Genomic DNA, 72,089 nt, shown 5'->3' with positions numbered 1-72,089 from the left:
CATTGCTGGGACTGGTGAGACGTGCTGGGGGGCTAAAAGAGCATGATTATGTGGGCGTGGAGCACCACAGGCTAAGCACGTATCACGGGGGGCAGAGTTCTGCTGACCACAATGTGTACAAGTCCAACTTCCCCTTTTTCTTTCAGCTGCGCCATTATAGGGCGGTGGCTGTTCCTGTACTAAGACTGGGCCAGGCCGATAGTAATGGAGTCCTGATTTTTCATCAAACATTGCTTCTCCTTTTGTCTGTTCAAATTCTTTGCTACAGTCCAGCCATACCCTAACGGTATCTATCAACTTATCATCATTCAATTTGCCTCTCTTCTCAGTCAACAATGTCTGCCATATAGCAGAACACAATACACCTCCTTTTGCAATACCATAACTCTTTTCTAACTTGCTTAATCCTTTAACATAACCTTTTCCTCTCCGGTCCGCCACGTACTGTTCAGGTGAACAATAGCCCTTCGGGACACTATTTCGGTTACCCATTTTTTTCAAAACACCACGTTCTGGAGCCTTCAACACGTTCTGGAGCCTTCACTTACTGTCTCTGATAGTTGGATTAGCACAGACACTGACAAACAAACACCTTGAGCTTGAGATTAACACACCACTGGGTTATCAGCAAGCTGTCTCCTTCCCTTCTACTATTTCTTGGGGTCACACACCAGGGTTACCCCTCAATGTAGGCACTTTAGGAGACTTCTATTGTTCTGTCAGTCTATGCCTCTCCTTTCTCCCAGAGAAACCAACCATACACAAAAAAATAATAAAACACAATACATCAAGCTTATCAATACAATGGGGTTCTTACTTTCATGCCCCTGAGGATGCCTCACTGTCGGTGCACCCCTCCCTAGAACAAATATGGATAGACTAAGCCAAGGGACACAGAATAGGTAAGATGAATATATTTTCTCACCTCTTATTACGGGCTGCGCGGTCCCGGTGTCCGTTGGCTTGTCTCTCTGGGTCCAGTCTCTGGGGGTACGCCAGCAGGAGGTCCAATCCTCAGGCCCCACGTTGGGCGCCAACTGATATGGCTCTGATTCTGGATCTGACCCAATTAGTCAGGGAAGATTGATGTACTGCTCCGAATGGTATGAAATGATGGGCATACGTACGCCTTGAGAGATCACACACAGACTGTCACAGAGAAGTCAATGCTATGATGTTCCGTTTATTATTTAGATTACATGATTTTTTATAGCAGAAAAAGGGGAACTTTATGACTCGGCTAATTTGATGATCTAATTGTCACATTACTAAGTCCCATGATAACGTATCACATTATCACTCCATACTTTAGCAAAAGTCAGCATTATGTCAGCAATATGTCAGCAATTTCAATATCATAAAGTGATTAGTAAGGGATTATTAAGGGAGCTGGCTGCTACTTCAGGGGCCATTTTGTTAAGCAAACTGTTAGATATAATACAAGCAAGTATACATTTGATACTAGATATATGATTCCACAACAACGGGACCTCTCTCCTCTGCCTGGGTGCTGGGCCTAAATTTATGAAAGTGGACTGTTGCAGTGGTGGGTGACGTGAAGCCTGATTCTCTGCTATGATATGAAGACTGATTCTCTGCTGACATGAAGCCAGATCCTCTGTTACGGGACCTCTCTCCTCTGCCTGGGTGCTGGGCCTAAATATCTGACAATGGACTGTTGCATTGGTGGCTGACGTGAAGCCTGATTCTCTGCTATGACATGCAGACTAATTCTCTGCTGACATGAAGCCAGATTGTCTGTTACGGGACCTCTCTCCTCTGCCTGGGTGCTGGGCCTAAATTTATGAAAATGGACTGTTGCAGTGGTGGGTGACGTGAAGCCTGATTCTCTGCTATGACATAAAGACTGATTCTCTGCTGACATGAAGCCAGATTGTCTGTTACGGGACCTCTCTCCTCTGCCTGGGTGCTGGGCCTAAATTTATGAAAATGGACTCTTACAGTGGTGGGTGACGTGAAGCCTGATTCTCTGCTATGACATGAAGACTGATTCTCTGCTGACATGAAGCCAGATTGTCTGTTACGGGACCTCTCTCCTCTGCCTGGGTGCTGGGCCTAAATTTATGAAAATGGACTGTTGCAGTGGTGGGTGACGTGAAGCCTGATTCTCTGCTATGATATGAAGACTGATTCTCTGCTGACATGAAGCCAGATCCTCTGTTACGGGACCTCTCTCCTCTGCCTGGGTGCTGGGCCTAAATATCTGACAATGGACTGTTGCATTGGTGGCTGACGTGAAGCCTGATTCTCTGCTATGACATGCAGACTAATTCTCTGCTGACATGAAGCCAGATTGTCTGTTACGGGACCTCTCTCCTCTGCCTGGGTGCTGGGCCTAAATTTATGAAAATGGACTGTTGCAGTGGTGGGTGACGTGAAGCCTGATTCTCTGCTATGACATGAAGACTGATTCTCTGCTGACATGAAGCCAGATTGTCTGTTACGGGACCTCTCTCCTCTGCCTGGGTGCTGGGCCTAAATTTATGAAAATGGACTCTTACAGTGGTGGGTGACGTGAAGCCTGATTCTCTGCTATGACATGAAGACTGATTCTCTGCTGACATGAAGCCAGATTGTCTGTTACGGGACCTCTCTCCTCTGCCTGGGTGCTGGGCCTAAATTTATGAAAATGGACTGTTGCAGTGGTGGGTGACGTGAAGCCTGATTCTCTGCTATGACATAAAGACTGATTCTCTGCTGACATGAAGCCAGATTGTCTGTTACGGGACCTCTCTCCTCTGCCTGGGTGCTGGGCCTAAATTTATGAAAATGGACTGTTGCAGTGGTGGGTGACGTGAAGCCTGATTCTCTGCTATGATATGAAGACTGATTCTCTGCTGACATGAAGCCAGATCCTCTGTTACGGGACCTCTCTCCTCTGCCTGGGTGCTGGGCCTAAATATCTGACAATGGACTGTTGCATTGGTGGCTGACGTGAAGCCTGATTCTCTGCTATGACATGCAGACTAATTCTCTGCTGACATGAAGCCAGATTGTCTGTTACGGGACCTCTCTCCTCTGCCTGGGTGCTGGGCCTAAATTTATGAAAATGGACTGTTGCAGTGGTGGGTGACGTGAAGCCTGATTCTCTGCTATGACATGAAGACTGATTCTCTGCTGACATGAAGCCAGATTGTCTGTTACGGGACCTCTCTCCTCTGCCTGGGTGCTGGGCCTAAATTTATGAAAATGGACTCTTACAATAGTGGGTGACGTGAAGCCTGATTCTCTGCTATGACATGAAGACTGATTCTCTGCTGACATGAAGCCAGATTGTCTGTTACGGGACCTCTCTCCTCTGCCTGGGTGCTGGGCCTAAATTTATGAAAATGGACTGTTGCAGTGGTGGGTGACGTGAAGCCTGATTCTCTGCTATGATATGAAGACTGATTCTCTGCTGACATGAAGCCAGATCCTCTGTTATGGGACCTCTCTCCTCTGCCTGGGTGCTGGGCCTAAATATCTGACAATGGACTGTTGCATTGGTGGCTGACGTGAAGCCTGATTCTCTGCTATGACATGAAGACTGATTCTCTGCTGACATGAAGCCAGATTGTCTGTTACGGGACCTCTCTCCTCTGCCTGGGTGCTGGACCTAAATTTATGAAAATGGACTCTTACAGTGGTGGGTGACGTGAAGCCTGATTCTCTGCTATGACATGAAGACTGATTCTCTGCTGACATGAAGCCAGATTGTCTGTTACGGGACCTCTCTCCTCTGCCTGGGTGCTGGGCCTAAATTTATGAAAATGGACTGTTGCAGTGGTGGGTGACGTGAAGCCTGATTCTCTGCTATGATATGAAGACTGATTCTCTGCTGACATGAAGCCAGATTCTCTGTTACGGGACCTCTCTTCTCTGCCTGGGTGCCGGGGCCTAAATATCTGAGAATGGACTGTTCCAGTGGTGGGTGACGGGAAGCCAGATTCTCTGCTATGGGACCTCTCTCCAATTGATTTTGGTTAATTTTTATTTATTTAATTTTTATTTTAATTCATTTCCCTATCCACATTTGTTTGCAGGGGATTTACCTACATGTTGCTGCCTTTTGCAGCCCTCTAGCCCTTTCCTGGGCTGTTTTACAGCCGTTTTAGTGCCGAAAAGTTCGGGTCCCCATTGACTTCAATGGGGTTCGGGTCCGGGACGAAGTTCGGATCGGGTTCGGATTCCGAACCCGAACATTTTCGGGAAGTTCGGCCGAACTTCTCGAACCCGAACATCCACGTGTTCGCTCAACTCTAGTCATCAGTATCAGATTGGCAGGCGTCTGACAACACCTTCATCCCCCCCCCCCCCCCCCCGGCGATCAGTTGTTTGAAGAGGAAATGGCACTCCATGCGAGAGCTCCTTCCTCTTCATTACACTATGCATTGTCTTCCCTGTACTGGAGGCATAGTGTAATTACAAGTATTTGCTCCATTCCATTAAATGGAGAGAGTACTTATCATTACCCTGCACCACCGAGATGGGTTGTGTAATGAACAGGAATCAGGGGGGGGGGGGGTGCCGGGTGTCGGACCCCCGCCGATCAGATATTGATGACCTATCCTGAGGATATGTCATCAATATATATTGCTGCACAACCCCTTTAATGTATCTCCATCATTGTAAGCCTGGTAAAGCAAACTTTTAGAATGATGTCATATCATTAACCTAAACTGTCTTTCTCAATTTCTTTGCTGATTGTAATTATGATCATTTAAATAAATTGTCTTGATCGTCCCACATTAAGTCAATAGGAGAGGTGTGATTAAAGAAGTTGGAGATGCAGTAGTCATTCGCTGACAACTGTAGTTTACAGTAAGGAAGATGTCACCCGTCACTCCTGACCAAATCCAGTGCCTTCTGGAGGACTTGTTACAGACAAAGTAAATTGTGAAAAATTCCATGGCACCCAATGTACGTCAATAAAGTCAATATTTTATGTATCCAAACATTTCGTTACAATCCACACAATTGAATCTCTAAAGACCATTGAAGAGATGCTCCTATATGAATCGGACAGTTCGGTCCTAATATACCTCCTTTGGCGATAGGAGTCTATGCCGAAGAGGGGATCGCTGCAGTGATCTGGACTTTACACATCATAGACTCATATTGCCTAAGAATGTGTATTAGGACCGAAACATCCAATTCATTTATGAGTGTCTCGACAGATGGAATAAATTGTCTGGATCAATATGAAATATTTGGATCAATAAAGTATTAAGATTATCAAAGTACACTGAGTGCTGTGGAATTAGCAGGGGCGTAGCTATAGGGGGTTCAGAGGTCGCTACCGGGCCAAGGAGCCTGAAGGGGCTCAAAGACCCTTGTCCCATATAAGAAGATACTGGTATTATAGAAAGTGCATGCTGGTCAAGTTACACCTCTGGCTGAGGGGAAGGGGTTAGGTCAAGAATTTGGCATGGGGGGGGGGGGGGTCGTTTCAATTTTTGCCTCAGGCAGCACTAAGTATGTGCTTCCCTGCCTCTGGCCACAAAGCCCAAGCTGAACTCTTGCAGCAGGGCCCATGAGCCTTTAGCTACACTATTGTGTTTTACATTTAGTGATTACACTACTGGTTGCCTGCTCTTGACGTGCGCTTGTTTTTATTTTTATTGTTATGTGACGATTTTTATATAGTAAAAATTAACTTTTAATTGATCACATTTAATAGATAGTGAAACTTATAACTAACCTACTTAAATCATAAATTTAAAACTTTCATCAGTGGGCCTTTTCAGGTGCTATACTGAATGTATTAGTTCACTGGCAGCCGTTTGACAATGGCAGCTATAGCTTAATTCAGCTAGCTATTAGCCTCTCTGTGTACTGAGATGGATATTATATCCTTTATAGTGTAGCAGTTATTTGCAACATTGTTAACGGGCTGCTCAGTACTGGTGCCTAATTGGCACTGTGTCGTAACTTTTTAGTGATTATGCGGATGCTGGGGTGGCTGCCTGCTGCCTATCTTCTTCTCTCTATTCGGTCTGTGGTTATGATTGCAGCATTATCTTTAACTATGCTGCCTTCTCATGACGGCGCAGTCACTTGCTTCTGCCAGCTTCCTGCTCACTAGCCAGCGCACCCTAGATTGGTCCACTGTGCTCTAAAATGTTAAACGCTGCCCCCCGACATGTTTCGCCATAGATATGGCGTCCTCAGGGGATCGGGCAGTCTTGGAGAGAGTGGCGTGACCGGATATATTTATTACCTCCTACTAGCGTGACGCAATACTTTCTAGCCAATAGCCGTGCTCCTGTTTGAGCTCGTTCATATCATTTCTGTTGTAATGTTTGATTGGCTGTTGATGTCACCTAGCTCCAGAGTCTGTGCTCGCGCGATCTTACTCAGATCTCGCGCATGTCTCCGTCCTTAGAGATACGGCTGACTCCGCTCTATAAGCTTTTCTGCAGGTTCTGAGAAGTCACCGGTTTTATTCCTTTATTAGTTGGGTTATTGACATCATATTATTATTACTTATATTAACTGATTGTGCTTGGCTTACTTGCCGATCTATTTGATGTTTCTTTTTTGGCAGGGGGGGAGGGGTATATATAATCAGCTGGGCAGAGCACTGCGCATGTCTTTGGACTTAGAGATTTTAATGGGTTTTTACTTTCTCTGCGCATATCTCTGTACTTAGATGTTTTTTGCCTGTTCCTTTTTCCTGTTTTTTTCTTTCTTTTGATGTACTTCTCAGTACTTGAGCCATTTTTTGCTTACTTTTTAATCTATTAACGAAAAATATTATGTATTAATATTTATTTGGCACTTTTTCTGTGCTGGGATCATTTTTCCAGATTTTTTTTATTTAGATTTTTTAGCAGATTTAGATGTTCTGAACTCTATAATTATTTGATATGTGATTATTTTTACGGTTGTTTATATCCATATTTTTTGTTTAGATTATTCTTTCTTTTGTTTTTTCTACAGATACAGTCGGTTTAATCTGGATCCTTTAACCACTTACCGCTACTCTAACGCCGAAAGGCGTCATCTCTGCGGCGCTCCCAGGCTACGCTAACGCCGATTGGCGTCATCTCGCGTGAGCCGAGATTTCCTGTGAACGCGCGCACACAGGAGCGCGCGTTCACAGGAACGCATAGTGCACAAGTTCATCTGCAGCCTGCCGGCCGCGATCATTGGCTGGCAGGCTGTAGATTTTTGAATCGTCCAATGAAATGGTTATGTCAGACGCTATTTTGAAAATAGCGTCTGATATAACTGCTGCCTGGTCCTCTGGTGGTCCCTTTCGCTTGGATCGACCACCAGAGGACACAGGCAGCTCAGTAAGTAGCACCAAACACCACACTACACATTAGATATTACCCTGTCATTTATTAACCCCTTATTTAGCACCTGATCACCCATATTAGACTCCCTGATCACCCTGATCACCCCCTTGTCCACCCCCCTGTCATTGATCACCCCCCCCTGTAAGGGTCCCTCACCCCTGCCAGGTAGTTAGCTACTTGCTAGGTAGTTTAGCGCCCACCGCACCGCACCGCAGTCACCGATTAGTCGCTGATTAGCGTCATCGCTGTCGCTAATCAGCACTAGTACTATATAGTATCTGTAAGTGATCAATACTGATCGCAATCAGATCTATATAAGTACATTAGGGTCACCTTAGGTTCTACAAAAAACGCAGTGTTCGCCCAATCAGGCCTGATCTTGTGCGCACACTTGCGTTCAGTCCGCCCCACCGCAGTGACAGAATTTTTTTTTTCTGATCACTGCAAAAACACCGTAAAATCGCTGCGGCGCTATAAAAGATCACTTTTGAGCTTTTTGGATCTTTATTAGCGATCGCAGCTTTACTTCGCAAGCACTCCCTTTTACTAGGCAGGTTTGCTCTTTTTCCTGGGTAGTCTCAGAGGAATACCCCCTAAATTTAGTGAACCCAAAATGTCAAACAAGGGGTATTCCGCTGAAGAGGCCTACAGGATTCTGGCCGTGATGGATGAAAGCGATGGGGACGCCTCATCCGCTGAATCCAGTGGTTCAGAATATGAACCTGTAGACAGCAGTGGCACTCTAACGGCTAGTGAGGATGACGAGGTAGAGGTCCCTGCTACGGCCAGATGTACCCGATCCCATGTAAGAGTTCTGCCTACCCTGCATGATGATCCTCATTTGCAGCAGAGTGGTGCTAGCGCTGATCTTGTTTATGGTGCGGCATACACCAGCAGCGCAGCACAGCCTGGACCTTCTACCAGCACTGCCGTATTCCCTGGTGAAGTGGCGAGCACCAGAAGGGCAGTTCCAGCTGGTACGGTGGCACGTGCAATAACTCCCCCGTCGCAGCCACCGCGTTCACAGGCCCGTAGAACCCTTAGTCTCCCAGAGGTGCTGGCAAATCCTAATTGGCAATCCCCTGATTCCGCCGCACCCGTATTGCCCCCTTTCACCGCCCAGTCTGGAGTTCGCGTAGAGACGGCTCATTTAGGATCGGCCCTTCAGTTTTTTGAGCTGTTCTTCACCGCGGATCTCTATGACCTAGTTGTGGCAGAAACCAACCGCTACGCCACACAGTTTATTACCGCCAATCCGGAAAGCTTCTATGCCCAGCCTTTCCGGTGGAAACCAGTCACTGTTTCCGAGTTTAAATTTTTTTTGGGCCTTCTCCTCAGCATGGGTCTAACTAAAAAAAATGTATTGCGGTCATATTGGTCTAAAGACCCAATACATTTCATGCCCATGTTCTCTGCTGCAATGTCTAGGGCACGTTTTGAGGCCATCATGTGCTTTATGCATTTTACGGACAATAGCACCTGTCATCCAAGAGGCCACCCTGCTTATGACCGGCTCCATAAAATTCGGCCCCTCATAGACCATTTGTCATCCAGATTTGCAGATGCGTATACCCCTAATCAAAACATCTGCATAGACGAGTCCCTAGTACATTTTACCGGGCGCCTTGGCATAAAACAGTACATCCCCAGCAAGCGCGCCCGGTATGGGGTCAAACTGTATAAGCTCTGTGAAAGGGCCACAGGCTATACATATCGTTTTAGGGTCTATGAGGGAAAAGACTCAAAACTGGAGCCGGTCGGATGTCCTGACTACCTGGGGAGCAGTGGCAAGATTGTCTGGGACTTGGTGTCACCCTTACTCCACAAGGGGTACCACTTATACGTGGACAATTTTTACTCAAGCGTGGCCCTCTTTCGGCACTTACATCTAGTCGGAATTCAATGCTGTGGCACCGCGCGACCTAGTCGCCGGGGCTTCCCCCAACGGCTCGTTAGTACCCGACTTGCACGGGGGGAGAGGGCTGCCTTGTGTGACCAAGAACTGCTTGCGGTGAAGTGGAGGGACAAGAGGGACGTTTACCTTCTGTCCACCATTCACGCAGACACGACTGTCCAAATTGAACGGGCAACTGGAGTCATTGTGAAACCCCTCTCTGTCCACGACTATAACCTTCACATGGGAGGGGTGGACTTCAATGACCAGATGTTGGCTCCCTATTTAGTTTCCCGCAGAACCAGACGCTGGTATAAGAAGGTGTCTGTTTATTTGATCCAATTGGCGATGTACAATAGTTTTGTTCTCTACAGTAAGGCTGGGAGAACAGGATCCTTCCTAAAATTCCAGGAAGAGATCATTTCGGAAATCCTGTATCCAGGAGGGTCCGTGCCCCAAGGCCCTGATGTAGTGAGCCGGCTACATGGCAGACATTTCCCGTCTGTCTATCCTGGTACCCCAACTCAACGTTCCACAAGAAAAAGATGTCGTGTCTGTAGCAGGGGTGGAATAAGGCGTGACACCACCTTTTTTTGTCCTGACTGTCCTGACCAGCCTGCCCTATGCATAGGGGAGTGTTTCCGCAAGTTCCACACTCAGGTACACTATTAGCATAGGGATTGCGTACACAGGACAGGCACACAGGGGTCTTAGGGCCCTTTCACACAGAGCTGCCACAAACCTCTCCTTTCACCTGGGACAAAGTGCATAATGTACTTCGCCGCATCTCTGGGCGATTTGCGCTTTGCACATTGTCCCATGGGGAAGGAGAGGTTTGTTCAATAAAGGTAAAAAAAAACAAAACAAAAAAAAAAATCACCGGTAAGCAAAAAAGTTATTGTTCTGTTTCAAAAGTTTATAAAAGTTAATGTTAATAAATTTATTGCGTTGCGGCTAGGGATGAGCGAACTCGAACTGTATAGTTCGGGTTCGTACCGAATTTTGGGGTGTCCGTGACACGGACCCGAACCCGGACATTTTCGTAAAAGTCCGGGTTCGGTGTTCGTCGCTTTCTTCGCGCTTTTGTGACGCTTTCTTGGCGCTTTTTGAAAGGCTGCAAAGCAGCCAATCAACAAGCGTCATACTACTTGCCCCAAGAGGCCATCACAGCCATGCCTACTATTGGCATGGCTGTGATTGGCCAGAGCACCATGTGACCCAGCCTCTATTTAAGCTGGAGTCACATAGCGCCGCCCGTCACTCTGCTCTGATTAGCGTAGGGAGAGGTTGCGGCTGCGACAGTAGGGCGAGATTAGGCAGATTAACTCCTCCAAAGGACTTGATTAACTGATCGATCTGCAGCTGTGGATCATTGAGCTGCTGATCCTCAATTGCTCACTGTTTTTAGGCTGCACAGACCGTTTGTCAGTCTCATTTTTCTGGGGTGATCGGCGGCCATTTTGTGTCTTGTGGTGCGCCAGCACAAGCTGCGACCAAGTGCATTTAACCCTCAATGGTGTGGTTGTTTTTTGGCTAAAGCCTACATCAGGGTGAAGCTGTCACACCAAGTGCATTTAACCAGCAATAGTCTGTTCATTTTTTGGCCATATACAAAATCAGGGGCAAGCTGCGCCTGTCACCAAGTGCATTTAACCCTCAATGGTGTGGTTGTTTTTTGGCTAAAGCCTACATCAGGGTGAAGCTGTCACACCAAGTGCATTTAACCAGCAATAGTCTGTTCATTTTTTGGCCATATACAAAATCAGGGGCAAGCTGCGCCTGTCACCAAGTGCATTTAACCCTCAATGGTGTGGTTGTTTTTTGGCTAAAGCCTACATCAGGGTGAAGCTGTCACACCAAGTGCATTTAACCAGCAATAGTCTGTTCATTTTTTGGCCATATACAAAATCAGGGGCAAGCTGCGCCTGTCACCAAGTGCATTTAACCCTCAATGGTGTGGTTGTTTTTTGGCTAAAGCCTACATCAGGGTGAAGCTGTCACACCAAGTGCATTTAACCAGCAATAGTCTGTTCATTTTTTGGCCATATCCCAGTCTAATTCTGTCACTAAATCCATACCGGTCACCCAGCGCCTAAATACTAGGCCTCAAATTTATATCCAGCTAAATCTGTCCCTAGTGCTGTAGCTGGGCGAGTTATTTAGTGTCCGTTCAAGCACATTTCTTGTTCTGGGTTGAAATACAATTCCCAATTTAGCAATTTCATAATTTAGTGGTTCCTGCTATATCAGAGCTATTTGAAATCTATCCCAAAAAGGGTATATAATATTGAAGGTGCACATTGGGTCATTCAGAATAACTTCACACACACCCGCTACTGTGTATTTCCAAGTCTAATTCTGTCACTAAACCCATACCTGTCACCCAGCGCCTAAATACTAGGCCTCAAATTTAAATCCCTCTAAATCTCTCGTTACCCACCGCTGTACTGTTGTTGCTGGGCAAGATATTTAGTGTCCGTCAAAGCACATTTTTTGTTCTGGGTTGAAGTACAATTCCCAATTTAGCAATTTCATAATTTAGTGGTTTCTGCTATATCAGAGCTATTTGAAATCTATCCCTAAAAGGGTATATAATATTGAAGGTGCACATAGGGTCATTCAGAATAACTTCACACACACGCTTCTGTGCATTTCCAAGTCTAATTCTGTCACTAAATCCATACCGGTGACCCAGCGCCTAAATACTAGGCCTCAAATTTAAATCCCTCTAAATCTCTCGTTACCCACCACTGTACTGTTGTTGCTGGGCAAGATATTTAGTGTCCGTCAAAGCACATTTTTTGTTCTGGGTTGAAGTACAATTCCCAATTTAGCAATTTCATAATTTAGTGGTTTCTGCTATATCAGAGCTATTTGAAATCTATCCCTAAAAGGGTATATAATATTGAAGGTGCACATAGGGTCATTCAGAATAACTTCACACACACGCTTCTGTGCATTTCCAAGTCTAATTCTGTCACTAAATCCATACCGGTGACCCAGCGCCTAAATACTAGGCCTCAAATTTAAATCCCTCTAAATCTCTCGTTACCCACCGCTGTACTGTTGTTGCTGGGCAAGATATTTAGTGTCCGTCAAAGCACATTTTTTGTTCTGGGTTGAAGTACAATTCCCAATTTAGCAATTTCATAATTTAGTGGTTTCTGCTATATCAGAGCTATTTGAAATCTATCCCTAAAAGGGTATATAATATTGAAGGTGCACATAGGGTCATTCAGAATAACTTCACACACACGCTTCTGTGCATTTCCAAGTCTAATTCTGTCACTAAATCCATACCGGTGACCCAGCGCCTAAATACTAGGCCTCAAATTTAAATCCCTCTAAATCTCTCGTTACCCACCGCTGTACTGTTGTTGCTGGGCAAGATATTTAGTGTCCGTCAAAGCACATTTTTTGTTCTGGGTTGAAGTACAATTCCCAATTTAGCAATTTCATAATTTAGTGGTTTCTGCTATATCAGAGCTATTTGAAATCTATCCCTAAAAGGGTATATAATATTGAAGGTGCACATAGGGTCATTCAGAATAACTTCACACACACGCTTCTGTGCATTTCCAAGTCTAATTCTGTCACTAAATCCATACCGGTGACCCAGCGCCTAAATACTAGGCCTCAAATTTAAATCCCTCTAAATCTCTCGTTACCCACCGCTGTACTGTTGTTGCTGGGCAAGATATTTAGTGTCCGTCAAAGCACATTTTTTGTTCTGGGTTGAAGTACAATTCCCAATTTAGCAATTTCATAATTTAGTGGTTCCTGCTATATCAGAGCTATTTGAAATCTATCCCAAAAAGGGTATATAATATTGAAGGTGCACATTGGGTCATTCAGAATAACTTCACACACACCCGCTACTGTGTATTTCCAAGTCTAATTCTGTCACTAAACCCATACCTGTCACCCAGCGCCTAAATACTAGGCCTCAAATTTAAATCCCTCTAAATCTCTCGTTACCGCTGTACTGTTGTAGCTGGGAAAGTTATTTAGTGCCCGTCAAAGCACATTTTTTGTTCTGGGTTGAAGTACAATTCCCAATTTAGCAATTTCATAATTTAGTGGTTCCTGCTATATCAGAGCTATTTGAAATCTATCCCAAAAAGGGTATATAATATTCAAGGTGCACATTGGGTCATTCAGAATAACTTCACACACACGCTTCTGTGCATTTCCAAGTCTAATTCTGTCACTAAATCCATACCGGTCACCCAGCGCCTAAATACTAGGCCTCAAATTTATATCCCGCTGAATTTGAATACAATACATTGGGCCAAATAATATATTTGTTGTTGTGGTGAACCATAACAATGAGAAAAACATCTAGTAAGGGACGCGGACGTGGACATGGTCGTGGTGGTGTTAGTGGACCCTCTGGTGCTGGGAGAGGACGTGGCCGTTCTGCCACATCCACACGTCCTAGTGTACCAACTACCTCAGGTCCCAGTAGCCGCCAGAATTTACAGCGATATATGGTGGGGCCCAATGCCGTTCTAAGGATGGTAAGGCCTGAGCAGGTACAGGCATTAGTCAATTGGGTGGCCGACAGTGGATCCAGCACGTTCACATTATCTCCCACCCAGTCTTCTGCAGAAAGCGCACAGATGGCGCCTGAAAACCAACCCCATCAGTCTGTCACATCACCCCCATGCATACCAGGGAAACTGTCTCAGCCTCAAGTTATGCAGCAGTCTCTTATGCTGTTTGAAGACTCCGCTGGCAGGGTTTCCCAAGGGCATCCACCTAGCCCTTCCCCAGCGGTGAAAGACATAGAATGCACTGACGCACAACCACTTATGTTTCCTGATGATGAGGACATGGGAATACCACCTCAGCATGTCTCTGATGATGACGAAACACAGGTGCCAACTGCTGCGTCTTTCTGCAGTGTGCAGACTGAACAGGAGGTCAGGGATCAAGACTGGGTGGAAGACGATGCAGGGGACGATGAGGTCCTAGACCCCACATGGAATGAAGGTCGTGCCACTGACTTTCACAGTTCGGAGGAAGAGGCAGTGGTGAGACCGAGCCAACAGCGTAGCAAAAGAGGGAGCAGTGGGCAAAAGCAGAACACCCGCCGCCAAGAGACTCCGCCTGCTACTGACCGCCGCCATCTGGGACCGAGCACCCCAAAGGCAGCTTCAAGGAGTTCCCTGGCATGGCACTTCTTCAAACAATGTGCTGACGACAAGACCCGAGTGGTTTGCACGCTGTGCCATCAGAGCCTGAAGCGAGGCATTAACGTTCTGAACCTGAGCACAACCTGCATGACCAGGCACCTGCATGCAAAGCATGAACTGCAGTGGAGTAAACACCTTAAAACCAAGGAAGTCACTCAGGCTCCCCCTGCTACCTCTTCTGCTGCTGCCGCCTCGGCCTATTCTGCTGCTGCCGCCTCGGCCTCTTCCTCCGCCTCTGGAGGAACGTTGGCACCTGCCGCCCAGCAAACAGGGGATGTACCACCAACACCACCACCACCACCTCCGTCACCAAGCGTCTCAACCATGTCACACGCCAGCGTTCAGCTCTCCATCTCACAAACATTTGATAGAAAGCGTAAATTCCCACCTAGCCACCCTCGATCCCTGGCCCTGAATGCCAGCATTTCTAAACTACTGGCCTATGAAATGCTGTCATTTAGGCTGGTGGACACAGACAGCTTCAAACAGCTCATGTCGCTTGCTGTCCCACAGTATGTTGTTCCCAGCCGGCACTACTTCTCCAAGAGAGCCGTGCCTTCCCTGCACAACCAAGTATCCGATAAAATCAAGTGTGCACTGCGCAACGCCATCTGTAGCAAGGTCCACCTAACCACAGATACGTGGACCAGTAAGCACGGCCAGGGACGCTATATCTCCCTAACTGCACACTGGGTAAATGTAGTGGCAGCTGGGCCCCAGGCGGAGAGCTGTTTGGCGCACGTCCTGCCGCCGCCAAGGATCGCAGGGCAACATTCTTTGCCTCCTGTTGCCACCTCCTCCTTCTCGGCTTCCTCCTCCTCTTCTTCCACCTGCTCATCCTGTCAGCCACACACCTTCACCACCAACTTCAGCACAGCCCGGGGTAAACGTCAGCAGGCCATTCTGAAACTCATATGTTTGGGGGACAGGCCCCACACCGCACAGGAGTTGTGGCGGGGTATTGAACAACAGACCGACGAGTGGTTGCTGCCGGTGAGCCTCAAGCCCGGCCTGGTGGTGTGTGATAATGGGCGAAATCTCGTTGCAGCTCTGGGACTAGCCAATTTGACGCACATCCCTTGCTTGGCGCATGTGCTGAATTTGGTGGTGCAGAAGTTCATTCACAACTACCCCGACATGTCAGAGCTGCTGCATAAAGTGCGGGCCGTCTGTTCGCGCTTCCGGCGTTCACATCCTGCTGCTGCTCGCCTGTCTGCGCTACAGCGTAACTTCGGCCTTCCCGCTCACCGCCTCATATGCGACGTGCCCACCAGGTGGAACTCCACCTTGCACATGCTGGACAGACTGTGCGAGCAGCAGCAGGCCATAGTGGAGTTTCAGCTGCAGCACGCACGGGTCAGTCGCACTACAGAACAGCACCACTTCACCACCAATGACTGGGCCTCCATGCGAGACCTGTGTGCCCTGTTGCGCTGTTTCGAGTACTCCACCAACATGGCCAGTGGCGATGACACCGTTATCAGCGTTACAATACCACTTCTATGTCTCCTTGAGAAAACACTTAGGGCGATGATGGAAGAGGAGGTGGCCCAGGAGGAGGAGGAGGAGGAGGAGGAAGAGGGGTCATTTTTAGCACTTTCAGGCCAGTCTCTTCGAAGTGACTCAGAGGGAGGTTTTTGGCAACAGCAGAGGCCAGGTACAAATGTGGCCAGCCAGGGCCCACTACTGGAGGACGAGGAGGACGAGGATGAGGAGGAGGTGGAGGAGGATGAGGATGAAGCATGGTCACAGCGGGGTGGCACCCAACGCAGCTCGGGTCCATCACTGGTGCGTGGCTGGGGGGAAAGGCAGGACGATGACGATATGCCTCCCACAGAGGACAGCTTGTCCTTACCCCTGGGCAGCCTGGCACACATGAGCGACTACATGCTGCAGTGCCTGCGCAACGACAGCAGAGTTGCCCACATTTTAACCTGTGCGGACTACTGGGTTGCCACCCTGCTGGATCCACGCTACAAAGACAATGTGCCCACCTTACTTCCTGCACTGGAGCGTGATAGGAAGATGCGCGAGTACAAGCGCACGTTGGTAGACGCGCTACTGAGAGCATTCCCAAATGTCACAGGGGAACAAGTGGAAGCCCAAGGCCAAGGCAGAGGAGGAGCAAGAGGTCGCCAAGGCAGCTGTGTCACGGCCAGCTCCTCTGAGGGCAGGGTTAGCATGGCAGAGATGTGGAAAACTTTTGTCAACACGCCACAGCTAACTGCACCACCACCTGATACGCAACGTGTTAGCAGGAGGCAACATTTCACTAACATGGTGGAACAGTACGTGTGCACACCCCTCCACGTACTGACTGATGGTTCGGCCCCATTCAACTTCTGGGTCTCTAAATTGTCCACGTGGCCAGAGCTAGCCTTTTATGCCTTGGAGGTGCTGGCCTGCCCGGCAGCCAGCGTTTTGTCTGAACGTGTATTCAGCACGGCAGGGGGCGTCATTACAGACAAACGCAGCCGCCTGTCTACAGCCAATGTGGACAAGCTGACGTTCATAAAAATGAACCAGGCATGGATCCCACAGGACCTGTCCGTCCCTTGTCCAGATTAGACATTAACTACCTCCCCATAACCATATATTATTGGACTCCAGGGCACTTCCTCATTCAATCCTATTTTTATTTTCATTTTACCATTATATTGCAAGGCTACCCAAAGTTGAATGAACCTCTCCTCTGCCTGTGTGCTAGGCCTAAATATATGCCAATGGATTGTTGCAGTGGTGGCTGACGTGAAGCCTCATTCTCTGCTATGACATGCAGACTGATTCTCTGGTGACATGAAGCCAGATTGTCTGTTACGGGACCTCTCTCCTCTGCCTGGGTGCTGGGCCTGAATTTATGACAATGGACTGTTGCAGTGGTGGCTGACGTGAAGCCTGATTCTCTGCTATGACATGCAGACTGATTCTCTGCTGACATGAAGCCAGATCCTCTGTTGCGGGACCTCTCTCCTCTGCCTGGGTGCTGGGCCTAAATTTATGAAAATGGACTGTTGCAGTGGTGGGTGACGTGAAGCCTCATTCTCTGCTATGACATGCAGACTGATTCTCTGCTGACATGAAGCCAGATTGTCTGTTACGGGACCTCTCTCCTCTGCCTGGGTGCTGGGCCTAAATATCTGACAATGGACTGTTGCATTGGTGGCTGACGTGAAGCCTGATTCTCTGCTATGATATGAAGACTGATTCTCTGCTGACATGAAGCCAGATTGTCTGTTACGGGACCTCTCTCCTCTGCCTGTGTGCTAGGCCTAAATATATGCCAATGGATTGTTGCAGTGGTGGCTGACGTGAAGCCTGATTCTCTGCTATGACATGCAGACTAATTCTCTGCTGACATGAAGCCAGATTGTCTGTTACGGGACCTCTCTCCTCTGCCTGGGTGCTGGGCCTAAATTTATGACAATGGACTGTTGCAGTGGTGGCTGACGTGAAGCCTGATTCTCTGCTATGACATGCAGACTGATTCTCTGCTGACATGAAGCCAGATCCTCTGTTACGGGACCTCTCTCCTCTGCCTGGGTGCTGGGCCTAAATTTATGAAAATGGACTGTTGCAGTGGTGGGTGACGTGAAGCCTCATTCTCTGCTATGACATGCAGACTGATTCTCTGCTGACATGAAGCCAGATTGTCTGTTACGGGACCTCTCTCCTCTGCCTGGGTGCTGGGCCTGAATTTATGACAATGGACTGTTGCAGTGGTGGCTGACGTGAAGCCTGATTCTCTGCTATGACATGCAGACTAATTCTCTGCTGACATGAAGCCAGATTGTCTGTTACGGGACCTCTCTCCTCTGCCTGGGTGCTGGGCCTAAATTTATGAAAATGGACTCTTACAGTGGTGGGTGACGTGAAGCCTGATTCTCTGCTATGACATGAAGACTGATTCTCTGCTGACATGAAGCCAGATCCTCTGTTACGGGACCTCTCTCCTCTGCCTGGGTGCTGGGCCTAAATATCTGACAATGGACTGTTGCATTGGTGGCTGACGTGAAGCCTGATTCTCTGCTATGATATGAAGACTGATTCTCTGCTGACATGAAGCCAGATTGTCTGTTACGGGACCTCTCTCCTCTGCCTGTGTGCTAGGCCTAAATATATGCCAATGGATTGTTGCAGTGGTGGCTGACGTGAAGCCTGATTCTCTGCTATGACATGCAGACTGATTCTCTGGTGACATGAAGCCAGATCCTCTGTTACGGGACCTCTCTCCTCTGCCTGGGTGCTGGGCCTAAATTTATGAAAATGGACTGTTGCAGTGGTGGGTGACGTGAAGCCTGATTCTCTGCTATGACATGCAGACTGATTCTCTGGTGACATGAAGCCAGATCCTCTGTTACGGGACCTCTCTCCTCTGCCTGGGTGCTGGGCCTAAATTTATGAAAATGGACTGTTGCAGTGGTGGGTGACGTGAAGCCTCATTCTCTGCTATGACATGCAGACTGATTCTCTGCTGACATGAAGCCAGATCGTCTGTTACGGGACCTCTCTCCTCTGCCTGGGTGCTGGGCCTAAATTTATGAAAATGGACTCTTACAGTGGTGGGTGACGTGAAGCCTGATTCTCTGCTATGACATGAAGACTGATTCTCTGCTGACATGAAGCCAGATCCTCTGTTACGGGACCTCTCTCCTCTGCCTGGGTGCTGGGCCTAAATATCTGACAATGGACTGTTGCATTGGTGGCTGACGTGAAGCCTGATTCTCTGCTATGATATGAAGACTGATTCTCTGCTGACATGAAGCCAGATTGTCTGTTACGGGACCTCTCTCCTCTGCCTGTGTGCTAGGCCTAAATATATGCCAATGGATTGTTGCAGTGGTGGCTGACGTGAAGCCTGATTCTCTGCTATGACATGCAGACTGATTCTCTGGTGACATGAAGCCAGATCCTCTGTTACGGGACCTCTCTCCTCTGCCTGGGTGCTGGGCCTAAATATCTGACAATGGACTGTTGCATTGGTGGCTGACGTGAAGCCTGATTCTCTGCTATGACATGCAGACTAATTCTCTGCTGACATGAAGCCAGATTGTCTGTTACGGGACCTCTCTCCTCTGCCTGGGTGCTGGGCCTAAATTTATGAAAATGGACTGTTGCAGTGGTGGGTGACGTGAAGCCTGATTCTCTGCTATGACATGAAGACTGATTCTCTCCTGACATGAAGCCAGATTGTCTGTTACGGGACCTCTCTCCTCTGCCTGGGTGCTGGGCCTAAATTTATGAAAATGGACTGTTACAGTGGTGGGTGACGTGAAGCCTGATTCTCTGCTATGATATGAAGACTGATTCTCTGCTGACATGAAGCCAGATTGTCTGTTACGGGACCTCTCTCCTCTGCCTGGGTGCTGGGCCTAAATTTATGAAAATGGACTCTTACAGTGGTGGGTGACGTGAAGCCTGATTCTCTGCTATGACATGAAGACTGATTCTCTGCTGACATGAAGCCAGATTGTCTGTTACGGGACCTCTCTCCTCTGCCTGGGTGCCGGGGCCTAAATATCTGAGAATGGACTGTTCCAGTGGTGGGTGACGGGAAGCCAGATTCTCTGCTATGGAACCTCTCTCCAATTGATTTTGGTTAATTTTTATTTATTTAATTTTTATTTTAATTAATTTCCCTATCCACATTTGTTTGCAGGGGATTTACCTACATGTTGCTGCCTTTTGCAGCCCTCTAGCCCTTTCCTGGGCTGTTTTACAGCCGTTTTAGTGCCGAAAAGTTCGGGTCCCCATTGACTTCAATGGGGTTCGGGTTCGGGACGAAGTTCGGATCGGGTTCGGATCCCGAACCCGAACATTTCCGGGATGTTCGGCCGAACTTCTCGAACCCGAACATCCAGGTGTTCGCTCAACTCTAGTAATCACTAAATGTAAAACACAATAATAAGTGCCTCTACGTGCGCTGGGTATACACCACTGTAATAATCATTTAGCTACACTACACCCCTGTCCACAAGTATAGTTCACACATACAAAGTTATTGGTCCATATTATGGTCATATTTTAGGATATTTTTATATGATTTCACTCCATATGTGATGCTGTCTAGTTTTATGGTGGGTTAAGCTTTGCTCATTACTTTGAGAACAAAAAGAAAGTCCAATGATTCTCACACTAAAAGAAATAATTAGTAGAAATATTCAGGAGCAGCTATAAATGAATGTGACTTCTGCCTGTTGTTAGCATCTGCTCCTCACTCTCTCAGCTAACGCTCGTTGACCTTGTGTGAGTATTTTCAATATGTGGTACGTAGTAAAAAAAAGAAAATGACAGTAATTAGATTTTTCGCAGTAGAAACTGTCACTGCATGGTCCTGTAAGCCCAAAGCACCTCTAACATTAATTTTCCATAGCACATAATGATTTTGTAGCTGAATATATGATCAAACATAATTGTTCAGGCAGTGGTAATGGTAAAGACGAGAACACTTTCAGAAATTCTATAGATGTATTCTCTCTTGGAGATTAAAGAATAAGTATATAATATAGACTTGCCTGCAACCGTGCTATTCAGATGAGAACAAAAAGAATTCAAGGGTGAGAAAATGTCTAAGAAATCATTTAAATTAAAGTACAATAAATAATTTCACACATAAGAAAAGTTATATTGAATATTCTCACATCATATTTCATCTAGGTTTTCCTATTACCCTCTTAGATGTCTCCCACTTATTTCTGCTACTTAGGTATTCAATTTTATAGTATGTCAAGTTTTAACAATTATGGAAGTGACTTTGAATCATTATGAATGGATGACTACACCAAAACTCAGTTCTGTGGAAGAGACAGCTTTATTGGCAGAGAATAAAACGCTTTCTGGCTTCTCTCAGTCTTTTTTAGATCTCATTGTCTGTGGACCTTATAAGATTCAGTGAGACAGAACTGAAACCTTGTCCTGCCCTGAATGATCTGCTTAACTGATATATGATCAAATCAAAACTCAAGCTTCGTTTGGTCATAAATAAGTTTCAAAGTTCATTCAGATAAGGAGAGAGAGGGTCTGAGACCAAGTCATCAGGTGGCCAGTCTGACTGATTTATCACAGAATGGTATTCTTCAGCTGCTATGTGCTGTGAAACATAGAAACTGCAGATGCCAAATGAAGCAAAATTTCAAGTGAATGGGGCTGAGTTGCGCATAGACCACATGACCGATGTCCATGACGTCACTGGCCTAGGGTAAGCAGTGAGAAGGCCGAGGAGATCACGCGAGTGCTCGAACTTCTCAAATGGCTGATTGGCGGGCAGCCCGGGTGTTGTTGAGCACCCACCGATTAGATGCTGATCACCTATCCAGAGGTAGATAGGTCATCATTTAAAAAATACTTGAATAACCCCTTTATTTCCCAGAGAACCCCTTTAAGAAACATGACAAAGTGTTCATACTGTTAACTTGAACTCAAAATTCCCTTAATCCAGTTGAGTGTTTGTGTGACATGCTAGAAAGACAAGTCCAGGTGATGGAGGACACACCTTGAAAGATGCAGGACAGAAAGGATCATCTGCTAACTTCTTGATGCCAGATACCACAGTAGAGGTCTTGTAGCGTTCATGCCTCAATGGGGCAGAAATGTCTTGGTGGCATAAGGGGGACTGACACAATCTTAGGAACGTAGTTTTCTCGTTATCCCTGATTGGTGTCATAGATAGATAGCTATACATTTTAGCTTAGCATGTGAATAAATAAAGAAGCCTCCCCTACAGTTCTGGCACCCCTAGATCAGTAGCGTTAAATGGAAGGTGTCAGCATTTTACGGCTATGCCGGATGCGATCAACTCCGGCAGGCTGTTCCTCTACTGAAACAGCTTAGCGCTAGTGTGAAACTAACATTACTCTAGTTTGGGATGTGTTTTGGAGCCTATAGATTCCCTTTAAGGCCTCTTTCACACGGGGGAGATTTCCACGCGGGTGCAATGCGTGAGCTGAACACATTGCACCCGCACTGAATCCGGACCCATTTATTTCTATGGGGCTGTGCACATGAGCGGTGATTTTCACGCATCACTTGTGCGTTGCGTGAAAATCGCAGCATTCTCTATTTTGTGTGTTTTTCACGCAACGCAGACCCATAGAAGTGAATGGGGCTTCGTGAAAATCGTACCGCATCCGCACTTGCTTGCTAGAAGATGATCGGGATGGGGAGCCGATCATTATTATTTTCCCTTATAACATGGTTATAAGGGAAAATAATAGCATTCTTAATACAGAATGCTTAGTAAAATAGGGCTGGAGGGGTTAAAAAAATAATAATAATTTAACTCACCTTAATCCCCTTGTTCGCGCAGTCCAGCTTCTCTTCTTTCTTCTTCTTTGCTGTGCAGGAGGAAAAGGACCTGTGGTGACACTGCGCTCATCACATGGTCCGTCACATGATCCATCACCATGGTGATGGATCATGTGACGGACCATGTAATGAGTGCAGTGATGTCATCAAAGGTCCTTTACCCAGGTCCTGAAGAAAGAAGAGAAGGCGGGCTACGCGAACAAGTGGATTAAGGTGAGTTAAATTTTTTATAATTTTTTTAACCCCTCCAGCCCTTTTTTACTTCGGGTTTGGGTACCAAACATGCCGATTTTTCTTACGCGCGTGCAAATCGCATTAAAATGTTTTGCAATCACGCACCTGCATCTTATCCGGCACAAATCCATGACGCCCGTGTGAAAGAGGCCTAAGAGTTCACAGACATTGAACACTGTGGTATAAAAGCTGTACACAGTATAAGTTGTTATACCATGTATAGGACCCATTAAAGAGGACCTCTAAACTCTCCTGACATGTCTGTCTGACATGTCTCTAGTAACTACTTGCATTCTGTTGTAATAACAATTACATTCCTTTCCTTTTCCTGTTAGAGGTTATGAAAGCATTACTAGCTGTTTGCATTGAAGGTCCAGATGGGTGTTACCAGTTTGGGGTGGTGTCCATGGCATTGGAAGTACTGATTGGATACTGTGCAGGGACACCCCCCCAACTGGTACACCCATCTGGACCTTTACTGCAAACTGCTAGTACTTCATTCATAACTTCTAGCAGGACAAGAAAGGAATGGCACATCACAGAGTCAAAAGAATTGGTGCTCCAAAATTGCTACTACCTGGGGAATGCAAATAGTTACTAAAACGGGCGTCAGTGGCGGTTACTTTTCTGTTTTTTAAATGTATTATAGTGTAGGCACTTGGCACACTGTAGAGGGAGGATTGTGATTTTAATACATCTTTAGAAGGTAGTTTTGCAGCTATTTATTCCTCTAAATGTACCGTTAATGAATACTGATAAATGAAATACTAGCTCATAAAATTATACCATAATGTAATATAAATGGAATATAATGCCAGTCTACTACAGTGTTATTAAGAAGCTTATTTTAATTAATTTTAATTAATAGCCGATGACTGTTAATTGAATCTGAGATTATACCCATGTCCCCTCCCTTGTTTTAATGCAGTTTGAATTAAATGTGCTCACGTTAACACTCCTGTGAGATACAGCACTTCCCAGACACCACACTAGATGGCAGCCATATCATATAAAACCTGCTCTGCTCCCATCCCCCCCACACACATTTATATTCTTGGAAAATATTAGGTTCATTCAGAAAATGCAGCTGACATATAATTTTAAGCAGCGGTCAATGTGTGTTTGGAAATGTGCAGATGCAGATTTTTAAGTCTGTATTTTCTTGAAATGCTGCTTTTGACAGTATTGAACATACAGTCATACTTTGCGTATAGGAAACGTTGATAAAAAATCGCTTTTTTTTCTAAATATTGCTAGTTTACCGTGTAAATATGCTTTGATCTAGCTAATAGCTGTATACAGTATAGGGAAGAAGAGCATGTGATCTGACCCCCCTTCCTAAAAGCAACTCTAAATATTATAACATCACGTACATTCATAGTAAAATAAAGCCATAGGGCATGCTGTATACACAGAATAACATGATGTTACCAAAATGCATATGGAAAATCTCTAGGGAGGATAGTATAAACTTTTACACTAAGGGCTAATGCACACGACCGTATGCCCTCTGAGACCTACGGTCCGTGAGTGGACTATATGTTCCGGAGCGGCATACATCGTGCGCACGGGAGCGCAGAGCATCATAGGTCGATCCGCCCGCGCGGCTATTGTCCTGCACACATCATATCATATGAGTGCAGGACAATAGTCCGGCGGGTGGCCCGATGCTCACAGTATCATAGTAGCCTATGATGCTGTGTACTCCCGTGCGCACGATGTATGCCGCTCCGGGACATATAGCCCGCTCACGGACCGTATGTCTCGGAGGGCCTTTTCTTAAAGGGACCTGGATTTAATCTACTACTTCGATGACTTTCAGCCTCGCTGTAACTAATCACGAGCACGTAGTCTCATCCTATGCAGCCATCTACTGCAGGACATTGCACCTTGAATGGTACACCTGTGGAAAGGGAGACTAATGCCTCATTCACACAGTCAGTGTTCAGTCAGTGATTTCCATCAGTTATTATGAGCCCAAACCAGGAGCGGCTCTAAACACAAAACAGGTGCAGATCTTTCCATTATTCCTCATGTCTGTGGAGGCTCCAATCCAGGTTTTGGCTCACAATCACTGATGGAAATCACTGACCGAACACTGACGTGTGAATGAGGCTTAACTCTCCTCTCACTCCATTGGGGATGCAAGATTCATGAGGGCATGAGTTCAACGGCTCCCCAATATTGCACTAAAAGTTGCACTCACCAGGGCTGCGCCTCTATATGAACTAGATGTGCTTATCCAGAAACTACCACTGGACTTATGGACTAAACAGTTATGCTGATATACCCACTTTTATATGTCCCATTATATTGTCGAAGATATGTTTGTGTTAGGGATTCTTTTTTGATATAGAGTGAAAAACCAGTGAACTGAAGTGAGACGTTCATTTTTTCTCACATAGAGGCAGCAGTAGATTGTTTAGAACATTATACAGTACAGACCAAAAGTTTGGACACACCTTCTCATTCAAAGAGTTTTCTTTGTTTTCATGACTATGAAAATTGTAGATTCACACTGAAGGCATCAAAACTATGAATTAACACATGTGGAATTATATACTTATCAAAAAAGTATGAAACAACTGAAAATATGTCATATTCTAGGTTCTTCAAAGTAGCCACCTTTTGCTTTGATTACTGCTTTGCACACTCTTGGCATTCTCTTGATGAGCTTCAAGAGGTAGTCACCTGAAATGGTCTTCCAACAGTCTTGAAGGAGTTCCCAGAGATGCTTAGCACTTGTTGGCCCTTTTGCCTTCACTCTGCGGTCCAGCTCACCCCAAACCATCTTGATTGGGTTCAGGTCCGGTGACTGTGGAGGCCAGGTCATCTGGCGCAGCACCCCATAACTCTCCTTCAGGGTCAAATAGCCCTTACACAGCCTGGAGGTGTGTTTGGGGCCTGTTGTCCTGTTGAAAAATAAATGATGGTCCAACTAAACACAAACCGGATGGAATAGCATGCCGCTGCAAGATGCTGTGGTAGCCATGCTGGTTCAGTATGCCTTAAATTTTGAATAAATCCCCAACAGTGTCACCAGCAAAGCACCCCCACACCATCACACCTCCTCCTCCATGCTTTATGGTGGGAACCAGGCATGTAGAGTCCATCCGTTCACCTTTTCTGCGTTGCACAAAGACACGGTAGTTGGAACCAAAGATCTCAAATTTGGACTCATCAGACCAAAGCACAGATTTCCACTGGTCTAATGTCCATTCCTTGTGTTCTTTAGCCCAAAGAAGTCTCTTCTGCTTGTTGCCTGTCCTTATCAGTGGTTTCCTAGCAGATATTCTACCATGAAGGCCTGATTCACACAGTCTCCTCTTAACAGTTGTTCTAGAGATGTGTCTGCTGCTAGAACTCTGTGTGGCATTGACCTGGTCTCTAATCTGAGCTGCTGTTAACCTGCGATTTCATAGGCTGGTGACTCGGATGAACTTATCCTCCGCAGCAGAGGTGACTTTTGGTCCCCCTTTCCTGGGGCGGTCCGCATGTGAGCCAGTTTCTTTGTCGCGCTTGATGGTTTTTGTGACTGCACTTGGGGACACTTTCAATGTTTTCCCAATTTTTCGGACTGGCTGACCTTCACTTCTTAAAGTAATGATGGCCACTCGTTTTTCTTTACTTGGCTGCTTTTTTCTCGCCATAATACAAATTCTAACAGTCTATTCAGTAGGATTATAAGCTGTTTATCCACCTGACTTCTCCACAACGCAACTGATGGTCCCAACCCCATTTATAAAGCAAGAAATCCCATTAAACCTGACAGGGAACACCTGTGAAGTGAAAACCATTTCTTGAAGATCATCAAGAGAATGCCAAGAGTGTGCAAAGCAGTAATCAAAGCAAAAGGTGGCTACTTTGAAGATCCTAGAATATGACATATTTTCAGTTGTTTCATACTTTTTTGATAGGTATATAATTCCACATGTGTTAATTCATAGTTTTGATGCCTTCAGTATGAATCTACAATTTTCATAGTCATGAAAATAAAGAAAACTCTTTGAATGAGAAGGTGTGTCCAAACTTTTGTTCTGTACTGTATATGAAAATGAGTAGCACTGCCCTAGTCTGAGGCCTTCTTATGGTGTTTTCGGGGGCTTGCTTTTTTGAGGCATTTTTGACATGTATTTTTTTGTAGGCGCATTTTATTTCTTATAGATAAGTCTATGGAAAAATGCCTGGAAAAAACACCATAACTAGAATATGCTGCATTTTGGCAAACCCGTCCCCCCTAAAAAAAAATGCATCAATGAAGAGGAAAACCAACACAAATATTTCCCTATAGACTTCCATCTGTCCATCACTATGTATTCATGCATGCTTGTGCCAGACATAGGCCTCTTGCACATGACCGTATGGATTTTTCAGTATTTTGTGGTCCGCCAAAAACGGATTCGCAAAAAATACGGATGACGTCCGTGTGCATTATGTTTTTTGCGCAACGGAACAGCTGGTTCCTGATAGACAGTACTATCCTTGTCCGTTATGCGGACAATAATAGGACATGTTCTATCTTGGAACGGAACGGAAAAACGGAAATACAGAAACAAAAGGCATATGGAGTACCTTCCGTTTTTTTTTGTGAATCCATTGAAGTGAATGGTTCTGTATACAGTCCATATACGGAACCCAAAAAACAGAAGGTAACCGGAAAAAAAATAAGTTTCTGTGCAAGAGGCCTTAGGCCCCTTTCATACAGGCAAGTATTCCGCGAGGGTGTAATGCGTGAGGTAAACGCATTGCACCCGCACTGAATCCTGAACCATTCATTTCAATGGGGCTGTGTACATGAGCGATGTTTTTCACGCATCACTTGTGCGTTTTTCAAGCAACGCAGACCCCATAGAAATGAATGGGGCTGCGTGAAAATCACATATCATACGAAAGCAAGTGCGGATGCAATTTTCATGGATGTTTGCTAAGGAGACGAGGCATGAGTGACCGGGGACCTCATTTTCATTATTATCTTCCATGATAACATGGTTATCATGGAAAATAATTGCATTCTTTAATACAGAATGCAAAGTCAAATGTCAATTGAGGGTAAAATTAATAAAAACATTACTCACCTCATCCACTTGATCGCGCAGCCGGGTTCATTTTTGTTCTTCTTGAAGGACCTGCAAAAGGACCTTCGCTGACGTCATTGCGCTCACCACGTGGTGAGCACGGTGACGTCAGCGCAGGTCCTGCTGAATGAAGATAGAAGGTCTGCTGAATGAAGATAGGAGGAGCTGAGCAGATTAATGTTTAGTTTTATGGGAAAAGATTCAGTAAAATGTATACATTTATATCTTTGCTTTCTCTATCATAAGACCACCCCCATGAACAACTCTCAGTATACAGGGGAGGTGTTATCAGTGACTGACAGCTCTCTCTGTATACACACTTACACAGAGAATGCTAGCAGTTACTACTAACACCACCCCATGTACTAAGAGCTGTACTGAGAGGGGTGGTGTTATGATAGAGAAAGCAAAGATATAAACATATAAATTACATGTTTTACTGAATCCTTTCCCATAAAAGTATACATCAATCTGCCCAGCTCCTCCTGCTCTTTAACATGCTGCATGCAGACTGCATAATATTTTGTATTGACAGTTCCTCTTTAAGTTGAAGGAGTTGTCCCATGACTAATGTAAAAAATTAAAATCAGACATCATATGGCAAGTACCTGACAATCTGTTTCTAACAAAGCAAGAACCAGCCCTGTACCTCACATGGATCCGGAGATCTCCTCATTCATTGCTCTGTTAGATTTATATCAAGCTGACAGCTCAAGGGGAGTGTATTTTCTGCTGCAGCCAAGGGGGCGTGTCCATGCTCTCCCTATCACAGCTCAGGAGGCAGTAAATGGATGAAACTGAGCATGTGCGGCCATCTCAGTGAATTGTGCAAAGAAATAGGAAAAAAAAAACAGCAGGTGGCGCTATGCAGTTACATTTTATTGAATAACTCACTGGCTATATAAAAATTTTAATGACATGCAATTACAAAAGTATTTAGATCCAGGTGCTGGACTGCAAACTGTAGAATATTTTTTTGTGGGACAATCCCTTTAAGGATTTTCCTAAACTAATTTTTAACTGATCTCAAAAGGAAGTAAACTGCATATAATTCTTGATCTAATAATGACAAACTTACAGTAAACTTACAGAAATTTTTAGTACCCTACTTCAAAATCCCAACACATTTCCCAATTAGGCAATGATTTATCAGGTGACAATGTGAAATGCCAACATACAACATGCAACAATACACATACAACAGTGTTGTACAATACACATTACAAAACATATATAAGTACGTAAACCTAAATAGGTTCAGGGTACCAAGAATCAGATGATTCAGAAAAAGTCCATTAGGGTCATGTTGAAAAAGGAGGTGGCATACTTCATGGAAGCCTCAGATATTCTATCAATATGCAATGTGCAACAAGTTTTTTCGGTATATTGAGATTCATATCTCCTATTGTCACAGTTATTAATACATATTTAGGTTGGAAATTCTAAAATGGACAGATTTGTAGTAACAAGGAACACAAGGTAAGCCATAAGCCTTCTAGGATGCCCACTTTGGAATACAAGGATTTATGTAATTATGCTTTAGATGTTTGTGATGGGATAAGAGACTATAGGGCTGTGAGGTTATTGAATAATCCAATTACGAGGTCCATAGGGAGAAAATCAGTGAATACATTTGATGATATTACTGTGGAAGCGGTAATGACATACCCTCAAAGTGATGTAGCATTGGATATAAGCGTTATAAGCCTGGCTATGATACAAGCGCTCAGTGAGCGATTCCTAGCCAAGCTGGAGGCCTCCATTTTGGCTGGCAATCACTCACTGGGCACTTGTACATTATGCGCACCTCCAGCCACATGCAACATCGGGACAGCGTCCTACATGATAGCAACCTCATCCACCTCAATATCAGACATCATAGCCAGGCCATTCCTCTGTTGTTAACCACTTTCAGCCATAATACCAGGATAATAATTGTATGTCTGCTCCCACAGCCTTTGGGAAATAAGGTTTATATCTAATGATACATCATACAGCATCCTAGGAGGCTTATGGTCTCCCTTGTGATCCTTGTTACTGCAACTCTGTCCATCCTGGAATTTCCAACCTACTGTATTAATTACGGTGACAATGAGAGATAGGAATCTCAATATACTGTATAAACACATCGTATATTGCATGGTATCTCTGAGGCTTCCACGAAGTACTCCACCTTCTTTTTCAACATAACCCCAATGGGCTCCTACACTAGGGACCCCTACCCCTGTTTTATTATTATTTTTGTAATGATTGTCATCTTTACATCAATAATTATATGCAGTTCTATGTTTTTCAATTATATAAATGGTAAAAAGTATAAATCTGAATATGTCGGCCCCCTACAGAGCAATGAGGGGGGAGTCGCAGAGAGCGACGAGGAGAAAGCAAAGCTATTAAATAGTTTTTTCTCCACTGTATTCACTGAGGAAAATAAACTATCAGATGAAATGCAGAATGTAAAAGTAAATTCCCTATTAAAAGTGACTTGTCTGACCCAGGAAGAAGTGCAACAGCGACTTAAAAAGATCAAAATAGACAACTCGCCAGGATCAGATGGCATACACCCCCATATCCTAAGAGAATTAAGTAATGTCATAGCCAGACCCTTATTTTTTCCCCCTTAAGTGGGGAAAATTAGCTGGTACGTCACAGTTTTTCTTTTGCCTTCCTCTGGATCAACTTGCAGGATAACAGGCCGAACTGGATGGACAAATGTCTTTTTTCGGCCTTTTATACTATGTTACTATGTTACTATGTTACTCCATTTGGAAATCAGTGATCTGTTATTTTGACAAATATACACTACTTTATAATGCACATCTCCAACTGTTCAGTGTTTCAATACTTTTTGCACAACTTGCTGTTCTTTAACAAGGAGCTTAACGGCAAAATTCACAACAGGTTGCCCAATAAATTTCTTGGTTCAATTAGAAAGTCACAGAGTGTCATCAGCAGGTTACAACAGAGATGCAGAGAGACTGAAGGAGTCAAAGAAAGGCATAGAATTGGACATACTTTGGCTACATTTCACACTGATGACCGCTTCATTCTAAACAATGCGCTGCAGAACCAGATGAGTACCACACAACTCCAGGCATATTTAAGGGAGGTGAAAGGCACGTCAGACCATTTGTTTGCATCAATGTGGTCAGCATGGTAGAAGACCTGCAAGGGTACCTAACCACAGGCATCATTGTCTTGCATGGGCCAGGGGCCATCTACAATGGAGGAGAGACCAGTGGGCCTCAGTGCTGTTCACGGATGTAAGTTTATTCAACTGAGCTGAGCAAAAATGATGTTGGAGACATCAAGGAGAGCGCTATTCATCAGTCAGACGAGCCTTTGGTGGTGGTGTTACAGTGTGGGCAGGTGTGTCTAGTCAATATAGAAGTGCTCTAATACAGCCATTGTGCCTCTTCATTAATAACACAGGCCTAATTTCATCTTCATGGATGAAAATGCGCCAGCTCATTGAGCTCGCATCATTAGGGAATGGCTGCTGGAGACTGGGGTACCTCAAATAGATTGGCCTGCACTTTCTCCAGACCTAAATCTGATTGAAAATCTATGGGATCAGCTGAGTCACCGTGTAGAGGCTCCTGACTCTGTACCCCAGAACCTCAATGACCTCAGGGCTGCCCTTCATGAACAGTGGGATGCCATGCCTCAGCAGATAATAAGTCAACTTGTGAACAACATGAGAAGTCATTTTCAAGGTGTAATTGATTCTCAAGGCCACATGACAATTTATTGAGACATTGAAATTTTTGTGATGAGGAAATTACCATTGCATGCTTCTACATAAATTCCCTACTTTCATGATATAATGTCACTGTAGGGTTAAGTTTTTATATTTTCCGTAAAAACACAAAATGCAATCGCACACTGCAACCAGCACTCTGCCCTGCCTTTATGCTGGATGTTGAATAAGGCATTGGTGTACATTTTGGCCAAAGCGTAATAAGCCACTCACCACGTCAAGGTCGCCTTCATGAGTGGTCCCTAACACTTGGCCCATAAAAGGTAGGAACTAGTGTTAGGGACCACTCATGAAGGCGACCTTGACGTGGTGAGTGGCTTATTACGCTTTGGCCAAAATGTACACCAATGCCTTATTCAACATCCAGCATAAAGGCAGGGCAGAGTGCTGGTTGCAGTGTGCGATTGCATTTTGTGTTTTTACATTTATATCTCTATTTCGCCATAGCAATCTGCACCTGCTAGGGGTAGTGCGGGCTGAATTTTCCATATTTTTCTCTTTGTAGTATGTATTGGAGGCGTGGCAATCTCCAAGCAGTCAAGCACACCTGTCCAGTTAATCTGCCCCCTGGAGGCTGGTTTTCAAGTCAGTATAAAACTGAGTCTGCTTATATAGCACCTACCAGGCCATTGGGCTCCAGGAGAAGTATATAGTGGGTTCAGCATGCATGTGAGTACTTGCATCCCTGGATCCGATGAAAGCTGTAATGGCACCGGACGGGGTTAAAAGCAGAGTGTGCTTGGCGTGCATGCTGTACCTGCGCTCCCTGGACTTTATGTGGCTGTCATGGCCCATAAAAGGTAGGAACTAGTGTTAGGGACCACTCATGAAGGCGACCTTGACGTGGTGAGTGGCTTATTACGCTTTGGCCAAAATGTACACCAATGCCTTATTCAACATCCAGCATAAAGGCAGGGCAGAGTGCTGGTTGCAGTGTGCGATTGCATTTTGTGTTCTTATATTTATATCTCTATTTCGCCATAGCAATCTGCACCTGCTAGGGGTAGTGCGGGCTGAATTTTCCATATTTTTCTCTTTGTAGTACGTATTGGAGGCGTGGCGATCTCCAAGCAGTCAAGCACACCTGTCCAGTTAATCTGCCCCCTGGAGGCTGGTTTTAAAGTCAGTATAAAACTGAGTCTGCTTATATAGCACCTACCAGGCCATTGGGCTCCAGGAGAAGTATATAGTGGGTTCAGCATGCATGTGAGTACTTGCATCCCTGGATCCGATGAAAGCTGTAATGGCACCGGACGGGGTTAAAAGCAGAGTGTGCTTGGCGTGCTTGGCGTGCATGCTGTACCTGCGCTCCCTGGACTTTATGTGGCTGTCATGGCCCATAAAAGGTAGGAACTAGTGTTAGGGACCACTCATGAAGGCGACCTTGACATGGTGAGTGGCTTATTACGCTTTGGCCAAAATGTACACCAATGCCTTATTCAACATCCAGCATAAAGGCAGGGCAGAGTGCTGGTTGCAGTGTGCGATTGCATTTTGTGTTCTTATATTTATATCTCTATTTCGCCATAGCAATCTGCACCTGCTAGGGGTAGTGCGGGCTGAATTTTCCATATTTTTCTCTTTGTAGTACGTATTGGAGGCGTGGCGATCTCCAAGCAGTCAAGCACACCTGTCCAGTTAATCTGCCCCCTGGAGGCTGGTTTTAAAGTCAGTATAAAACTGAGTCTGCTTATATAGCACCTACCAGGCCATTGGGCTCCAGGAGAAGTATATAGTGGGTTCAGCATGCATGTGAGTACTTGCATCCCTGGATCCGATGAAAGCTGTAATGGCACCGGACGGGGTTAAAAGCAGAGTGTGCTTGGCGTGCTTGGCGTGCATGCTGTACCTGCGCTCCCTGGACTTTATGTGGCTGTCATGGCCCATAAAAGGTAGGAACTAGTGTTAGGGACCACTCATGAAGGCGACCTTGACATGGTGAGTGGCTTATTACGCTTTGGCCAAAATGTACACCAATGCCTTATTCAACATCCAGCATAAAGGCAGGGCAGAGTGCTGGTTGCAGTGTGCGATTGCATTTTGTGTTTTTACATTTATATCTCTATTTCGCCATAGCAATCTGCACCTGCTAGGGGTAGTGCGGGCTGAATTTTCCATATTTTTATATTTTCCATAAATTTCACCTGCAAGCCAAATATCCCTAACTTTTTGTGAGTACTGTATGATCATGAGCAGTGATTTGTGTTCTAAACTAACTCTTACCATACTTAACTTACAAGTTATACAAAGTCTATTGTATTGGCATATACTTGCATTGATTTATAGAAAATTTGCTTTAAATGTTTAAAACTTCTATAGAATTTTATTTGTGGCTGGGGATTAATGTTGTGAGAAGAGGATCAAAATCTCTGGTTGGTAGAACTTAAAAATAACTTTCAGGGAAATCCTAAATGCAGGAAGTGTGTTGCCTCCTCCTATTCTGGTCACTTTCTCATAGCAACAGCCTGAATGACCCACAAACAGTTCAGGAGTGCCCATCTACAGTGTAAGAGTAGCACGGAAAGGGTAAATTCACAAATATTGTACCATATTTGTTGCAGAAATTTCTATAAATGTCCTATTAATCTAAATAGGGCTTGCAGAAATACATGTGCTTGATGCCCGAACACCTCCAGATGAATGTAACTGATTTTTATTCACAAAAATTTCTATGACAGATCTGACCTGTGTTATTAATGCAAACACAGAGCCATCATAATTAAAAGAATGAGAATACTCCTCTAAGTAGAGCTCATAAACGGTGCCTTTTGTCCTATACAAGCCAATCGAATTCCAGTTAATTCTGCCTTCTTATCATTACCAGTATCAATAAATCAAAAATACTTTGAGCCCCATATTAAAAAATAGTGCAGGTAAAACAGTTAAATTACTGCTCACAGTAACCGGTCGTAATATAAAAGACATGCTATACTGTCAGAAATCACTAAAAGAGCAACAGAATTAATATTAGTATTGGTCAGCTAATGGTTGACTGCATTTGTCCAATTCATTTCAATGAGACCTACAGAAAAACATTTTCTATCAGTTAAAGTAACTTAATTCAGATCAATGGAACTGATTTTCTATCTCAAAATCTGCCACCTGTAAATATACCCTTCCAATCTAGATGTAGCTTATGATAATGAAAAGTAAAACATGCAAGAGGCGCTACAAGAGTTTAGATGAGACAGCACCTTCCCTATTACTTATAGTACTTAAAGGGGTTCTCTGGGAATGATTTAAAATGGCTACCAGCAACCTGTCCTAGAATGTGAGCAGAACTGCTTATATGTACTTGAGCTATATGTAGAGCTGCCTAGGGGGTGAGGGGCAAGGCCTCACTACATATTGCACTGCTGTACAATAAATGATAATGATACGATTCTGCCTATGATATGCCGTCATGGCTGAGCAGCCTGACAGGAACGTTTACCACCGTGCCGCATATGCAAATGCCAGAGTGTAGTGTGTAGTGAGGTCATCCCCTAGGCAGCTCTGCAAGTGGAGGCAACCAGTCCTGCTCATATTCTAGGACAAGTTGTTTTCGGCAAATTGGTAGGTTTGACCATGCTGATTGAAGTGATATTTTTATCACCAAAATCTGATATGGCAGAGATTATCTTACTTTTAATTATGGCTTCAGCGCACTGAGGGGCATACCCTAGCAACTTGGTGCACTGCAACTCCTCCTCCTCTTTCCTTACATAGCCATTCCCCCTTCCCTTAATTGAATGGGCCAGGCATTTTCATTTTCTTCTCGTCTGGCCATGTTATCCCACACATCCACCTTCTGTAATCCGTGCATGCACTGCATATGTCCTTTGGGTTTTCTCACTACCAAGATGATCCAGCAAGGAAACCCATGAGCAGATAATGGAATTTACGGCACATACGTGGGATTATAGTCGAGAGCACAATAAAGATGTCTGGCCCTGTCAGTCAAAGGGCAGGGTCGTAGATAAGGAGAAAAAATGGTGGAGCTGTGGTGCACTGAGCATATAAATCATATAAATTAAAAGTAAGATATCTCTTCACTGCCAATTAGGATTTGGGAGATAAAGGTATTACAGCCATATTGCAGGATCATCACTGACATGCAATATGTCTGGTTTAATAGAACTGCTGATAGGCTTTCTTTTATATTAGTATAATATTGTTTATTGTATAGTATAGCAGTGAATGTTTACTTATATGATAATTTTCTTCTAAACCTTTCACAGATTGTGTGGTAGCTTAGTTTTGAAGGTTTTGTCATTTTTGGTATCTTTAAAGCATTTTTTGAGTTTATCAATGTTCTACTTTTAAATAACTTTGATGACTTCAAATGAAATTTAAAGTTTGTGGCTTTGAGACACTTTTCAGAACATTTTCCATTCATATTCTCTCCAAGTTCACAATGTCTACTAATCAGTTTACTATATATGAAAGAAAGAAAAACATAAACTTATTTAAGCTAGAATATGAGAAACTAAATAAATGCTTGACTTTTGGAGATAATATAGCAAGAAATCAATTTCTTTGTATCTTCAGAGCCATAAAGGTCAGGACAATAAAAATGATTTTTTTTTAAAATTGTTTCTGGGAGTTAAATTTACTTTAAAATATGTATTCTGTTATATTCTGTAGTGTTTTTCCAAGACGGTTCTTCATGGGCCGTATGTTTTGGTAACTGAAATATAATTAGTAATTTATTATCTACTAGCATTAGTAGTGCTACCAATATTACTTAGGGAAAGTGTACAAGATTCCCAAAAAAAATGTTGTGCATTATCCCACTAATCTATTTGGTTTATTAAAAAAAAATCCCTTAACCCCTTAAGGACCGGGCCATTTTTCACCTTAAGCACCAGACTGATCTGACATGTGTCACTTTATGTGGTGATAACTTTAAAACGTTTTACTTATCCAAGCTATTCTGAGATTATTTTCTCATCAAATATTGTACTTCATGACAGTGGTAAATTAGAATCAAAATATTTCATTTTTATTTATTACAAAAATACCAAATTTACCTAACCTAGTTATTACTTTACATTTCCCATATGTCTACTTCATGTTTGGATCATTTTTAGAATGGCTTTTATTTTATTTATTTTTTTGGGGGGGGGGGGGGGGGGTTAGGCTTAGAAGTTTAGAAGCAAATCTTGAAATTTTTCAGAAAATTTCCAAAACCCACTTTTTAAGGACCAGTTCAGGTCTGAAGTCACTTTGTGAGGCTTACATAATAGAAACCACCCAAAAATGACCCAAGTTTAGAAACTACACCCTCAAGGTATTATAAACTTTAGGTGTTCCACAAAAATTAATAGAAATTGGAGATGAAAAACTTTTTGGGCAGATTTTCCATTTTAATAATTTTTTTCCGTTAACAAAGCAAAGGTTAACAGCCAAACAAAACTCAATATTTATTGCCCTGATTCTGTAGCTTACAGAAACACTTCATATGTGGTTGTAAACTGCTGTATGGCCACATGGCAGGGCGCAGAAGGAAAGGAATGCCATATGGTTTTTGGAAGGCAGATTTTGATTGACTGGTTTTTGACACCATGTCCCATTTGAAGCCCCCCTGATGCACCCCTAGAGTAGAAAAAACCAAAAAAGTGACCCAATTGTAGAAACTACACCCCTTAATGTATTCAAAAGTGATTTTACAAACTTTGTTAACCCTTGAGGTGTTCCACATGAATTAATTGAAAATGGATATGAAATTTCAGAATTTCAATTTATTTAGCATTTTTTGAATTTTAATCATTTTTTCCCCCGCTAACAAAGCAAGGATTAACAGCCAAACTAAACTCAATAATTATTGCCCTGATTCTGTAGTTTACAGAAACACCCCATATGTGGTCTTAAACTGCATTATGGCCACACAGCAGGGCGCAGAAGGAAAGGATCACCATATGGTTTTTTGGAAGGCAAATTTCACTGGGATAATTTTAACTTGCCATGTCACATTTGAAGACCCCCTAATGCACCCCTAGAGTAGAAACTCCAAAAAATGACCCCATCTTGTAAACTACGAGATAAGGTGGCAGTTTTGTTGCTACTATTTTAGGGTACCGATGATTTTTGGTTGCTCTATATTACACTTTTTGTGAGGCAAGGTAACAAAAAAATTGCTGTTTTGGTACAGTTTTTATTTTTTATTTACAACATTCATCTGACAGACAGCTATTTTTATAGAGAAGGTTGTTACGGACCCGAATATGACAACTTTTTTATTGTTGTTTGGTTTCCGTTTTTACATAATAAAGCATTTAAAAAAAATATTATTTTTTAGTGTCTCCATATTCTGAAAGCCATATATTATGATTTTTTTGGGCTACTGTCTTTTTATTCGGTATGAGATGGTACTATTTTAGGGTGCATATGACTTTTTGATCACTTGGTATTACACTTTTTGAAATGTTAGGTGACAAAAAAATTGCTTTTTTGACACCTTTTTTTTCTATGGTGTTCACTTGAGGGGTTAGGTCATGTGTTTTTTTTATAGAGCAGGTCATTACAGACATGGCAATACCTAATATGTATACTTTTATTTATTTAAGTTTTATGCAATAACAGCATTTTTGAAACAAAAAAAATCATGTTTTAGTGTCTCCATATTCTAAAGAGCCATAGTTTTTTTTATTTTTTGGGCAATTGTCTTAAGCAAAGAATCATTTTTTGCGGGATGATATGACGGTTTGATTGGGATGATTTGTGGGTGCTTATGACTTTTTGATCACTTGGTATGTAAGGTGACAAAAAAATTGCTTTTTTGACACTGTTTTATTTTATTTTTTTACGGTGTTCACCTGAGAGGTTAGCTCATGTGATATTTTTTATAAAGCAGGTCATTACGGATGTGGCAATACCTAATATGTATGCTTTTATTTATTTAAGTTTTACACAATAAAAGCATTTTTGAAACATGTTTTAGTGTCTCCATAGTTGCGAGCCATATTTTTATTTTTTAATGATTGTCTTAGGTAGGGTATCATTTTTGCGGGATGAGGTGATAGTTTGATTGGCACTATTTTGGGATGCGTATGACTTTTTGATCACTTGCTATTACACTTTTTTTGATGTAAGGTGACAAAATGGCTTTTTGACAACATTTTCATTTCATTTTTTTACGGTATTTACCTGAGGGGTTAAGTAATGTGATATTTTTATAGAGCAGGTCGTTACGGACATGGTGATACCTAATATGTATACATTTTTTAATTATTTAAGTTTTGTACACTAATATCATTTTTGAAACAAAAAAAATAAATCATGTTTTAGGGTCTCCGAAGTCTGAGACCCATAGTTTTTTTGGCGATCGTCTTAGGTAGGGTCTCATTTTTGTGGGATGAGGTGACGGTTATATTCGTACTATTTTGGAGTGCATATGACTTTTTGATCGCTTGCTATTACACTTTTTGTGATGTAAGGTGGCAAAACGGCTTTCTGAAACAATTTTTTTTTTAGGCCTCTTTCACGCATGCGCATGCGTTTTAAGGAGAAGCTGAGAAGCTCTGACAGACGTCTAGAACCTCCTCCTTGAGGTTCCTTTGTTTTGCTTTCATTTTCTCATCTCGTTAGCCTCTCTCAGCTCCCTTGAAATCCTTTTCCCATAGTGCATCACTTTGCGGTTTATACAACTTCCTGGAGTGTGTGCACACTGTTCCTACTTCTGAGTCTTCTACAAGATAAGTTTTGTTCATTTCTTTGTGTTTTTCTGTTTGCTGGATCCCAGGTAACCCTGACTCCCTCCGTATCTAGTGTAGGGAGCCGGTGGTCGTGTCCCCTCACTATTATAGGGTGTTCAGGTGTTATACAGTCGAGGTACGAGGATATGCCATCATCTACCATAGGCTGAGCAGTCAGGGAGAGAGCCAGGTCTGATCCAGTTTTGGATCCAGTCACTCGTATATTCATTTTGTGTTTTCTAGTTTCCTGCACACCTTCCGTGACATTATAAACCGCCAAAACCGTCTCAAGCATGGATCCGGTTTCACTTTTGACTGAACGCATGCAGGGTCTTTCATTGGAGGTAGCAGATCTCCGTAAGACTCTTTCTCAGTTTCAAGTGACCGGTTCAGCTTGCGTTCATGGAGTTTGTTCTGAGCCTAAGATTTCGCTCCCAGATACGTTCTCCGGGGGTAGTGAGAATTTTGTGCGTTTTAGAGAGGCTTGCAAACTCCATTTTCGCCTACTTCCCCATTCCTCTGGTGATGAGGAACGGAGGGTGGGGATCATCATATCGCTGCTCAGGGGTAACGCTCAGTCCTGGGCCTTTTTGCTGCCGGTGGGGGCACGCAGTGGATGAATTCTTTTTAGCCCTGGGTCAGATATATGATGATCCGGATCGTATTGCTCTGGCTGAGTCTAGACTACGTCTTTTATGTCAGGGTAAACAATCCGCAGAGATATACTGTTCAGAATTTCGGAGATGGGCAGCTGATACTGGTTGGAATGATGCTGCACTTCGAAGTCAATTTTGCCATGGTCTTTCAGAGGGATTGAAAGATGCATTTGCCTTTCATGAGAGGCCTACCTCCTTGGACTCTGCCATGTCTCGGGCCGTTCGTATTGACAGCCGTCTTAGAGAGAGAGGAGAGATCACTCCTTCCTGTCATACTCAATCCCAGGACAGTGCGGCGGTCTCATTCAGTGCACAGGGGTCTCAGTCACTGTCAATCCCTTCTGAGCAGGAGCCCATGCAGCTGGGTTTGATTGCCTCTAACAATAGAAGATTCAGCCCTCATGGGAAGGTTTGTTTCTGTTGTGGAGGTATAAATCATTTGGCAAATGTTTGTCCCTCTAGGAGATTCAGGCAGTTTTTTGAGAGTAATAAAGAAACAAAAAGAAACAAATCCTTTAAAAATGTTCCATCTGTTACCATTGGCAAGGTTGATGTGGAAATTTAAGGTTTTCCGTTTGCTTGTAGTTCCCGTTTTGTCCTACCTGCCAGGGTGGCGCTAGAGAGCAAGAACATTTTTTGTGAGATTTTTGTAGATAGTGGAGCAGCTGTCAATCTCATTGATAATCAATTTGCTATAACTCATGGTTTCCAGGTATGCACTTTGGGAAAGGATATACCTGTTTTTGCTATTGTTTCCGCTCCACTTTCTCAGAAATCATTAAAGGGCATAGTTCACAATATCCGTTTGATTGTGAGTGATGCTCATGTTGAGGATGTGTCATGTTTCGTCCTTAGCAGGTTGCCTACTCCTCTAGTGTTGGGGCTACCCTGGCTCACTAAACATAAACCCACCATTGATTGGCAAGCGAGGCAAATAAATGGTTGGAGTGACTTTTGCAGAGAGAATTGCCTCACGACACCTGTTTCTGAGGTTTCTACTAAGACTGTACCATCTTTTCTCTCTGAATTTTCGGATGTCTTCTCTGAGAGTTGTGTTCAGGACTTGCCCCCGCACAGGGAGTACGATTGCCCTATTAATCTCACCCCAGGCGCCAAGCTGCCTAAATCTCGTTTATACAATCTCTCCCAACCTGAAAGGGTCGCTATGCGTGCTTATATCTCTGAGAGAAAGGGACACATACGACCCTCGAAGTCACCTGTTGCTGCTGTTTTTTTCTTTGATAAGAAGAAAGATGGTTCTTTAAGACCATGTCTGGATTTCAGGGAGCTGAACAGTATCACAATTCGTGACCCTTATCCGCTTCCTTTGATCCCGGACCTGTTTAACCAGATTGTTGGGGCTAAAGTTTTTTCTAAGTTGGATCTAAGAGGGGCATACAACCTGGTCAGGGTCAGATAGGGAGACGAATGGAAGACGGCCTTCAATACCCCTGAGGGCTATTTTGAGAATTTGGTTATGCCTTTTGGTTTGATGAATGCTCCAGCCGTCTTTCAGCATTTTGTGAACAGCATTTTTTATCATTTAATGGGGAAATTTGTATTAGTGTATCTGGATGACATTTTGATTTTTTCTCCTGATTTCAAAACTCATAGGGAACACTTACGTCAGGTCTTGCTCATCCTGCGGGAGAATAAATTGTACGCTAAACTGGAGAAATGTGTGTTTGCGGTTCCAGAGATTCAATTTCTGGGGTTTCTTCTCTCCGCTTCTGGTTTTCGCATGGACCCCGAGAAGGTACGCGCTGTGCTTGAGTGGGAGCTTCCTGAGAATCAGAAGGCGCTGATGCGTTTTTTGGGCTTTGCCAATTATTACAGGAAGTTTATTTTGAATTATTCCTCTGTTGTTAAACCACTCACTGATATGACTAGAAAGGGGGTAGATTTTTCCTCCTGGTCGGTAGTGGCGCGTAAGGCCTTTTCTAATATCAAGGAGAGTTTTGCTTCCGCTCCCATCTTGGTACAACCTGATATTTCTCTACCCTTCAGAGTTGAGGTTGATGCTTCTGAGGTGGGTGTGGGGGCGGTCTTGTCTCAGGGTCCCTCTCCTGCCAAATGGCGACCGTGTGCCTTTTTCTCGAAGAAACTCTCCTCCGCAGAGAGAAATTACGATGTGGGAGATAGGGAGTTGTTGGCCATCAAATTGGCTTTTGAGGAATGGCGCCTTTGGCTAGTGGGAGTCAGACACCCTATTACCGTGTTTACTGACCATAAGAATCTGGCCTACTTGGAGTCAGCCAAGTGTCTGAACCCGAGACAGGCCAGATGGTCTTTGTTCTTTTCCAGGTTTAATTTTGTTGTCACGTTCCACCCTGGGGTTAAGAATGTGAAGGCGGATGCCCTGTCACGTTGTTTTTCGGGAGGTGGGAATTTTGAAGACCCGGGTCCCATTTTGGCTGAAGGTGTGGTGGTCTCTGCTCTTTATCCTGAATTAGAGGCAAAGGTTCAGGTAGCCCAGTCAGAGGCTCCTGATCTTTGTCCTCCTGGGAGGTTGTTTGTGCCTCTCGCTTTAAGACACAAGATTTTTAAGGAACACCACGATACTGTCCTTGCTGGGCACCCAGGGGCAAGAGCCACAGTGGATCTCATCGCTTGGAGATTCTGGTGGCCGGCGCTTCGTAAGTCGGTTGAGGGTTTTGTGGCAGCCTGCGAGACCTGCGCTCCTGCCAAAGTCCCTCATTCACAGCCATCAGGTCCTCTCCTTCCCTTACCCATTCCTTCCCGTCCTTGGACACATCTGTCCATGGACTTCATTACGGACCTGCCTCGTTCCTCGGGGAAGACTGTGATTCTGGTGGTGGTGGACCGTTTTAGCAAAATGGTGCATTTCATCCCTTTTCCTGGCTTGCCCAATGCTAAGACGCTGGCACAGGCATTTATTGATCACATTGTCAAATTGCATGGTATTCCTTCAGACATAGTCTCTGATAGGGGCACGCAGTTTGTTTCCAGATTCTGGAAGGCTTTCTGTTCTCGCTTGGGGGTTCGGTTGTCATTCTCTTCTGCTTTCCACCCGCAGTCGAATGGCCAGACAGAGCGCGTCAATCAGAATCTGGAGACATATCTGGTGGAGAATCAGGAGGATTGGTGTTCTTTTTTGTCTCTTGCTGAATTTGCTTTAAATAACCGTCGTCAGGAGTCCTCTGATAAGTCACCATTTTTTGGTGCATATGGGTTTCATCCGCAGATTGGGACATTCTCTGGAGAGGGGTCTTCTGGTTTACCTGATGAGGACAGATTCTCCTCGTCTTTGTCATCTATTTGGCAAAAGATTCAGGATAATCTAAAGAGCATGAGTGAGAGATATAAGCGTGTGGCGGATAAGAGACGTGTGCCTGGTCCGGATCTGAATGTTGGTGATCTGGTGTGGTTGTCTACTAAGAATATCAAATTGAAGGTTCCCTCCTGGAAGTTGGGTCCTAAGTTTATTGGGCCTTACAAAATCTTGTCCGTCATCAATCCTGTTGCCTACCGTCTTGATCTTCCTCAGACTTGGAAGATCCATAATGTTTTTCATAAGTCCTTATTAAAACCTTATGGCCAACCCATTGTACCCTCGTCTTTGCCTCCTCCTCCGATTGTGGTTGATGGTAATCTTGAATTTCAGGTCTCTAGGATTGTGGATTCTCGTGTTGTCCGCGGTTCTCTCCAGTACCTCGTTCATTGGGAGGGTTATGGTCCTGAGGAGAGGATGTGGGTCCCAGTGACGGACATTAAGGCCACTCGTCTCATCAGGGCTTTCCATAGGTCCCATCCTGAGAAGGTGGGCTCTGAGTGTCCGGAGTCCACTCGTAGAAGGAGGGGTACTGTCCCCACCAGACATCTGAGAAGCTCTGACAGACGTCTAGAACCTCCTCCTTGAGGTTCCTTTGTTTTGCTTTCGTTTTCTCATCTCGTTAGCCTCTCTCAGCTGTCATGTAGATGCACTGATTGCCTCCCTTTAAATCCTTTTCCCATAGTGCATCACTTTGCGGTTTATACAACTTCCTGGAGTGTGTGCATGCTGTTCCCACTTCTCAGTCTTCTACAAGATAAGTTTTGTTCATTTATTTGTGTTTTTCTGTTTGCTGGATCCCAGGTGACCCTGACTCCCTCCGTATCTAGTGTAGGGAGACGGTGGTCGTGTCCCCTCACTATTATAGGGTGTTCAGGTGTTATACAGTCGAGGTACGAGGATATGCGATCATCTACCATTGGGATTTTTGCATAGGCTGAGCAGTCAGGGAGAGAGCCAGGTCTGATGCAGGGCTCTCCCTTTTTGTTCCTTAGTTTTGGATCCAGTCAGTCGTATATTCATTTTGTGTTTTCTAGTTTCCTGCACACCTTCCGTGACAATTTATCATAGTTGCCATTAGCCCCTGTTCTTTCTTTTTAAAGCCCGTCTTTAAGTGAATAATCTTTTAATTCAATAAATTTCTCACATAGACCTTGGCTGCATCCCAGACCATATTAGCCCCAGCTGTAACCTGATTAATATAAAAAAAACACGAATTTCCTCAGTAAGTTGATCATCTTGTCCCATTAGGTCAAGCCAAGCAGGGTTAACCAAATAGGACCTTTGACACCCCAATACCACTCCCTCTCTCAAACATACCTTTAATAGAACTGGGGAATGGTCTGAGATGCCCCCAGGCCTAAATGAGACTTCTGTTTTCAATTCAAAAGTGACCTGATTACCAAATGCAAAATCGATCCTAGAAAAAGAGTCATAAGTTTTACTATAACAAGAAAATTTGTTCACTAACGGGTTACGTGTCCTCCATATATCCCACCAACCGAACTCTTGCAAGAGTCTCTTTAATGGGGTACTCCTGTGTCTTAAGCCTCTATTACTCTTTGTTAGTCTATCTAATTCCTCATCCATGGTACAAAGTCCCCCATGAGAATCAATGGACAGTTGACTTTGTCCAGCAAAAACTCATCCAATCTTAACAGTACATCATGTGAGTAGGGGGGGGGGGTAATATAAACCGTCGCCATCACACATCTATTTTTAAAGCGCCCATACAGAATATTTATCTACCATCCACATCCACATTATATGAAATTATGGAACATGATATGTCCCTGTGTATAAGAACACTTACCCCTCTGCTGTACCCACTATAGGTAGAATGGTATTGATGGGCTATCCAATTTCGCTTAAAGGGCTTCTGTCACCCCACTAAAGTCTTTTCTTTTTTGGGCTTCTTATAATCCTTATACTGCGATATATTAATATATAATGCTATTACTTATTTTGGTTCAGTAGTTAATTCAAAAAACGGATATGTAAATTACCTGTCTACCAGCAAATAGGGCGGCTACTTGCTTGTAGCAGCCGCATCCTCCTTTCATAAAGACGCCCCCTCCTCATGTTGATTGACAGGGCCAGCGAACGCCCTCGTCTTCTGGCTGGCCCTGTCTGCGTTCAAAATCTGGCGCCTGTGCCGTACCTGTCTTCAGTTGGCGCAGGCACACTGAGAAGAGGACGCTCGCTCGGCCGCCCCATCCTTAGTGCGCCTGCACCGGGTGTAGATGTGACGTCATCGGCGCAGGCACATTGAGGATGGAGCGGCCGAGCGAGCGTCCTCCTCTCAGTGCGCCAACTGAAGACAGGTACGGCACAGGCGCCAGATTTTGAACGCAGACAGGGCCAGCCAGAAAACGAGCACGTTTGCTGGCCCTGTCAATCAACATGAGGAGGGGGCGTCTTTATGAAAGGAGGATGCGGCTGCTACAAGCAAGTAGCCGCCCTATTTGCTGGTAGACAGGTAATTTACATATTATAAAAGTCAGTTTTTTTAATTAACTACTGAACCAAAATGAGTAATAGCATTATATATTAATATGTCGCAGTATAAGGATTATAAGAAGCCAAAAAAAAAAAAAAAAAAAAGACTTTAGTGGGGTGACAGAAGCCCTTTAAATAAACTAAGCCTGTCTTTTAGCATGTGAGTCTCCAATAGACATACTATCACTGGGACATATCCACCAAGAATCCTAAATACAGCAAAATTCTTTATCTTGTCTCCTAACCCTCTAACATTCCATGATAATACTTTAATTCTTATCACATTGCATTATAGATACAACCGAATAACAAAGAAACAAAAAAAAAATAACTCAAACTTCCCACTACCTCCTGCTCCTTGTGGGTGGAAAATGAGTAGTCAGGAAATATTAACAATTTTGACCCGTCAATTTCCGCTTTGTCTAACACTTTTATTTTACGCATAATATATTCTTTGTCCTTAAACTGTATAATTTTTGCTTTTATTGTCCTTGGGTGATCACCCATCACATTTTTAGCTGGTATTCTATGTGCCCTCTCCACCAAGAAGAGATTGGACAGATTTTCCTGAGGACGCGATAGCGCTCGTAGGCAGCAACCAACTGACTACACAGCATGTTTCTATAGTAGTCCATATTTGTATCCCTATCAGAAGGTCTAAAAAATGCCCCCATTTTTGACCTATAGTGAGGGTCTAACAATGTGAATAGGCAGTAGTTTTCCCTCTGCCGATTCCAGACAATGCGGCTGTGACTACATAAACATGACTCCATCTCCACTGCATACTGCCGCGGTCTGTCATCTGTGTCATCTTTGTCATCACCCTCCAGCTCCTCATGCTCCTCATGCTCCTCTCCTGTCACTTGGGCAGATAAACCACCTAGTTGCTTATAAAATTCCCAGGCGTTTATGTCCTCATCCTCCTCTCTGCCAGTTCATCCTCCCCAGGGTTCAGGTTGCTGCGAAATTTAGGTGCCACGTCTTCTGTCCCCTTGCTAGGCGGCTTCATCAGCATCCCCTCCAGGACGTGAAACAGTGGAAAGACATAATTCACCCCGTAGTTCTGCAGACTGCCAAATAAAGTGGTCTCCTCAAAGGGCTTGAGCAAACGGCACATGTCATGCATGAGCTGCCACTGGCTAATGTGGAATTTACACCGGGGAGTACATCTGTATGTCTGCTGCATTAAGAAATTGTTGATCACCTTCCTCTGCTCCTACAGGTGGTCTAAAATATGGAGCATGGAATTCCAACGGTGGAAACGTTGCATATAAGGTGATGTTGGGGAATGCTATTCTGCCTTTGCAGTTCAAGGAGGGCATGTTTTGGATGGTAAGGTGCACGGGTCAGCCCTCCCTGACGCAGTGCAGACAAAATGGTCCCTATCTCCAGTGGGCGAGGAGACAGTCACTGTTCGACTTCTTTATTGATGACGCCGAGCAGTTCCTCCCTGGTGTGGCTCCGTTCTGAAAAGCTGATCATGTGCAGAATTGCGTGACAATGTATAGTTTTGCATAGGTGATTTGCTGGAGGACCAGGGTGAGGACAAGGTGGAGGATGAGGAGGTAGAGGAGGACATTGCTGCAGAAATCCCAGCATTACGACACAGGGGCAGCATTGCCATCACATGTCCAAGTTGCTGGTGCCAGAACCACATTTACCCAGTGGACTGTGAGCGACATATATTGACCTTGACCATAGTTACAACTCCATATGTTAGCACTCACGTAAACTCTACCAGACACCGAGAGGCCCAAGGACTATCTCACCTTCTGCTCAACGTATGTGTGCAGGGCTGGTACAGCTTTTTTTAGAAAAGTAATGTTGGCTTGGTACCCTCCACTTTGGGTGGGCACAAGCCACCAGTCCTCTGATATGTGCACAGTCAACTACATAGAAAGGGAGGGACTGTAGTACCATAAACTTGGCCAGGTGCACGTTTAGCTTCTGTGCCGTTGGATGAGTAGAAGCTAGTGTTGGGCGAGCATGCTCGGCCGAACACTTTTTTACTTGACCGAACACCGTGTGTGCTCAAGCACAATGCTAGAGTCTCCTCCCCACAAGTTTGGTGGCTGCTACGCAGTCAATAAACATGTGCAGAGGTCCTAGCATTAACTGTAATGCCGTAGCCATGTTGGCTACTGGCATTACAGTGATTGGCTGGCCAGAACGCGTCATCGAGTACTATATAGCACCCGATGACACATGGTATGGCTCAGTATTAGTCAGGGAGAGCTGCAGCAGAAGGGACAGATAGTGTAGGGACAGGAATTGATTTGTTTGTTAGGCAGCTTTTACTAGTGAAAGGTGTTAGAGACCCAAAAGTCCTTTTGAGGACTATTATTTTATCTGGCTGCCATATATCTTATTAGCGCAACCTGCGCTAAATTGCATGCAATTCTTTGGCCACTGCTAACAGTGACACAACCTCTGCTACATCTGTTTGCGCTGTGAAATTCAGTGCAATTGTTTGGCCGCTGATGACAGCAACATTACCTGCGCTACATCTCCAGTATAACGTTAGCACATCTGAAATATCAGTGACATTCACTGTAATTTTTTTGCCACTGGTGACAGCGACATTACCTGCACTACATGTCCTGTATAACTTTAGCGCATCTTAATATCAGTGACATTCAGTCTAATTTTTTTGCCGCTGGTGGCAGCAACATTACCTGTGCTACATCTCCTGTATAACTTTTACCCATCCTAAATATCAGTGACATTCACTCACATTTTTTCGCTGCTGGTGGCAGCGACATTACCTGTGCTACATCTCCTGTATAGCATTTGGCCATCCTAAATATCAGTGAAATTCAGTCTAATTTTCTCGCTGCTGGTGGCCAGTGATGGTCAGTTTGCAGTGTTTGCCAGCGAACACATTCGGGCTGCCATCTTAAGTAAGGTAGACTCACCCGTCCGGCGATGCACAGGTCTGAAATCAAGTGCAGTCACCGGGAGAAGGCAGTTCCGAGAACTGCTGCCGGGGGCCTTCATCGGGATGTTCTCGGAAACAGCCTGCTCCCGGTGACTGCATTTGATTTCAGACCGGCTCCCGACACAGGTAAGGGCTTACCTGTGCATCGCCAAACGGGTGAGTCTACCGTCCTAAAGATGGCAGTCCGCATGTGTTCGCTTGCGAACACTGTGAACTGACCATCACTGCTGGTGGCAGCGACATTACCTGTGCTACATCTCCTGTATAACATTTGCCTATCCTAAGGCCTCCTGCACACGAACGTGTGCACCCCGTGGTAGTGCTGCGGCCCGCATTTTGCTCGAACACCGTCTGCAGGGCAGCCGCAGTGGATCGCGGACCCATTCTCTTTAATTGGTTCGCAATCCGGCCGTTCCGCAAAAAGATAGGACATCTTCTATCTTTTTGCGGAATGGAATTACGGGACGAAACCCCATGGAAGCACTCTGTAGGGTTCCGTTCCGTGCTTCCGTTTCGCACTATTCCGCATTTCTGGATTTGTGGAGCCATTAAAGTGAATGGGTCCGCATCAGTGATGCGGAATGGCCACAGAACTGCGCCCGTGTATTGCGGATCCGCAAATGCGGTCCACAATACGGCAACGGGAAGCATATGTTCGTGTGCAGGAGGCCTAAATATCAGTGACATTCGTTCAAATTTTTTCGCTGCTGGTGGCAGTGACATTACTTGTGCTACATCTCCTGTATAACGTTTGCCCATCCTAAATATTAAGAGACATTCAGTCTAATTTATTTGCGCATACACTTAAAAAACCTGAGCTACTGTACATGTGACATACTTGCAAACATATATACCATTTAATATGCTGAAGGCGAGCAGTAAGGGACGGGGAAATGGCCTTGCTGCTGATGGTGCACGCAGAGGCCGTGGCCCTGTGCGTGGTGAAACTTTGCCTGCTGCCAGAGCACAAAAAACACATTCAACCATGATACCTAGCTTCATGTCCCAGTTTGCAGGGTGACGCAGGACACCATTCTCGAAGTCACATCAGTGCGACCAGGTGGTTGGTTGGATTGCAGCAGATCAGTGCAGTTTCTAGGTAAAATTTCTTTCAGGGTGAGTGTCAAAAAAACTCCCTCCCCCCCCCCATCAAAACTGGTCGATGAAATCATATCAGAAGAGTACTTGCAACCATCTCACCATATATATATATATATTATTTTTTTTTGTATGCTTAACACAAGATTTATTGAGAGCAAAAGAAAATCATAAATTACTGCTTAAACTACTAAAAGTATGCTGTATATTGTGTGGCACAGTATGTATGCTATATGTGTATAACATAAACATACTCCACATGAAAACTTACAATTACTTGGCTTGGCCCTTGGGGATCTGGGACACCACTTCAACACTTTGGCTGGGGGTTCGGTGGAGCTGATGTTGTGTTTTATCCTAATGAGAAATATTTCATAATAAGGATTTGAAGACGGGGCAGAGGAATAGCAGAGCAGGGAGAGGCTGGTGCTGCTACTAGGGGGCTCATACCATGGGAGAGTAATAAAGCCCACCATAATGCCCCCCCAGTAGAAATAATTCTCCTTATAATGTACAAAACATACCCCCTTGTAATGCCCCCAGTTGAGCTAATATTCCCATAATGTGTCAATATAAAATACCCCTTCTCATTGGCCCAGTAGATGACCCCCATAGTACTCCTCTCCCCCCTTCCCCATAGTACCCACCACAATGTGTCCCAGTATAAAATGCCCCTATACAGAGCCCCCCATATAAAATACCCCTTCTTTTTAGCCTCAGTAGATGCCCCTATAGTGCCACCCAATAATGTGCCAGTAATAAGTGCCCCAATAGATGCCACCCAATCATGTGCCAGTAATAAGAGCTCCATAGAAGCCCCCCAATCATGTGCCAGTAATAAGAGCCCCCCACCATTATGTGCCAGTAGCCAGAGTGCCCCTATCATGTGCCAGTAGGATGTGCCCCCATAAATGCCCCCTAATCATGTGCCAGCAATAAGAGCCCAATAGATGCCCCCCAATCATGTGCCAGTAATAAGAGCCCCCCACCATCATGTGCCAGTAGACAGAGTGCCCCCCTATCATGTGCCAGTAGCCCCCTTATGTTCCAGTTGCCCCCCTATCAAATGCAGTAGCCCCCCTTATGTGCCAGTAGGCCCCCCTTATGTGCCAGTAGCCCCCCTTATGTGCCAGTAGTCCCCCTTATGTGCCAGTAGCCCCCCTTATGTGCCAGTAGTCCCCCTTATATCTGTGCCAGTAGCCCCCCTTATGTGCCAGTAGCCCTCCTTATGTGCCAGTAGCCCCCCTTATGTGCCAGTAGCCTTCCTTATGTGCCAGTAGCTCCCCTTATGTGCCAGTAGCTCCCCTTATGTGCCAGTAGCCCCCCTTATGCGCCAGTAGCTTCCCTTATGTTCCAGTAGCCGCCCTTATGTTTCAGTAGTCCCCCTTATATCTGTGCCAGCAGCCCCCCTTATGTGCCACAGTGCCAGTATTTATATACAGTCATGTGAAAAAATTAGGACACCCTTTGAAAGCATGTGGTTTTTTGTAACATTTTTAATAAAAGGTTATTTCATCTCCGTTTCAACAATACAGAGAGATTAAAGTAATCCAACTAAACAAAGAAAACTGAAGAAAAGTATTTTCAAGATCTTCTGTAAATGTCATTCTACAAAAATGCCTATTCTAACTGAGGAAAAAGATAGGACACCCTCACATGTATTCCCTCTTAAATTGGCTCAGATCTCACACAGGTATATCACACCAGGTGCACATAATTAGTAGATCGTTACTCTGCATGTTGAATGAGGCTTGCCCTATTTAAACCTCAGACATTTAGTTTGGTGTGCTCCTGACTGTTGAAGTGAGAGTGAGCACCATGGTGAGAGCAAAAGAGCTGTCAGAGGACTTCAGAAAAAAGATTGTAGCAGCCTATGAGTCTGGGAAGGGATTTAAAAAGATCTCAAAAGATTTTGAAATCAGCCATTCCACTGTCCGGAAGATAGTCTACAAGTGGAGGGCTTTCAAAACAACTGCCAACATGCCCAGGACTGGTCGCCCCAGCAAGTTCACCCCAAGAGCAGACCGCAAGATGCTAAAAGAGGTCTCCAAAAACCCTAAAGTGTCATCTCGAGAACTACAGCAGGCTCTGGCTACTGTTGATGTAGAAGTACATGCCTCTACAATCAGAAAGAGACTGTACAAGTTTAACTTGCATGGGAGGTGTGCAAGGAGGAAACCTTTGCTTTCCAAGAGAAACAACGAGGCCAGACTGACATTTGCCAGAGATAAAGTTGACAAAGACCAGGACTTCTGGAATAATGTTCTTTGGACAGATGAGTCCAAAATTGAATTATTTGGACACAACAGCAGAGGACATGTTTGGCGTAAACCAAACACAGCATTCCAAGAAAAGAACCTCATACCAACTGTGAAGCATGGAGGTGGAAGTGTCATGGTTTGGGGCTGCTTTGCTGCAGCAGGACCTGGTCAGCTCACCATCATAGAATCCACGATGAATTCTACTGTGTATCAGAAGGTGCTTGAAGAACATGTGAGACCATCAGTTAGAAAATTAAAGCTGAAGCGGAACTGGACCATGCAACATGACAATGACCCAAAACATACTAGTAAATCAACCAAAGATTGGCTGAAAAAGAAGAAATGGAGAGTCCTGGAATGGCCAAGTCAAAGTCCAGATTTGAATCCCATTGAGATGCTGTGGGGTGACTTGAAAAGGGCTGTACGTGCAAGAAACCCCTCAAACATCTCACAGCTGAAAAAGTTCTGCATTGAGGAGTGGGGTAAAATTTCCTCAGACCGATGTCGAAGACTGGTAGATGGCTACAAGAACCGTCTCACTGCAGTTATTTCAGCCAAAGGAGGTAACACTCGCTATTAGGGGCAAGGGTGTCCTATCTTTTTCCTCAGTTAGAATAGGCATTTTTGTAGAATGACATTTACAGAAGATCTTGAAAAGACTTTTCTTCAGTTTTCTTTGTTTAGTTGGATTACTTTAATCTCTCTGTATTGTTGAAACGGAGATGAAATAACCTTTTATTAAAAATGTTACAAAAAACCACATGCTTTCAAAGGGTGTCCTAATTTTTTCACATGACTGTATATATATATATATATATATATATATATGGAAAAAAACAAAACTTATACTTACCTCCTCCAGAATGCGATGCAGGCCTCTTCCAGCCTGTGTCCCTCGCTGGCTCAGGCGGCGCAATGACGTCATCGCGCCGCCTGCACCGGCCTCTGATAGGCTGCCAGCACTAGGCCGGCAGCCTATCAGAGGAACAGGGAGGGTACACACCTCTCCCTCCCCTTCCGACTGCCGCAGCACAGACATTTGTATCGCCGTCCTGAGCACGGCGATACAGATGACCATGGAGATGAGTGAGATCAGTGAGTGCTTCTCCCGGCCTGCACCTGGACCTTCGCAAGCACCATCATCTACCATATCCACTTCTGCGTCCCAGCGCAGCGTACAGATGTCCATATGCCAGGCCTTTGAACTAAAGCGCTAATACGCAGCCACCCACCCACAGGCCATAGCACTAAATGCGCACCTTTCCAAATTGCTGGCCCTGGAAATGTTGGCATTTAGGCTTGTGGACAGTAAGGCTTTCCGAATCCTGATGGCTGTGGCTTTCCCTCGTTACTCAGTCACCAGCCGCCACTGTTTTTCCCGGTGTGCCATCCCCGCCTAACACCAGCATGTGTCCTGTAACATCACCTGTGCCCTGACCAACGCAGTTATTGGGAAGGTCCACTTAACGACTGACACATGGACAAGTGCTTGTGGCAAGGGATGCTACATTTCCCTGAAGGCACACTGGGTGAATGTTGTGGAGGCCGGGAGCGAGTCGTACCCTGGGATGGCACAGGTGCTACCGTTGCCTAGGATTGCGGGCCCTACTTCCATCAGGATTTCTGCCAGAGTATAAGGGACCAGAATGAGCTATGGCTCTCGCCACTCAACCTACAACCAGGCATGGTTGTGTCTGAAAATTTCAGTAACTTGGTGGCTGCTTTGGACCTCAGAAAGCTCACACACATACCATGCCTAGCCCACATGTTCAACTTAGTGGTTCAACAGTTTCTCAAAACCTACCCCTGTCTGAGCTACTGGTGAAGGTGCGCCGCGTGTGTGCCCATTTCTGAAATCTACAGCTGCCGCCGGTCTGGCCATACTGAATCAGCGCTTGCAATTGCCAGCTCACCGACTATTGTGCGACGTGAGGACGAGCTGGAACTCCACGTTTCACATGTTGGCCAGGCTTTGTGAGCAGCAGAGGGCAGTAGTTGAATGCCAGCTGCAACATGGTTGTCACCTTTCCAGTCAGCTTCCGCTCTTCACAAGCGAGGAGTGGGCATGGATGTCTGACCTCTGTGAGGTTTTACGCAACTTTGAAGAATCAACACAGATTCTAGGCTGCAAAAAAGTGTCACACATGTGGTATCGTCGTACTCAGGAGAAGTTGGGGAATGTGTTTTGTGGTGTCATTTTACATATACCCATGCTGGGTGAGAGAAATATCTTGGTCAAATGCCAACTTTGTATAAAAAAATGGGAAATGTTGTCTTTTGCCAAGATATCTCTCTCACCCAGCATGGGTATATGTAAAATGACACCCCAAAACACATTCCCCAACTTCTCCTGAGTATGGCGATACCACATGTGTGACACTTTTTTTCAGCCAAGGTGGGCAAAGGGGCACACATTCCAAAGAGTACCTTTCGGATTTCACCGGTCATTTTTTACAGATTTTGATTGCAAACTACTTCTCACGCATATGGGCCCCTAAAATGTCAGGGCAGTATAACTACCCAACAAGTGACCCCATTTTGGAAAGAAGACACCCCAAGGTATTTCGTGATTGGCATAGTGAGTTCATGGAAGTTTTTATTTTTTGTCACAAGTTAGTGGAATATTAGACTTTATAAGAAAAAAAAAATCATCATTTTCCGCTAACTTGTGACAAAAAATAAAGAATTCTAGGAACTCGCCATGCCCCTCACGGAATACGTTGGGGTGTCTTCTTTCCAAAATGGGGTCACTTGTGGGGTAGTTATACTGCCCTGGCATTTTAGGGGCCCATATGCGTGAGAAGTAGTTTGCAATCAAAATCTGTAAAAAATGACCGGTGAAATCCGAAATGTTCTCTTTGGAATGTGTGCCCCTTTGCCCACCTAGGCTGCAAAAAAGTGTCACACATGTGGTATCGCCGTACTCAGGAGAAGTTGGGGAATGTGATTTGGGGTGTCATTTTACATATACCCATGCTGGGTGAGAGAAATATCTTGGCAAAAGACAACATTTCCCATTTTTTTTTATACAAAGTTGGCATTTGACCAAGATATTTATCTCACCCAGCATGGTTATATGTAAAATTACACCACAAAACACATTCCCCAACTTCTCCTAAGTACGGCGATACCACATGTGTGACACTTTTTTGCAGCCTAGATGCGCAAAGGTGCCCAAATTCCTTTTAGGAGGGCATTTTTAGACATTTGGATCCCAGACTTCTTCTCACGCTTTAGGGCCCCTAAAAAGCCAGGGCAGTATAAATACCCCACATGTGACCCCATTTTGGAAAGAAGACACCCCAAGGTATTCAATGAGGGGCCTGACGAGTTCATAGTAAAAAAAATTTTGGGCATAAGTTAGCGGAAATTGATTTTTTTTTGTTTTTTCTCACAAAGTCTCAATTTCCGCTAACTTGGGACAAAAATTTTAATCTTTCATGGACTCAATATGACCCTCAGCGAATACATTGGGGTGTCTTCTTTCCAAAATGGGGTCATTTGTGGGGTGTTTGTACTGCCCTGGCATTTGAGGGTCTCCGCAATCATTACATGTATGGCCAGCATTAGGAGTTTCTGCTATTCTCCTTATATTGAGCATACAGGTAATGAGATTTTTTTTTTTTTCCGTTCAGCCTCTGGGCTGAAAGAAAAAAATGAACGGCACAGATTTCTTCATTCGCATCGATCAATGTGGATGAAAAAATCTCTGCCCAAAAAAAAAAAAGGAGGGGAAAGGCGTCTGCCAGGACATAGGAGCTCCGCCCAACATCCATACCCACTTAGCTCGTATGCCCTGGCAAACCAGATTTCTCCATTCACATCAATCGATGTGGATGAATAAATCATTGCCGGGATTTTTATATTTTTTTATATACAAAGTGTTTGCCAAAGCATATGAACACCGCCACCTCCTCAGTTCATATGCCTCGGCAAACGTATCTTTTACTGCAGAGGAGAAATCTCATTTTGCAGCACAGCATACACCGACTTGTGTGTAATCTGACAGCAGCGCAATGTTCCTGTCAGAATGCACATCAGTGCTGCAGCTAGTCGATTGGTTGGCCCACCTGGAAGGTAAAAAAAAAAAAAAAAAAAAAACAGGCAACGCAATAAATTTTATTAACTTCATAATAACTTTAGAACTGAACATATAAACTTTTTTGAACTTTTGAAACTGAACTTTAACTTTTTTGCCTACTGGTGTTTTTTTTTTTTTACCTTTATAGGACAAACCTATCCTTCCCCATGGGACAATGTGCAAAGCGCAAATCGCCCAAAGATGTGGCGAAGTACGTTATGCACTTTGTCCCAGTTGAAAGGAGAGGTTTGCAGCAGCTGTGAGTGAAAGGGCCCTAATAGCCGTGTGTGCTTGTCCTCTGAGATGCAATCCCTATGTTAAGTGTACCTGTGTGTGGTACTTCCGGAAACACTCTCCAAAGCATAGGGCAGGGTGGTCAGGGCAGTCAGGACAGAAATAGCGGGTGTCACGCCTTATTCCACTCCTGCTACAGACACGACATCTTTTTCGGGGTGACGGTTGGGTTGAGGTACCAGGAACGACATTGGGGAAATGTCGCTCATGTAGACGGCTAACTACACTGGTGGATGGGGCCACAGAACCTCCTGGGTACAGGAGGTTCTCGATGATCTCTTCCTGAAATTTGAGGAAGGATCCTGTTCTCCCAGCCTTACTGTAGAGAACAAAACTATTATACAGAGCCAATTGAATCAAATATACAGACACCTTCTTATACCAGCGTCTGGTTCTGCGAGAAACTAAATACGGAGACAACATCTGGTCATTGAAGTCCACCCCTCCCATGTGAAGGTTATAGTCGTGGACTGAGAGGAGCTTTTCAATGACACGGGTTGCTCGCTCAATTTGTATTGTCGTGTCTGCGTGAATGGAGGAGAGCATGTAAACGTCACGCTTGTCTCTCCATTTCACCGCGAGCAGTTCTTGGTTACACAAGGCAGCCCTCTCCCCCCTTGCAAGACGGGTGGTAACGAGCCGTTGGGGGAAGCCCGCGCGACTAGTTCGCGCGGTGCCACAGCAGCCAATCTGTTCTAGAAACAAATGCCTGAAGAGGGCCACACTTGTGTAGAAATTGTCCACATAAAGATGGTACCCCTTGCCGAATAAGGGTGACACCAAGTCCCCAGGTAGTCAGGGCAACCGACCAGCTCCAGGGTCTGATCTTTTCCCTCATAGATCCGAAATTTGTGGGTATAGCCTGTGGCCCTTTCACAGAGCTTATACAATTTGACCCCATACCGGGCGCACTTGCTTGGGATGTATTGTTTGAAGCCAAGGCGCCCGTTAAATGTATAAGGGACTCGTCTACGCAGATGTTTTGCTCAGGGGTATACAAATCTGCAAATTTCTGGTTGAAGTGGTCTATGAGGGGTCGAATTTTGTGGAGCCGATCAAAAGCTGGGTGGCCTCTGGGACGGGAGGTGGTGTTGTCGCTAAAGTGCAGGAAACGCAGGATGGCCTCAAAACGTGCCCTGGACATAGCAGCAGAGAACATGGGCATGTGATGAATTGGGTTCGTGGACTAATATGACCGCAATTCATGCTTTTCGGTTAGACCCATGTTGAGGAGAAGGCCCAGAATTTTTTTTTTTAGGAAACTTGGACTGGTTTCCACCGGAAAGGCTGGGCATATTAGCTTCCCGGGTTGGTGGATATAAATTGAGTGGCATACCGATTTGTTTCTGCCACAACTAAGTCCAAGAGCTCCACTGTCAAGAACAGCTCAAAAAATCCCAGGGCCGAACCGATCTGAGCTGTCTCAACCCGAACTCCAGAATGGGCGGTGAAAGGGGGAACTACAGGTGCGGCTGAAGTTGGGGACTGCCAATCAGGATTTGCCAGCACCTCAGGGATTCTAGGGGGTCTACGGGCCCGTCTGTGCGGTGGCTGCAACGGGGTAACTACTGCACGTGCCACCGTACCAGCTTCAACTGCCCTTCTGGTGCTCGCCACTTCACCATGTTGTACGGCAGTGCTGGTACTAGGTCCAGGGAGGGCTGCGCTGCTGGTGTATGCCTCACCACGTAATCCGACAGCGCCAGCCCCACTCTGCTGCCCTTGAAGCGTATCCTGCACAACCTGTGGGTCAGAGTGCCACTGCTTTCTACAGGTTCATATTCTGACCCGCTAGATTCGTCAGATGAGGGTTCCCATTCCTCATCCGACTGGGTCAGAAGCCTGTAGGCCTCTTCAGAAGAATACCCCCTGTTTGACATTTTGGCAACTAAATTTAGGGGTATTCCCTGACACTACCCAAGAAAAAAAGCAAGCCTGTCTTACAAATGGGAGGCTAGCGAAGTACCGGAGGCCGCTGCGGTTGATAAAAAATATCAAAACTGATTTTTTTATCGTTGCAGCGCGTGTAAAGTGATTGTGCAGTGATCAAAAAATATATATTTTTTGTCACTGCGGCGGGGTGGGCGTGGGCGAACGCACGTGTGGGCGACCGATCAGGCCTGATCGGGCAAACACTGTGTTTTGGGTGGAGGGCGAACTAAGGTGACACTAATACAATTATAGATCTGACTGTGATCAGTTTTGATCACTTCCAGATACTATAAAAGTACAAAAGCGGATTAGCGATACGCTAATCAGCGAATAAGTGACTGCGGTGCGGTGGGCTGGGCGCTAACTGATCGCTAAACTACCTAACCAAGGGGCCTAAACTATTCCTAAAACCTAACAGTCAATACCAGTGAAAAAAAAAAGTGACAGTTTACACTGATCACTTTTTTCACTTTCACCAGTGATTGACGGGGGCAAGAAGGGGTGATCAAGGGGTTAATTGGGGTGCAGGGGGGTGATCTGGGGCTAATTGTGCTGTTTGGTGCTACTCACTGTGAAGCCTGCTCCTCTGCTGAGACCAACCGACGAAAAGGACCAGCAGAGGAGCAGGGAAGCCATTTAACACATCATATTTACTAATACGATGTGTTAGATGGCTTCTGATTGGATTTTTAAAAAATCGCCAGCCTGCCAGCAACGATCACAGGCTGGTGACGTGACCCCTCTCGAACTTTTGCCGGCCCGCGATGCGCATGCGCGGGCCGGCTAAGCGCGTCATCTCGCGAGATGACGCATATATACGTGACTCTGCGCAGCGCTGCCGCCTCCGGAACGCGAATCAGCGTTAGGTGGTCTGGAGGCGGTTAAGTTAGCCCATTACGTTTGGTAATTGTATTTTGTTGATTGCGTCTCAGACAATGCCAGCGTGTTAGTTAATTGCGTCTCAGACAGTGTGTATTCTCCTGCCTGTGATGATTACATGAACCCAGTGTGAGGTAATTGGATCACAGGCAGAGGGGAGGATTTGATGTGGGAGTGTCTGAGTGTATTGTACGTGGTTATTGGCTGTTTTTACAAAACCCTGTGGGTGGTAACCTTGTTGGAAAATGTGTATAAAACAATGCTTGTGTGTTAAAATAAAGAGTTCCTGTTTTACCCTTTACCAAGTTGAGGCTGGTGCTTGGGTAACTGATCGACACTGAGGGATTGCTATATGCTGAAGATTTGCTATACTCCCCTGGTATAACTACTAGCTCTTGTAAGAGCTGTTCCTGCTCTCTGGATGTAGGAGAGGTTCACCCACTGGAGCCTGGAGCCTTGTCGTAGGTCCAGGGTGGGTAGGAGACAGTGAGACCTCAACCAAGCTTCGGCGGTTCGTGGGGTCTTCAGCGCTTACGGTGTCAAGTGGAGTGCTTGGAGTCCTCGGGAAGCACTAGGAGCATCTATCGACGGAGGTACCCGGTCGGGGTGCCAGGAGATCCGTTACATTGGTGGCAGCAGTGGGATGGCGTCCTAGTGAGAGGAGAAGCAGCTCGGAGACACCGTTTGTGGATTTTACAATAGAGGGCAACGCTAGTATCTGTACAGCGCCCCTGGCTACAGCAATATGGAGCATTCCATGAGGAAGATCACCCGGATTACAGGGATGCAGAGCGGAAAGGCGTATGGCACCAGGCCCTGGAGGATGTGCAGCGTCGGAGGGGCGAGAGTCTTCCCAGTGAGGAGCAGAGATTACGAATGCGATTGGTGCTGCGACTACCTCTACTGGAAGAGCAACCATTGATGGAGTGGGTGTCAGAGCTTGAGACACTGGTATGGCAGGAAACCTGGCTGGATGACGCTTACCAAGCACTATGGTGGGACACAGTACGACAGTCTCCATGGATGGAGGAGTACGCCAAGCCCGAAGGTGAGGAATATAATGGCCCTGGTTTATTGTGGGAGTCTTTTGAATACATTGACTTTGGGAGCACAGAAGAGCCTAGATTTTGGGACATTACTGACTACAGGGGGGACTTGCACAATTGGCCTACAACTAGTGGGGTGAGGGCAGATCTGACCTTTCTGGTTCAAAGGGAGTGGGAACTGGAGCAAGATTATTAACAGTTGTTTCGCTCCATTCAAGCCTAGCGCAAGATACAAGACAGTTGGATACCAGGCCCAGACCTGCAGCCCTACCCCTGGCAAGTCACAGCTGAGGTATCCCCTACTTCCTCACCAACTGTAGAGGTAAAGGACTTCATAGACTGGTACTGGGAGGAACCCCAGTCGGCAGGTGGAGATGGGACCGTAGTCACTCCACCGGCCCAACAGGGTACCTGGGCAGGTGGCCCAGATCCCCAACTGCCACTGTGAGTACAGGGAGAGGAGATTGTCGGTCCCTCATCTCTGCAACAACCAGAATCACTGGTAGTGGAGACAGTCAGTCTCACTACCCAGCGGCAGTATACTCTACAGTGAGAGGAGACAGTCGGTCTCTCTTCTCAGCGGCAGGTAGCATCCCAGGGGGAGGAGTTGGTCGGTCCCTCACCCCTGCAACAACCAGCTACAGAGGTAGGGGACCTCATAGACTGGTCCTGGGGGGAAACCCATCTGGCAGGTGGAGATGGGACCAAGATCTCTCCACCGGCCCTACAGGGATGCTGGGCAGTCGGCCCAGATCCCCAACGGCAGCCGGAGTTTCAGGGAGTAGGGACAGTTGGTCCTGCTACCCAGTGGCAGTGTACTTTGAAGAGGACAGCACCCCTAACTCCAATGATGCAGATGGGACCGCCGTCTCTGCACCAGGTCTACCGGGATGCTGGACGGCCGGTACAAAGTCCCCACCAACCCCTGCGGGGAAGGCCAGGAGGAGGTAAGCGATCCCTCCTCTCCCCAGCTGATCCGCAACAAGGTCCTGGATTCCCTGACCCCATCCCAGCGGAAGAGCTGGCATCTGGGTGGAGCGCAGTTGGCCTCTGCCCTCCTCTATCCTCTTCTCCAGAGCCGGACTTCCCACAGGCTACCCCAGCAGAAGAGCTGGCATCTGGGCAGAGCGCAGTCGGCCTCTGCCCACCAAGTACCTACAGCTCCAAGCTAGAGAACCACAAGGAAGCAAGGAGTCGCAGATGCCCACTTAACAGCTGGGGACATACAGAACAGAGCCAGGCCCCAAAATTCAACAGGTCCAGTATTGGGTTGTGGTTGGACTGCCAGACTAACTCAGGTACTGACCGTGAGGTCAGGTATCTGGTTAGTCTACCTTGGGAGGGGGAGATCCGTTACAAAGACCACTTAAAAAATTGCTAAAAAATCATATTTAACATGGCTGGATCTTAACAAGGTTCCAAGTAGAGCTTTAACATGCAACAAGAAGAAATAAGAGTGAGACAAAAAAAAATTTGAGCATTCAATTTAATGAAAACAACGAATAAACTGAAACAGGCTGTTTTTCAGCTGATCAAAATTTTAGGACCACATGCCTTTAAAAGGCCAAATCTGTGCAAAGATGTGGATTTATTGTCATTTTCTGTCAGTTAGTCACATCTGATGGCAAAGGCAAAAAAACTCTCCTTTTTGAACGTGGTCGGGTTGTTGAACTGCATAAGCAGGGTCTCTCACAGCGCGACACCGCTGCTGAGGTGGGACGCAGTAAGACAGTCATTTGGAATTTCTTAAATAATCCTGAGGGTTATGGAACAGAAAATTAAAGTGGAAGACCCAAAAAAATGTCATCAGCACTGAGCCGGAGGATCCAATTGGCTGTCCGTCAAGACACTGGACGATCCTCAACCCAAATTAAGGCCCTTACTGGTGCTGACTGCAGCCCCATAACCATCAGACGGCATCTGAGACTGAAGGGCTTCAAAAACAAAAAACGTCTTCAAAGACCCTGTCTCCTTTAACGCCACAGAACTGCTCGTTTGGACTTTGCAAGAGAGCACCAAAACATGGGACATTCAAAGGTGGAATAAAGTTTTATTCTCTGATGAGAAAAAATGTAACCTTGATTTTCCTGATGGTTTCCAATGTTACTGGCATAACGAGCAGATCCCACCTGAAATGTTTTCTACGCGCCACAGTGGAGGGGGCGCGATAATGGTCTGGGGTGCTTTTTCCTTCAGTGGAACAATGGAGCTTCAGGAAGTGCAGGGGCGACAAACCGCCGCTGGCTATGTCCAGATGTTGCAGAGAGCATTCCTCATGACTGAGGGCCCTCGTCTGTGTGGTAACGACTGGGTTTTTCAACAGGACAACGCTACAGTACACAATGCTCGCAGGACAAGGGACTTCTTCCAGGAGAATAACTTCACTCTTTTGGCCCATCCTGCGTGTTCCCCTTATCTAAATCCAATTGAGAACCTTTGGGGATGGATGGCAAGGGAAGTTTACAAAAATGGACAACAGTCCCAGACAGTAGATGGCATTCGTGCGGCCGTCTTCACCACTTGGAGAAATGTTCCCACTCACCTCATGGAAACGCTTGCATCAAGCATGCCGAAACAAATTTTTTAAGTGATAAACAATAACGGCGGAGCTACTCATTACTGAGTTCATGTTTGGAAGTTGCATTTCTGTTTTGGGGGGGTTTCGTTTTTTTGGGGGAGGTGTGGTCCTAAATTTTTTATCAGCTGAAAAACAGCCTGTTTCAGTTTATTCGTTGTTTTCATTAAATTGAATGCTCAAAAAATGTTTTGTCTCACTCCCATTTCTTCTTGTTGCATGTTGAAGCTCTACTTGGAACCTTGTTAAGATCCAGCCATGCTAAATATGATTTTTTGCCATTTTTCAAGTGGTCTTAAACTTTTGATCAGGACTGTATTGCATATCCCTGCATATGAGAGTGCTGCTTGATCTTTGCATTGTTTGGCCGACTGGCATCTTGGAGTTGGATCTCTTGAAGCTTGCATAATCTTGTCACGGTGGGGAGTGGGGGAAACTCCCCACCATCCAAAGTCTGAAATTAAGGAAAGCCACTAGGCCTGGAAGCCAGGATAAGGGAGAAGGTCACCTCCTACAGACGCCCTAATCCTATCCCTGACCTCCTGACTGTATGAGCCGCCCTCAATGGTAAGGGGGCTCATACTCTCGAACCTGGGCCCTACTGACCCTATCGCTCCCTGCAATATGGAAGTCAGGAATAAGAGACGGCTGATTCATCCACGACACAGATAATTTGGAGTCTCCCGCAGGCCTAGTAACAAGGAGTAGACAGCAAGCAGCAACTGAATGTCAGGTAAGTATCCTGTGTCCAGATGACCACAGACAACAGAACGACAAGATCACTTACTGGAAGCCATAGCTTGCTGTCTTGTAGTTCCCCCTCCGGGGAACCCCAGGACCCCCTTCTGGGGGTACAACAAACAGGACATGTCTAGCAACCATGCAGGATCAACCACACCATAGACAAAACACACATGGATCAAACAACTAGACAAACATCAACCCATAAGTGCAGCACCACACATAACAACAATGGGGAAGGGTAGACATAGGCAAGGACCTCGATGTCCAACAAGGTGGCCCCCCAAAGACTGGACAGATGGAATAGCCACAGAATGGAGCATAGCTTCCAGCCCACAGCAAGGCTATAGCACAACTAAACTCCAAGCTACAAGTAAAGGCTAAATAGCTAGAAGAGACAACACCCTGATCTAACCAAGTCAGGATATTAACCCCACGCACACCACACAGCAGGGAGACACAACATAAAGGGAAAGTGCACGTGCAAACCACAAACTACACGTTGCCACAAGCAACGAGTCTACACGGCAACCGTGTCCCGGTCAAACACTAATATGGATGGCTCTTTTGACTAGCCCATTTTGCAGGGGACCATGAAAAACCAATCTAAAATAGATGGAGAGGTGATGGGTTGTGGCTATAAATGTTAAAAACCTGTGTATTAGTGTTTCACTATAGTTAAATACAAACTGAAAAGAATGGCGTGGTATTAAACAAGCAGGAAGTGCTCAAGCCCACATGCAGTTGTGCATATATATAGGGGAGCCCATTGCTAATGACGATCCCCAGCAAAAATGCATACAGTGGAGGATGCCCGCAGCGAACCACAAGTACCACAATAGACATCCTACACAAGATAGCAATTATGTGGATGTGATAATCAATATAGCAATATAACAAAATAATAGCAAAGACAGGTGCACTCTGCGGTCTTACTAAACCCTCAAACTGATTTTAAAATTGAGAGATTAGCCAACATGTCCTATGGTGTAGGACATGTCTGAGCCCGAGCACCGTTCCAAGGTTTCTCAAGTAGCTTGGGGACCTAACACTCACCTTACCTGTGCCGTATGGGCATTACCAGTAGCCAGTGGGCAAATTACAGGAGCATGAGGCCGACTCACAAACAACTCACCAGTTAACTCCAGCATGTAACCATGCTAGTAATGGGAGGAGGGAGGAGTCTGCAAGTCCCACTCAAGACTGGCTGATAAGGCCCAGGCCTCACAGGTGCACCTAAATGTAGCCTATAGATGGAAAACAGGCACATTTAAATTGGAGTTTATACACCTCCAGGCATCTCTATAAATACAAACTGAAAAGAATGGCGTGGTATTAAACAAGCAGGAAGTGCTCAAACCCACATGCAGTTGTGCATATATATAGGGGAGCAAATCCTGCACTTGTGGCCCGTTGCTAATGACGATCCCCAGCAAAAATGCATACAGTGGAGGATGCTCGCAGTGAACCACAAGTACCACAATAGACATCCTACACAAGATAGCAATTATGTGGATGTGATAATCAATATAGCAATATACCGTATTTTTCGCCCTATAAGACGCAGCGGCCCATAAGACGCACCTAGGTTTTTGGGGAGGAAAATAAGAAAAGAAAAATTTTTACCAAAAAGGTGTGCTGTGTGTTTGGTGGGTTTGGAACGAATGGTGGTCTCTGGATGGCACTATTACTGGGGATCTGTGGATGACTAACACTTATGTGGGGGATCTGTGGATGACTGACACTGTTATGTGGGGGATCTGTTGATGACGGACACTGTTATGGGGGATCTGTGGATGACTGACACTGTTATGTGGGGGATCTGTGGATGACGGACACTGTTATGGGGGGATCTGTGGATGACGGACACTGTTATGGGGGGATCTGTGGATGACTGACACTGTTATGGGGGATCTGTGGATGACGGACACTGTTATGGGGGATCTGTGGATGACGGACACTGTTATGGGGGGATCTGTGGATAACGGACACTGTTATGGTGTTATGGGGGGATCTGTGGATGACGCACACTGTTATGGGGGGATCTGTGGATGACTGACACTGTTATGGGGGGATCTGTGGATGATGGACAATGTTATGGGGGGATCTGTGGATGACGGACACTGTTATGGAGGGATCTGTGGATGACAGACACTGTTATGGGGGGCATCTGTGGCTTGCACTATTACAGGGGGATCTGTGGATGGCATTGTTACAGGGGGGGAATCTGTAGATGGCACTGTTATGGGCTGGGGGGGATCTGTGGGTGGCACTGTTATATATGTGCCAACCACAGACCCCCCCAGCCCATAACAGTGCCATCCATAGACCCCCCCAGCCCATAACTGTGCCATCCACAGATCGCCCCCAGCCCATAACTGTGCCATCCACAGACCCCCCCCAGCCCATAACTGTGCCATCCACAGATCGCCCCCGCCGCCAGTATACTAAAATAAGATGTCATATTCAATTAATACTTATTAAACATGCCCCCTCAGTCCTATTACTACCTTACATCCTAATCGCTGCTGTAGAATTCAGGCAGGCAGGACCGGCGGCCGGCGCGTCTCTTACTGACGTCACTTGCCTGCGCCGCCTGCTTCATTCATAAAGTAGGCGGCGCAGGCACGTGACAAGAGTTACGCTGCCACCCGCCCGCCCGGCCTGAATTCTACTGCCGCGATTAGGATGTAAGGTGACTGCACCGCCCCGCCGCTATTGCCAGCCCCCAGACCCTCCTCCCAGTCCCTTACCGAGTCCCCGCTCTCTCCTACATCGCTGCCAGTGATGTAAAACTGCAAGCATTCGCCCCATAAGACGCAGGGGCATTTCTCCCCCATTTTGGGGGAAGAAAAAGTGTGTCTTATGGGGCGAAAAATACGGTAACAAAATAACAGCAAAGACAGGTGCACTCTGCGGTCTTACTAAACCCTCAAACTGATTTTAAAATTGAGAGATTAGCTAACATGTCCTACGGTGTAGGACATGTCTGAGCCCAAGCACCGCACCAAGGTTTCTCAAGTAGCTCGGGTAAACCGTAGGACATGTTGGCTAATCTCTCAATTTTAAAATCAGTTTGAGGGTTAAGTAAGACCGCAGAGTGCACCTGTGAGGCCTGGGCCTTATCAGCCAGTCTTGAGTGGGACTTGCAGACTCCTCCCTCCTCCCATTGCTAGCATGGTTACATGGTGGAGGCAACTTGTTTGTGAGTCGGCCTCATGTTCCTGTAATTTGTCCACTGGCTCCTGGTAATGCCCACCCAGCACAGGTAGGTGAGTGTTAGGTCCCCGAGCTACTTGAGAAACCTTGGCACGGTGCTCGGGCTCAGACATGTCCTACACCATAGGACATGTTGGCTAATCTCTCAATTTTAAAATCAGTTTGAGGGTTTAGTAAGACCACAGAGTGCACCTGTCTTTACTATTATTTTGTTATATTTCACTATAGTTACCTTTAATAATCTTAGAACATATGGCGATAGTATTAAAGGGAACCTGTCACCGGGATTTTGTGTATAGAGCTGAGGACATGGGTTGCTAGATGGCCACTAGCACATCCGCAATACCCAGTCCCCATAGCTCTGTGTGCTTTTATTGTGTAAAAAAAACGATTTGATACATATGCAAATTAACCTGAGATGAGTCCTGTAAGTGAGATGAGTCAGGGACAGGACTCATCTCAGGTTAATTTGCATATGTATCAAATCAGTTTTTTTACACAATAAAAGCACACAGAGCTATGGGGACTGGGTATTGCGGATGTGCTAGCGGCCATCTAGCAACCCGTGTCCTCAGCTCTATGCCCAAAATCCCGGTGACAGGTTCCCTTTAAGTAAAAAAAATGATCTGTCTTTTGTTCATTGAAAGTGTCTAGCTATGCAGTTTTATAGTAGAATTGCATTTAATCTGTTGCTATTGTAGCAATGCAGTATTACAATAGTATTGTATTATATATGTAGCTGGGTATTGAATGTACACTTTAGATACTTTGTCAACTTTTCTTTTAGGTATATTATTAAACAGGTATTCTTATCTCCGTTCATGGTTGAGATTAGACGCTCATAAACGGTGGCTAGGGGTGACTGGAGTTACAGGAACAACTTTGTGGGCTGTGCTGTTTCTGAAACTCCAATAGCAGTGAATGGGAGCTACATAAACAGAGTAGCACAGTGAGGGAGTTACAGAAACAGTGTATCATAGGCCGCTGACCATTTATATAACTCTAGCCAGCCCTGGTTGATGTTTAGGATGGGTATTCTGGTCTTGGCCATGAAAGTCTTAGATGAGAATAACCATTTGAATAGGCATTTTTAAGCCACATAGTTAAATGATGATTCATTCTAAAACCTAAGAAAAAGCCTTTTGTCTTACATTTGCATTCTTATTTTTTCTAGGAAAATTATAAATGGATCAATTAATTAAATTCTCTTCGAGCAATAGAAAAAGCTGTAATTTACCTTTACTCATTAAATAAAACAAAACATGAACTCTTTTCCTCCCATACAATAGACTTTGAAATGAAACACACAATGTTTGTTCCAAAGAAAAAAAAAAAGCTCTGAAAACTTCAAATTGAATCAAGGGTTTGATAGAACAGAGATCACAATGCTTAAAAACTGTATCTAAGTCTTTTCAGACGTCTAAAAATCTGAAATGACCTTGACATAAGAAGGACACTTCTTTAATAAACAATAATTATACATAAAAGGATGTTACTTCAAGCAATTTAAACTGATTATTTTGCAGAATTCATCTCGGCAATGAATACAATTCTTAGCAGCAATTGTAAATGTCCTTTCCTTCCTTAAAAACCTATTGTTTGCCTGCAGAAGTTAAGCTATAATGGAGGTAGGCTCTCTGAAAGAAGACAGGCACGTAATTATAATACTTTTTCCTCCCCCTTATTTGGTGGCTTCAATTATACTTTCAGTTTGGCATTTGCTACGTAATTATGCAAAATGTTTGTGTAAAATGAACAGTGAAGAGTTAGGTTAGAACTAAGATGAGCAAAAATAATCTCAATACATAATGTATACCAAATGAAAAGGAAAAAAAGCTAGCCACTAAAAGAAACTTAAAAAAACTCAGCTTTAAAACTCATTGTAAATGATCAGAAAGACCAGAACATTCCCATCAAGCATAGAACAATAAATGTACTGTACTGTACCCTGCAGAACATAGTAAAAATAGCTCTGAAAGACAGCAAGGTGGAAGTAAAGTAAGTAGACTGGAAAGAAAAATGGAAATTAAGCACAGTAAGGGGTCCAGCAGAGCCCTATGAGGAGTGGGAAAGCGAATGATTTTGTGATTTGATTTTTTTTTGCTGAACATAATGGAGGAACCAATATCAGCTAGTGCTAAATGCATTTTCTAATTTCATGTAGGGAATGGCACTGCTTATCTCTTTTAAGATTGTGCTTTGAGATTGATATTTTCTGTGTGTAGGTAGCGTATATTACCTATTGAATTTATCACATTTTATAATTAATATTTCTTGTAAAACATATTCTTTTTATTAACATCTGTTTATATTTTTTGATAGCAGATTTTTATTGTTTTTATTTTTTTGTACATGATTATGGAAGGAGCTGCTTCTTTACACTGTGAATAGAATTTCACATTACAAATGTCACATGGATGTAAGACTCCTCAGCAAAAATATTCCCTGTTTGCTTCTATGGAGGAAGAATTTTGTGGGTATGCTCTGTAACATGTCCAGTGGTTACCCTTTGAGGGAGGAAGGAGGATGAGCTTAGCTGTCCTGGTTATGTTTTAGATATGTATTAGAAAAATGTATTGACATTGTAATATTAGTGATTAGGGATTGATTTAGTGTCCTAGATTCACTTTGCTCTTCTTGATTATTTTTGCCTAGTTTTGTCAGTTATTCTAGTCTCCTGTTCAAGTAAATACAGTTGATGTGACGTGGTCTGGCCCCTATATGTATTACATGACAACACAGTCACAGTCTTGGCAAGAACACAATAATTGGCGACGAGGAAGACAAAAAGTTGCTAATAAAAAATATAAACAGTTTATTGTCTTCATGTGAGGACACAGACATCATTATTCTTTTTTTCTGTCATCAAACCACCATTCCAAGATGTCCGCCTATATTGGTAAAATTGACGCATTTGAACAATATTTTACAGCTAAAAACATTGCTGCTGAGAATAGGGTGCCAGTGTTATTGACATGGGGGAGAAGTCTTATGCCCTGCTACGCAGTCTCACATCCCCTATTAAGCCCGCTGAATGCAGCTTTACACATCTTGTTAATACCTTGCAGAAACATCTGACACCTAAACCCTTAGTCATTGCAGAACATTTAAGATTTTAATGAAGGTTAATCTATGTGGTTGAACTGAAGAGACTGTCTGAATACTGCCAGTTTAAGAGGGGCCTTTATGATACGTTAAGGGATCACCTAGTGTGTGGGATTATAAAAGAAAGCATCTAGAAAAGACTTCTAACAGAGATTGACTTGACGTGTAAGAGGTCAATGGAGATCACCACCTCAATGGAAACAGCAAGGAGAGATGCAAAGGAGCTGCAGTCGGGAATGAAGGTGAGCGTCAATAAGCCAACAACATTGGCTAATCAGAAAGTGTCCAAACAGAATTAACCCGGTTATCATTGTGGAGGGAGTTTTCACAGACCTGCCCAATGTAGATTTAAAGGGTCCATATGCAGAAAAGGCAACAAGGCTAGATATATTCAGAGAGTATATCATTCTGAGAAAAGTAAGGAGAAGATACAGTATGACGAAAAACAGGCCACTCACGTTAACATATTAAACAAGGAGCATGAAGATGATAATGAAGAAAACAACAGTGCATTAGACTTAGATTGTCATGAAATCTATAAAGTAAAACAAGCTATAGGGGTTACTGCCAAGATAAATGGTAAAACTATAAGGCTAAAACTGGACACTGAATCTGTGGTATCCATCATATCACATTGTGACTTTACACAGCATTTCCAAAATTCTCAGCTTAAACCAAGACATATTCAATTGAAAACTTACATTGGTGAAAATATTGTACCTACTGGGGTTATACCTGTAACAGTGAATTACAACAATGAAGACCATCACAACTTGGAATTGTATATTGTTGATATCAATGGGCTATCCTTACGGGGTCGAGACTGGCTTATAAAGATGACGCTAGATTGGAACTCCATTAATAGTTTACAAGAAGTGTCCTCAATATCCGAATCTGTTAAAAATAAACTACACAAATGATTAAAGGATTCAGAAAATGTTTTTAAAATGGTTTCGCAAAACTGAAACACATGACAAGACAACATCACACTACATTAGAACAGGAGCCCAAAATTTCATTAAGCTAGACCTGTCCCATATGCTATCTGTGGCAAAATTGAAAAGAATTGGATAGAACGGAGATGAGTCATAAGACTATGAATCCAATAAATAGTGCTGTTCATGAGTAGTGTTGATCGTGAATATTCTAATCGCAAATTTGTATTATGAATTTTCCATGTAAATGGTGTTTCAGCTGAAAAACAAGCAGATTCGTCTAATTTGCCTATGTCCACAATTATGTTTACATAGTTTACATGAGAAAACTGTATAGAAAGGTTATTGAATATTATGTTAGGACAATCAGAAAACTTTTTGTCACCCTAATGATAATGATCTAGGTGCGCAGGTCCACCCAAGCAATTCAACAGTTATGAAGCAACTTTGAGGCTTACTGGCTCTAAGTCAGATGAGAGCTGGTTTTCAATGTCTCATAGTGCACAAGGCTGCCATTGTAAGGTATGCGGACTGCATCTGTCTCATGGATAGATTGTTGATTTGCACATACCCGGTGTAACGGATCTCCTGGCACCCCGACCTGGTACCTCGGTTGATAGATGCTCCTAGTGCTTCCCGAGGACTCCAAACACTCAACTTGACACCATAACTACCACAGACCCCACGAACCGCCGCAGCTTGGTTGGGGTCTCACTGTCCTCCACCCACACTGGACCCAAGACCGGGCTTCAGCTTCCAGTGGGTGAACCTCTCCTAAATCCAGAGAGCAGGAACCATGAACAAGCTCTTACAAGAGCTTATACTAAGGGGAGTATTGTGATATAGCAATCTCCAAGAGTGTAGTTATCCCATTCCCCAAACATGAGCCAAAACTTCCTGAAGGGGTAAAGCAGGAACTCTTTATTTGAACACACAAGCATTGATTTATACACATCTTCCAACAAGGTTACCACCCACAGGGTTTTGTAAAAACAGCCAATAACCAGGTACAATGCACTCAGACACTCCCACACAAAATCCTCCCCTCTGCCTGTGATACAATTACCTCACACTGGCTTGATGCAATCATCACAGG

Source organism: Bufo gargarizans, chromosome 5 (assembly GCF_014858855.1).
Source record: "Bufo gargarizans isolate SCDJY-AF-19 chromosome 5, ASM1485885v1, whole genome shotgun sequence".
In the NCBI taxonomy this organism is placed as follows: domain Eukaryota; kingdom Metazoa; phylum Chordata; class Amphibia; order Anura; family Bufonidae; genus Bufo; species Bufo gargarizans.
Note: the sequence above shows the minus strand (reverse complement) of the source record.